At 50.3% G+C, this 51,758-nt stretch overlaps 1 protein-coding gene across 5 annotated transcripts; it reads right to left on the bottom strand.

Annotated features, from left to right (window-relative positions):
* Positions 1-4,930: 4,930 nt before the first annotated feature.
* On the bottom strand, positions 4,931-24,711 carry FAM107A (family with sequence similarity 107 member A). 5 transcript variants are annotated; one of them, XM_048226483.2, is made up of 5 exons: positions 17,180-17,307; positions 12,729-12,865; positions 9,801-9,975; positions 8,028-8,184; positions 4,931-7,482 (listed from the first exon to the last, which is right to left on the bottom strand). In XM_048226483.2, the coding sequence occupies exons 3-5, from the start codon at positions 9,968-9,970 to the stop codon at positions 7,375-7,377; spliced, it is 435 nt and encodes a 144-aa protein (XP_048082440.1). In that variant the 5' UTR covers positions 9,971-9,975; positions 12,729-12,865; positions 17,180-17,307; the 3' UTR covers positions 4,931-7,374. The 5 variants fall into 5 exon arrangements, with proteins under 5 accessions (XP_048082440.1, XP_026356916.1, XP_026356917.1 ...); XM_026501131.4 differs by lacking the exons at positions 12,729-12,865; positions 17,180-17,307 and adding an exon at positions 24,466-24,711; XM_026501132.4 differs by lacking the exon at positions 12,729-12,865 and having other exon boundaries at positions 17,180-17,252.
* Positions 24,712-51,758: the final 27,047 nt, after the last annotated feature.

The raw sequence follows: 51,758 nt of genomic DNA on the forward strand, positions 1-51,758 counted from the left end.
TGACTCTGGGCAGCTGTCCTCTTCTCCTAGGTCTTGGCCTCCCACTCTGTGATGACGGGTGTCTCCTCCCACCTCCCCACCATGTCCCCGAGGTAGCATCACACCTTAAAAATCTTTAAAAAAAGTTAAAAATTAATTAAGTAACCTCCGCACCCAACATGGACCTTGAACTCATGACCCCAAGATCAAGAGTCACATGCTCTTCTGAGTCAGCCAGGCGCCCCACCAGACATTTTATGTTTGTTAACTGTCCTCTCAGCTACCCGTGAGGCTGCATTATCGGAACCCTCATTTACAGATGAGAAACTCAGAGATATTAAACAATATGTCAAAGGTCACCCACCCGGAGAGTTGCAGAGCTGGATCCCCGCCACCCTACGTCCCTTTTTAAAAAAATTTTTTTTAAAGATTATATCCTTTTTTATTGTTTAAAAGATTTTATTTATTTATGTGACAGAGAGACAGCCAGCGAGAGAGGGAACACAAGCAGGGGGAGTGGGAAAGGAAGAAGCAGGCTCATAGCGGAAGAGCCTGATGTGGGCTCGATCCCATAACGCCGGGATCACGCCTGAGCCGAAGGCAGACGCTTAATGACTGAGCCACCCAGGCGCCCCTTAAAGATTATATCTATTTGAGAGAGAGGCATCGGGAGGAGAAGGAGAGGGAGAAGCAGGCTCCCCACTGAGCAGGGAGCCAGATGCGGGACTCGATCTCAGGACCCTGAGATCATGACCTGAGCCAAAGGCAGATGCTTGACTGAGCCACCCAGGTGCCCCACCACCCCACCTCTCAATCTGAAGTCTGGCTTTGTAGCCTGGACTCCTAACAGTCATGCCGGGCCACCTGTCAAGATCTCCTTAAAAGGGAAAGTGAGAGAGAGAGAGAAGGAACTTCCATCCCTTGAAATGGGCCAGGCCCAGGGCCAGGCATTTTGTGTCTGTTCTCTCACATTGGAGGACCTGCCAGGCATACAGTAGATGCTCAATGCGTGTTTCTCTCCTTCCTGCTCCTTCACTGAACTTCTTGGGCCAAGGACAGGCATGTGAACCCTGGGATCCCACTGGCCACTGTCTTTTCTTAAAGCATGAGTAGAGTGGGCCTGGATGCTTGTCCCTGGGGCCCAGTCTGCCATATTGGTCCAGGCTGGGCCACCTGCTGTCCGGGAAGAAGGAAGGAGGAAGGCCACAGGGCCTCGGCTTGCTTGCAGGATGTTTCTGGTGCAGATGGGAACACTCGAATGTGGGTGACTTGCAAAACAGTCCCTGCAGCCTCCACCAGCAAATGCTGCCAGGACAAATGTGCGGGCTCCAGCCGGGCAGACAGGCGGACGTGGGTCCGCATCTCGTTTCCACCACCTGCTGATGCTGTGCCTTTGGGAAGTGGCTCGGCCTCTCTAAACTTTGGATTCTTCACCTGTAAAATGGAGGTAATGACAGTCCTGGGGGGATTCCATGAGAGAATTCATAGAAAGTATGACTAGTCCAGTCCCTGGTGCAGACACCAAATATTCAACAAGCATAGATATCATTACCTGTGTCACAGATGGGGAACATGGGGTCCAGCCAGTGTTCCAGGCTTGCGACAAGTAGTGATTGTTGGAGCTGGGGCTTGAACACAGGTCCGGGCACAGGATTAATCTTCTTTATGGGGCAAGCCCAAAGTCAGCCTTGCAGTGGGGGGTGAGCATTTTAGGTCAGGCCCCAAAAGGGTGAGCTTAAGTGCTCTCGTCCCATGTAAAGCCCCTCCTTGGAGGGGGGAGCCCCAGCTCACTTAGCTCTTGCTAGGCGGCCCAGGGGAGTTGTCAGGGTCCTTCACTGGGACCTGGTCATCTCTCTAGGAGTCCTTACTGAGAAGTCGATGGGCACTCAGTGTCCTCTGTAGGTGAGTGCCTGCCCGTCATCAACTCAGACAATTGTTTGATGGCTGAGATGAGGGCAAGTGGCCACGGGGAGGTATGGGTTCTTTTCTTGGGAGACCCACCAAAAGGGGGGCACTGTGAGGCAGGGCCTGGCGGGAGCAGGGTGGCTGGGGGTTGATGGGTCTGGGGGTGGGGGCACTGAAACACCAAATTGTTTAAGTTACTGCTAGGCAAAGTTCCAGTCTTGCAAGGGGGCAGGAATCCCACTTCGATGGTAGATTTTTTAATTTTTTATTTTTTAGTATGTTATGTTAGTCACCATACAGTACATTAGTTTTTGATGTAGTGTTCCATGATTCATTGTTTGTGTGTAACACCCAGTGCTCCATGCAATACGTGCCCTCCTTAATACCCGTCCCTGGCCTATCCCAATCCCCCACCCCCTCCCCTCTGAAGCCCTCAGTTTGTTTCCCAGAGTCCATAGTCTCTCGCGGTTCGTTCCCCCTTCTGTTTACCCCCCCTTCCTTCTTCCCTTCCTTCTCCTACCGATCTCCCTGCTCTTCCTTATGCTCCATACATGAGTGACCAATGGCAGATTCTAACCTGTCGGTTGGCCCCGGAGACTGGTTGGCCTTGGAGAAGGGGTGGCATAACGTTCCTCACCCCAGAACTCACATCAGTCTACGTTGGCCTGAGTCTATTTTTATGGGGGGGGCAGATCCCTCAAGTTCAGACGGACAAAGAGAAGCTGAAATAGGTTGTTGAATCTCATGGCAAAAGGGCAGAATGGCACAGGGCCCTCCTCTGAGCCCTTCCTAAGAGCAAGGCCCAGCTGTAGTGGAGAAAATGTGCACTTTGCAGACAGACGGCGCTGTGTGAATCTCGTCTTTACCCAGGCCTTGTTTTGTGACTTTAGGTAAGTCTTTTAATCTACCTAAAAATTGGTTAGTCAGTCTGCAACATAGTGAGCATGACATCGAGTTGTCACAGGTGGTGACATTGCTGGCCTTCGTAAATGCAGTGATCATAGCCGACACCCACTCACAACTTTTGGAACACCCGGCTTGGTTTCGGCAAAGGTAAGCCGAATCAGCCAGGGTCCCTGCCCTCATGGAGCTTGGAGTTCATGCCATCCCAAGTACGGTGAGGCTGCCGGGCAAAACCTCCTGGGTTCGGAGGGCTCCCCTGGCGTACCTACTGTGCAATCAGGAAGGGAGGGTCCCATCACCTCCTGAGGTCTTCTGTCTGTCTCCCAGGTTGTGTATGTAGTGCCCGTCTGCCCTTGAAGAGGGTTCTCCCCAAACCCAGACTTGTGGTCTGGCAGGTGTGTGTGTGTGGGGGGGTGGGCTCAGTGAGAACGGGCTTGCTGCTCTTGGTTCCCCACTTAGGGCAGAGTCTGATGTCAGAACTCCTTTCCTTCTCCAGGGTTCCCGTGACTCAGCAACGACTTGACCTCTGTCTTCAGGGTTGTCCTAACTCCGTGGATGCCCACAGAGTGGCGTGTAGGACCCACAGAGCTGCAGTTATGGTCTCATAGGTGCAAGTGCCAGTTGGGCCCAGGTGTACTGACAATAGCCCAAGGGGCTCGAGGAAAGCTTCTGGGCCAAACTGACATCTCTGGGCTGGGGTGAAATTGTGGAAGAAGGAGGCAGGTGGGCAGTGGTGGTGGGAAGGGCTGAACCTGGAAGGAGGCTGGGGGTGCTGCAGCGGGAGAAAGGTTTTCTCACTTAGTCGTTCATTCCACAAACATGAGTTGAGCCTCCCCTCTGTGTCTGGAGTCCCATGCCCTATTTGGTCACTGCCTTTTCTCAAAGCTGTGAGTGGGATGGGGCCCTGGGGCCCAGTTCTGCTGGAGATTGGCACAGGCCAGGCCCACTGCTGGTGGGGAAGGAGGAGCGAGGACCGCCATTTGGGATTCAGCAGGAAACGAGACAGACAAACATCTCTGCCTTCACGGAGCAGACATTACCACTGGGGGAGACACGGAAGGTAAACCAGCGCGGTATGTGTTGGATGGTGGCAAATGACGCGGAGGAAAAATAAGACCAGGAAGGAAGGGGTAGGAAGTGTGTAGGAGATGCTGGGATTCAGACGGGTTGACCACGGAGGGCCTCGTTTAGAAAGAGCATAGAAAAAAGACCTGAAGAACGTGGGGGAGAGGACTGTATGCTCCCTAAGGGAAGAAGGTGAAAAGGCACCTCGTGGGATGTGGGACATGGGATGTGGGTGGTGGTGTGATGAGGCCAGGCTGGCAGCCAGAGCTGTGGGAGTGAGACCAGGGCAGAAGGCAGAAGGTTGAAGGTGAAGAGGGAGCCGGGCAGGCGGGGCCTTCCGGGTGGCAGGAAGGCCGCTACAGGGGCCGAGGGAGAGCCCTGTGCAGAGGAATGGCCAGACCCGCCTTCGATGTTCGCAGGCTCAAGTTAGCTGTTCTCTTGAGAATGGGCTGAGGGGGCAGTGCAGAAGCAGGGAGACCATTTAGATGGAGGCCACGGCAATCACCTAAACGTTTTGTGTCCCGCTGCGCCCCCAGCACATGGCATGCTGCCTGGCCCAGAGCAGGCACTCGGCAAATCCGTCCTGAATGATGTGTGAGTTAAGGAGGCCCAAATACCAGTCCTCGGACTAGTGCATGGGCTACGTGGAGAAGATACAAAAAAACAGATCTCAGGCATTGCTGCCGGGGATCCGAATCCAGTTAGTTTTTCTTTCTTTTTTTTTTAAATTAATTACTTATTTTAAAGATTTATTTATTTGAGAGAGAACGCATGCGTGCGTGTGAGTGTGCAAGGGGCGAGGGAGGAGCAGAGGGAGAAGGGGAGAGAAAATCCTCAAGCAGACTCCCCCCTGAGCATGGAGCCCGACATGGGGCTTGTGAGATCATGACCTGAACTGAAATCAAAAGTCAGATAATGCTTAACTGACTAAGCCACCCAGGAGCCCCTCCAATTGGTTTTTAATGAGAAAGAGGAATCTGGATTTTCAGTGGAGTGTGCTGGTAATTCTAAGCATCAGGTCTGGCCTTCTGTGTAGGAATACTTTGGCTGCAAGTAACAGAGACTGACCAACAATGGCTTAAACAAAGAGGGTTTTCTTTTTATTTACAGGAATTCTGGAGGAGGATGCCTGCTGGCATTGGCTTGGTTAAATGATCACAGGGTCAGTGCTCTGAGATGCTCTTGGCCTTTTTCTCATGGTAGCAAGATGGCTGTTGCAGCTCCAGGCATCACATCCTCAATCAAGGCAGGAAGAATGGAGGGGCAGGGAGGTGTTACCCACATCTGACTCTTTCATCAGAAAAGCATAAACTTTCCCAGAAGCCCCTGTAGACTTCCTCTAAATTTCACGGGACCTGGTCACAGGTCCCCCCCCCCCCCCACACCCCAAGCTGCAAAGGAGGCTGGAACAGTAGGAATTGGGACTTACACCCTCCACAGTGGGAGGCAGCCAGAGAGAAGGGGCATGGACGTGGGCGGCTGCCATGGCTCCACTGGACAATGTGGCTTCATCTCCATGGCTTGCTGTCTCCACGGAGCACCTCTGGGGAGCACTGAGTAAATCTCAACCATCCTCTCTGAGAGGCCTACTCCATCCTAGATGCTCTGTCTTGCTTCTTTTCACATGTCTGAACAACACATAGACTGGGCGGGGGGAGACTTTGGGGAAATGGTGGTCTTTATTGGGGATTGTGCTTTGGGATTGCTCTCACCTGGCAGACATCTAAAATAGCATTACCACGTTCTCACTAAGACACATTCAAGAGCCTTTTAGAGCTTGACTTACACACACACCCACACCGACACACACACAGCCTATTTACACTGGTGGGCACCCCACCCAGGAAAAGGGCAACGTCGGTCATCCTCAAACCACTCAGTTAGGAGTTAAGACCAGGATGACCCCTTTCCCCCTCCACGTCCCACTTTTGGTCCAAGAATAAAATAACATTCCAGTGGCAGCTTTTCCTGGCAGTTTTTTTTTGGGGGGGGGGTGGAAAGGAAATGCTTTGCTAGCACTGCCTCATCACCTGAAATGGTAGGTTTGCAAAGCCAGAGCCAGGGATTTTATTCTTCATGGGGGAAAAAAGAAACTGGCCTGGTTTATTCTCTAAATCTTTAACAATGGGATAGAAGCAAAAGGTTGAAAAATATGGTCTCGAGGGATTTTCGAGGAAGAATGAGTGAATTCACTGGAGCTGGCTCAGGTGGTGGACACCAGGCAGGGGCTGGAAATGGGGATGCAAAGGAGCCTTTCCGTAAGGGTGGCAGTGGGGTCTTCAAGCCACTGTTCGTATTTCCAGAGGGCCACTAGAAATCACTTTATATTTGTTCTCCATAGGCTTCAGGAAAAGGTAAAATAATAATTTTTTTTTTTTTTTTTGGCTAGAATTGCATCAGAACGGTGGGGTAAGAAAATGCAGATTGGCAATGACACACCTCTCCAGTGACAGTGGCAATTACATCACCGACATAAATTGCTCGGCAAATGTCTTCCCAGGCCTGAGGGCCCTGGAACGGGGTGGATGATCGAGAGCCCTTGGAGCTGCAGAGGCAGGGTGTGGAATGCCCAGGGCAGAAGTTCCTGGCAGTTGGAGGGCAGAGGTGGCTTCAGGGATGACGTTTCCGGTATTTACTACACCTGGCTGCTTATAGTGTAGTGCTTAGGCCAGCGGCCCGGGAGCTGGTTAGAAACGCAGCCTCTCAGCCCCCACCCCAGATCTACGGAGTCAGAAGCTGTCCTATAACAGGACCCCCCATGATTCGTGGGCACAATAAAGGTTGAGAAGCGCTGTTCTAGACTTCCGGGAGCAGGAAGCCTGCAGCCCTGGTTAGATGTGGTTACAAGGCCCAGACAGGGGGGCTGCGGAGGGGAGAAAGCAAAAGCATGGGAGTGGGGGAAGCTGGCCCACTCTAAGGAGCTGTCCTTGTTAGCACTCTTGTGACTGGCAGGATGTGAGCCCCAAGGCTGCCTTGGGAGCGACCCCGCCCTTCCTCACGGAGGACCGCTGCCCTTGAACCATATTCCCCTCAGCTGGCTTTCAGAGCAGGTGTTCTGAGATGCTCTACTTAGTTGCCCCACACGCCGCTGCAGGTAAAACCACAGTCAGGGAAGTTTTCTGAGAGAAGGGAGCTGGGCTGCCCAGAGAAGCAGGGCTCCGTGGGGCCTGCTCCGGCCAAAGAGGTACCGTTCACTCCTTCCCAATTCTGCCAGAAAAATCTCAGCAGAGCTCAGAAGCTCCTTCAGAGAGAGGTGCCTTGGGAAAGTTTTCTGGGCAGCAGCTTCCTTTCAGAGCAGAAGCGGTGACTGCTCAAAGGAAAAGCCTGGGAGCTTAGGGGCCCCCAAGCTTCTTGGTGGGTGGGAAGGAGAGCTCAGGCCCTCTGGGGCATTTTCGCAAGAGCAAGCATGCACATCACAGATGTCCCCAGGCTGGGGGCTCAGGGCTGCCAGACGCAGAAGGGCTGGAGGAGGGCGTGGGGACCAGGGGTGGGCCGCTTGGGCCGGGCCTCAACAACCCTGCGCTACAGAGCTCTCTCCTCACTGCTTAGCGTGGCGATTCTCCGCAGGTTTTCCCTGACTTTGATGAATTCAGGGGCATGGTCCTCTTCTTTCTCTGGTGGTTTTTCCAGCTAAAGGAGAGAAGCAGCAGAAGTGTGAAGTGGGTGTGTTGGGGGGGTGGCTAGGGGAAATTCCTATTCCCCAAACCACAGTGTTTGGAGCAGGGATCCTCTCTGGAGAAACCGAACTGGGGAGCAGCTTTGCCACCAGCCTCGTGGCTGGGGTGACAGAGCACAAGACTAAGTTTTCCCCGGGAAGCGTCATGCAAATCGCTTGCCTCAGCTGGGCCTCAGGTTCCTCCTCTCTAAAATGGGAACGCCCCCTGGCTCGCAGGGCGGCAGTGAGAATGGAACCAGGATCAGCATGCGATAGATTGGGCTGATAAGGGAACTGAGGTTAAGAGAGGGGAGGTCACGGGCTCAAAGTCACACAGCAAAGCGAGTGGCAGATGAGGACTTAGGCCGGTGGGGGACTGCTGGTTGAGTCCTCATTTTGCATCGTCATCTGCTTCTTGCCAGCTGCGGCCACCTGCAGGGCTCCTCCCCGGGGGGCGGGGGCAGGGGGGAGACACTCCCTCCCGGAGGAGGCTGGAGCCAGGGCTGGGCGCTCCACCCACCTGGTTCAGCCTCTGCTGCCGTCTCAGCAGCTCCTGCTCAAAGGGGCACTGCAGCCGCTTGGCCTCTAGCTCCTCCTTCTTCTTCTTGATGAGCTGGTTCCGCCTGCGGTGCTCCAGGACACGCTGCAGCTCCGGCTTGCTGTCCACGCCCAGACCCCTGGGTGGGGGGAGCCGTCAGGAGATCCCAACTTCCCCCTCCCCCAGTCTCAGGGCTGCACCCCGTAGTGACACGAACCTATACCATTGTGTCGTACAACCCCCCTGGCAGCCCCAGGAGGTGGTCCCATTCCTGTCCCCTTATAGGGAGGCTCCTAGGACTTAAGACACCAGCCCAAGCCACAGCTGGGAAGGGGCTGAGCGAGGATTTGTACCCAGGCCTGTCTGATGGCAGAGACCAGGTGTTATGTCATTTCCGGTTATGTGCTCAGGATATGTTTCTAGAGGTGGAATTGCTGGGTCAGTCTCTTTTAAAAGATTTTGGATACATATTTCCATCTGCCCCTTAGGAAAGCTCTCCAATATATACTCTGTTATCAGCGTACAAGAGCATCTATTTCTCTGCACTGTCACCATCCAGCCTTTTTATATCGGAGAATCTGGTAGGCAAGAAATAATATCTGGTTTTCATTTGTGTTTCTCTTATTCTTAGTTACATGGAATAACAGCCTTTGAGATGTGTACTGGTCATTTGCATTTCTTCTATTGTGAACTAACTGTACCTATCTTTGTTCATTTTTTTCCTTATGGGTTTATAAGTGATATGTACACATATTTTTGTCTGTTTTATATTGCAAATATTTCCCTGATTTGTCTTTAGGCTTTTGTTTTTTTCTATGGTGGTGGTGTTTTTTGACATTAAGAGGGATGACTCTAAAAAACATTCGGAGAAAATACACATGATACACTAAGCAAGAAAAAAAGAACCCACTGAAGATAGAAAATGACACCTGCTGGAAGGTCTTGCACAGAGCTGAAAATAGCATGAGAATCCTAGCCCGGGCCAATACCAGAAAGTGCCAGTAGAGGGAGCTGCAGAGGCGCCGCCGCCTTCCTCTTGGTGCTAGCCAGCTAGCAGTTATTTCCCAGGCCTCCTCCACATTCCCTCTGTTTCTGAGTCCCAGCCCTGCCACCTCAAGCCTGTCTCTTTCTTTCGTTGCACCCCTAGCCTCCCTGCTCCACTCATGCCCCCCCCCCCCCCCGATTGTGACAACCCTGCTTGAGACCCTTTCCAGGTCAACACATCTCCTCTGGCCAACCTCAAAGTTGATGCTGCAAACACCCTGAGCTAATTGTGTCTCCTCTCTCTTTGCACATGCTATTCCTTTTGCTGGGAACATACTTGCTTCCACCAGCTGATGCCCACCTCCTAGTCTGGCTGACACCTGCCCACCCTTCAGGCTTCAGCTGACCATCCTGTCCTCCGTAAGGTCACCTTAGACCACTCCCAGGTCCATTTATGCCCTCACCATAGCATGTGGTTATACATCCATCCCCACTGTGAAGGCAGGAACTGGATCCTGTTCCTTCTTGTGCCCAGGTCTGGACACCGTGCCTGGCACATAGTAGGTGCTCAGTAAATGTATGTGGAGGGCAGGCATGAGTGGGTAGCTGGGAGGGAGAGCAGGGCTCTTGGGGATCACCGGGGACTAGACCCTCATGGTTTCTGTGGGTGACTGTGTGGGGTACCCTGCGTTGCACAAGGGGCACCTCTGAAAGGCCCAGCAGTTCTGAGGAGATGCTTGCCAGGCAGAGGCAACCGAGCTCCGTTCCCACCTTCTGTGGTTCATGAGCAGCTCTCGGTGCAGCTCCTGGTGGCTCCGGGAGGCCTTCACAGGGTTCAGCAGCTTCTTGGGCTTGATGAGCTCTGGATTCCATTCTCTGTATTCGGGCCGGGCCATCAGGCCCCCAATGTCCGCCCGCTCCCTCTGGATCTCCGAGTACATCGAGGCTGTAGAGACAGTGGGGGTTGGGGTTGGTCAGAGCAGGATCCACCATCTCCCCCACCCCCATGGGACATAGCTGAAGGTTTCCGATTTAGACGGGCTTGGCCATCTGCCACTGTGCAGCTCTGGGCCGACTACCTGATCTTCTGAGCCTTGGTCTCCTCATTTGTGAGATGGATATGATTGACCCTGTGACCTTGTTGTAAGGATTGGAGATGCTGTTTGTAAAGCGGGGTGTGGGGGTGAAATACTGGGGTACAAACTATGGGTTGACACATGCATATGTTTTTGGTCTGATTTTGGAGAAAACAATATCCTATAAAAAGAATTATGCTTGAGTTTCTGTTTTTCAGTGAGCGTTAAATCAGAAAAAGAAAAGATGCTTAGAAAAAGCAGTGTGCATTTATAAAATTTGGATGAATATAGTGATCAAAAGGAACCATCACCCCGTATTGTCCAGTTTCCCTCTCCATCATTCCACATTCTCTAGGGAAGCGTCCAGCTTTGCAGTTTCTCCAGATCAGAGAGGAGAGTATGAAATCCCAGAATGGCTATGTCTCTAACTACAAAGTGATGGCTGTCATCTTTAATGCAGATAGCTGGCTTCTTGATAGCCTTGCTTCCACCACAGCGCCTTGAAATTTGTCCGCTTACTTGAAATTCGGGCAGAAGGGCTCCTTCCCCTACAAGCTAGCTCTGTATCCTTGTGATGCCCCAAAACAAGCTTCTATGCATGTGACTGTGTGTGTGTGTGCACTCGCGTGCATGTGTGTGTGCATGTGTGTGAGACTGCGTGCGCGCGTGTGTGCACGTGTGTGTGAGCGACTATGTGCACACACGAGCGTCCATGTGTGTGCATATGTGTGTGCATGTGTGTGAGAGCATGTGTGTGCGTGCACGTGTGTGTGCGTGTGTGTGTGTGTGTATGTGAGAGAGAGAGAGAGAGAGAGAAAGGAAGACTTCTTAAGAAAAAGTCTCCAAGGGATGGCACAGCCTAGATACCAGCTTCGTTTAGTAATGCAAATGAAAATTGAGGCATTGGTTCTGCTCCCTATACTCAATGCCAAGCACTGGCATAAACAGCAGTTCTCCAGGTAAACTAGCTAGGGATGGTGGTGTGCGCAAAAAGCTGGAAGTAGGTAATAGACCAGTGGGGTTGGAAAATACAGGAGGAGGGTGGTGGTAGGGTGTAAATTGCAAGGTGACATGTCAGGGAATGTCAGCATCAAAGGGGGAGATTATGTTTTGCAAATGGTGGCTCACCAGACACATGTTTGGCATTTCTATTATTACGCATTGCAGGGTGCTGTTTGGAGGATTAAGTGAGATCACATTTGTAAAGGTGCTGTGTAAACTGGAAAACGTGTTAATTATTACAAGATATTTTGGAAGTAGCCAGATGAAGTGTCAGAGCATAAAACATACCTGCTAATTTTTTTTTCTTGAATTCACATTCTCAGAACTGCTTCTGAAGTGAGAATTCTAATTCCTTTTCTTCTCTATCTTCATAAGGCTGTTATTTTCAGGTTCTATTCTTCCCAACTCTTTGGTTTTTAAAGATTGTGGTAGTATATTTGATAGTTAAAAATGGGTACTTGACAAAATAAACAGTTGGCTTTATCAGCTCCCTCATCTTTTAAAAATGTGGACATTTTCCTTTTTTTTTTTTTAAAGTAAACTCTACACCCAATGTGAGGCTTGAGCTCATTACCCCAAGCTCAAGAGTCGCATGCTCTACTGACTGAGCCAGGCAGGTGCCCCTAAACTGTGGATATTTTCTTAGTCTGAGGGATTACATTGTCTGGGAGCCAATGCATTAGAACACTCTGATTCAGACTGGAGTTTGGGGAATTTTTTTCCCCTTCTGCTTCCTATTCCCATGACCAGTCCCACCAAATCTTTATCTGAGTGGTTTTCAGCTATCCTCTTTACTTCCTGTGTGCTCAGTTCTCATCCTATCCAGCCCATTATCACACCACACTTAAATAACTGCTGTAGCTTCTTGGCTGTTCATCCTGCTTTAGTCCCTTGGTGTCCCAAACCTTCTAGAACTGCATAATTTTTTAAAAAAAGATTTTATTTATTTGTCAGAGAGAGAGCACAAGCAGGGGGAGCTGCAGGCAGAAGAAGAGGGAGAAGCAGTCTTCCTGATGAGCAGGGAGCCCAATATGGGACTCGATCCCAGGACCCTGGGATCATGACCTGAGCTGAAGGCAGACACTTAACTGACTGAGCCACCCAGGCATCTCTTGAACTTCCTATTTTTCATCAGTCACACCATCTTTGAAATTACTAACTGTATTGTATGTTAGCAAAGCCATAAGGCAGGAAACAAATAAGTTGCATAACTTTAGGAAAGAAGAGGGCAGAATTAATTTGCTTAAGGTATCACTATATACCCAGAATTCCCTAGTGAATTAACAGAAAATGAGAGAATTCAATAGCGTGGACAGATACAAAGTACACAAAACCAAGAGCTCCTGCATAACAGGAATGACCATTGAGAACATACACAATAAAATCATTCATTCATTCTACAATATGTTTTGAGTTCCTACAATTTGCTGGGTTTCGTGGTAGACACTGCACACACGAGGTGAACTAAGCAGACAAGGTTCCTGCTCTCACAGAGATGACATTGTATTGGGGGGCAGACAGTAAACATGTACACAAACCAATAAAAACCAGTGATTGCAAATTGCCAGGAGCCCACTGAAGGAACCAGGGGGCTGGGATAGAGACTAACAGGAAGACCCACCTTCTGCCAGGTGCCCTGGGAGGGTCTCTCTGAGGAGGTGACATTTCCGATCTGAGGATCGAGAAGAAGGAAGGAGGCTGTTTGGGGCAGAGGGGAGGAACAGCCTGTGTGACTCCTGTACCTTGCACAAGCTTGGTCTGTTCAGGGAACAAAAAAAGCAGTGTGTCTGGAGTGGCATGAGTGAGTGAGTGACAGGGAGAGTGGTGTGAGGGTGGACGGGTGGGTTCAAGTCAGGGAAAGAGTGCGTCTCATTCGATGTTTAAAAAGGTCATTCTCTCCGGCGTGTGGGGAGAAACTGTCAGCAGGTTTTGGGAAATTTTTATATGACTTTGGTTTCTTTGACTTCCACCGGGCACTCGTTGGGTCTCCCTCCTGTTAAATTCCGGAGGAAAAGCATCTGATTGGCCAGGCTGAGACTCTTCACCCCATAGGTCACCAGCCAGCCAATGGGCGGGCTGCCCCAGGGCCAGCCCCTCCCCCGCCCCCGCGGGACTCTTTCCTCCTACCCTGCTTGGAAGAGGGGCCCTGTGTGTATACAGCCAGTCCTGCATCCAAGTCCAACCAGTGATCAGCTCTGGCTCCGGTCCTTTCATTTTATTTTATTTTTTAAATGAAATCAGCATGTAGCTGTGGGGGATGGTGTCTTCCTGAGGCTAGGGCGGTGTGGTGGTTCAGGCAGGGAACCCGAAGGATGTGGCTGGTTCTTCAGACCACAGCTGCAGGCTGGGAAAACCGCTGCTTTTGCCAGCTGCAGAAATGACACGCATGAGATTTGTGGACAAGCTCGTGGGGGCCCTCCAGGACTCAGCCGCTAAGCCAGCCTTACTGCCTTTTAGTTTAATGAAAAGAGGCCCCTGTCGAAGAACCTCACACAGGTGCTGGAGCGACAGGGGCTGCTCAGCAAAGCCCAGACGCTAGGCGAAGAAAATCCGGGCTGCCCTGGGTTGGGGAGGGGGCAGGTGGGCCTCCTGAACAGAGGTGGGGTCCAATCCCAGGGCTTCTCTGGCCGGGTCTCACAGGCAGCTGGGGCGACCCGAGAGATCAGAGACCCTCAGGGAAGTGGCCATGATGGGGGCAGAGTGTGAGGTCGCCTCTGAAAAGACAAAGATGAATGCCCAAAAGAAGAGCTGGCAGAGAAGAGGAGGAGGCCAATGGAGGAGAAAGTGAAAAGGCCAGTGAAAAATCCTTCACTGGCTGTCAAAGAAAAGCAGAATGAAGCTTAGGTGTATAGACACTGGAGCCTTGCAGACCTGGATTTGAATGTTGGCTCTGTCCCTTCTTAGCCTTGGGCAAGTTTGCCTTTCCTCTGCAGCAGAAGTCCACAAACTAAGCCTTTGGACCAAATTCAACCGCTTTGGAACACAGCCATGCCCACTCATCACTTACTGTCTATAGGGCTGCTTTCCTCGAGAACAGCAGAGTCGAGAATGTGCATCAGCTGCTCTCATGCAGCATCCTTCCTCATGAGGTTGTTGCAAAATAAATGAGGGGATCCTTGCATGGTGCTTGGCAAGTGCCTAGCACAGAGTGGAAGACTCAATAGTGCTACTTATCTGGGCAGCCAAATACATCAGGGCAGGTTGTGCACTGCACAACTCTAGGGCCTCACTGCTGTGAATTCAACTATGAGTGGAGCCCCTGGAATTGCACAGTGTGGCCACCCCATTAGCTGTTATTAACAATTACCAATAAATCCTGGTCCTAGTCTTGGATGGAGCTTTCTTATCCTCTTGAAAAACAACACTGATTTAATCAGTGGCTCTTAACCCTGGCTGCTTATTGGCAACACCAGAGGAAGTTTTAAAAATACCAGTGCCTGAGTGGCATCCCAGGGATTCTGATGTCATTGGCCTAGGAGGTAGTCTGGCCTTTGGGATTTTAAAAAGCTTCCCAAGTGATTCCAATAGTCAGAAGTTTTGTAAACTATGGAGTTTAAAAATAAAAAATCTTTGCTTCGGCCTGAGTGATTTCAGCTGACTGATTGACCTGGTTATGGTGGGCAGGGCTGGTTAAGGTCATAGTTCTCAGCCTCTGGGTGATCTTGGATGGGTCTTAACCTTGAGGACCCTCCTTCTCTGTAAAATCATGATGCTATGTAGACGGGATGAGCCGAGCCAGGCAGGGGCAGGCACAGCCAGTAGGTGACAGCTAAAGTGAGTGTCTTACATGACTTCAAGATGGGCAAATTATTCTTGCTTACTCTGCAGACTGTGGGACTGACTTCATCTTTGGGGGCAGAGTGGGGTGGGTAGTAAAAGGTCAGGGGAGAGATTGGGAGCTTCTCCCTTGGTTCTTCCCTGTTTCTCCTTAACCCAAGAGGTCCCACAGCTCCTCCCCAGGGCCTCTGCAGACACCAGCCCCATGCCAGGCACGGCTCAGCTGGGATCACTAAGTGCTCCCAGCATGAGCTCATGAGCCGCTGGGGCTGCGTGGCTGACGTGACGGTGGTGGCTTTGAAACCAAACAATGGCAGCCGCCCTGGATGCGGGACAGCAATGAGGAGAGACTGAAGGGAAGGAGTGGTGGTGGAGACCTAGGTCCCAGTGGATTCTGAGCTAAGGCCTTAATGTCCCCTTCATCTGCCTCTCTACCCTGGTGGCTCTGGTTCTGTCTTTGATGGCATCAGTTATAACAAATGACACATGAGCCAGTCAAGCAGCAAGGTTATGGCAAATGTTTTGGAGGAGACGGGCTGGGTTTGGATCGTGGTGGGTTACTCCTTATTAGCTGTGTGACCTTGGGCAAATAGCTTCACCTCTCTGAGCCTCTGTTCAACGGGGATAATGGCCATACCTACTCATGGGGCTGTTTAGAGGGTGAAATGAGAAAATGTGCATGACGTGGTTAGTCCAGTGCCTGGCACCGTGATGCTCACAGAAAGCAAACTCCCCTTTCCTGAGGGCACCTGTGGTGAGCATTCAGCATTTGGGGAAGGCTCACTCACCTGCATCTGGATCTCACAATTGCCCTGGGAGGCTGTCAGAGGCACTGTTTTATTATGCCTATTTTGTAGATGAAAACTGCCGGAGGCCTGGCTGCTGGAGAACTCCTAGCCCAAGGGAAGTACAGACTCACAGGGAGCCCCAGGACAGCCGGAGCCACTTTGGGCTTGAGCCAGAATCCACAGTCCTGTCTGCCCAGGGACTGGCCTTTGTTTAGGAGGGGACCAGCTGGTGGCCTTCCCTCTCCGGGGTGTTGGTCAGTCTTCCCTGCCCTCCCTTCCTGCACCTTTGTTCCTCATTACCATTCAAGCTGTGGGTTCAGAACACATGTGGGAGCTTCTTGGTTCAATATTTCAAGAGGCGGAAAGGTAGAGGAGGAGAGAGGCTTTTTAAATAATCACTGGCAAAGGAGAGAGAAGCGTTCAATGACAAGTGTGGCCACCGGGTTTCCCAACCCCTTCTTGCTTTTTTTCCTCCCAATAGGGAAAGTGACCTTTTGTGTTTCACTGACCAGAGGTCAAAGAACAGTGCTTTTGGTGGCCCCTGCCTGGAATCAGAGCTCCTTGTCCATTTGGATGTAGTTCCCCTACTCCATGGGAAAGTGGTTAGAAAATCCTAAACGTTTTGCTTTGGGTCCGCCGTGACCTCCCAGTTTGTGAGGAGAAGGTCTGGGTGGGCATTCAGGGGTTTGAATCAATTCCATAGCTGGACCGGAAGGCCCTTAGCCAGGCTGGTGCAGAGTGTGGTGCAAGGGATAAGTGTCAGCAGACCAGATATTCCTGCTAGCCCACCAGTGGCATGACGCCAGCCATTCCACTCGGAATATGCCTCCAGAACGATCCTGGCAGGTACTTACTTACCACCAAAGGAGCTTAGCGCCCCTCAGGGTCCAAGCCCTTGGAGATGCAGCTATTGGGGCTGCTCACAGCTGGGGAAACCAGCCAGGTTTGGCAGCAGTTCCAAAAAGTGACACCCCGAACCCCTGATTTCTAGCTCAGTCTGGGGCTTGCCTCTACTGCAAGGTGCTAGAGCGACCTTCCCCAGGCAGTTCCCACGTTAACACACACGTGTGCCCACACACTGTGCGGAGCCCCTCGAGGCCAGGGCTCGGAAAGTTCTCACCACAGACCGACGAGGTGGCTGCTGTCGCTACCCCTTTCCACCGAGGAAGACAGTGAGGCTCTGAGGGGTCATCTGACTTCCCCAGCTCACACAGCCAGTAAAGGAAGGAGCCCGAATTGAAGCTGGGAACTCTGTCTGATGCCAAGACCTGGGTTCTCTGACTTGTGCCCTGAGGCACCCTGGCCTGTTGTCTGTCTAGTAATGAGGATTAAACCCGCTATGCTGTGCGATAACGGACTTGGATGGGGGCTAGAGCCCGGGTACCCCAGCTCAAACAGCTCAGCTCCCCTGCCCCGGGGCTCCACGGCCCTCCGTCCAGTCCCTAGCACCTCCTCCCTCACGGCCCCTAGCTCCACAGCAAGGGAAACAGAAGAGAAATGGGCTTACTTCTCAGCTGCGTCTCCGGGAAGGGAACTTGGGAGCCGAGGCTGGGTCCCTCACTCCGCTGGGAAGTCCCAGGCTAGCAAGGAGGGCCGCCTCTTAAGGGCGGTTCTTAAACCCCTGCGGATGGCGGGCGGCTGCAGTGCCAGCGAGTGAGGCAGCTCTGCATTCCTGTTTATTCTGGTATCAATAAAAGGAACTGTTACTATAGTAACGGATATTTCGCTTGGTGCATGGCCACTTCCACAATGCGGAACACCGCGTCCTAGCCACACGCTCGAGAGGCGCAAGTAAATACCTATTTGGTCAGATTGTGGAGGACCAAGAACCCTGCCAAGCTTTGTCTGAGCGAGGGCTCGCACAGAGGCATTTCCCTTGTTTCCAATGGGAGGGTCAGCGAGAGTGCATTCCAGAGCCTCCCCAGGGGAGGGAGAGCCGAGTTCCGGCTGCAGCGCCCAAGGCTTCAGGAGGGAACCGGGCTCTGAGGTGGGAAGGGAGGGGGGACAGGCTGGGGCTCAGGTCTTGGTCATCCACTGACGGGTCAGGATCTCCATACACCTTATTTACTCCACGCTCTGAACTTCCTCTGAACTTCGGAGAGGAGCCACGGGGACATTGCACAGTTGAGAGTGTGAGGAAGGTGGAAGCTGATGAGATGTGGGCCGAGAGGGCCCTCGAGTCGGCCAGCTGGGCTCAGGCACCAGTTCTTTGGTGGAGGGTCTTGGTTGGCTAGAAGGCCATGAAGCCCACGATGTCCATCAACCGTGAACAGGGGCAATAAAAAGGCCATGGGTGTCCTCTTTGGCCTATGTTATTAACTGACCTTTGTTGAGTACCTACTGCGTTCCCAGCACTGTCCCGAGTGCTGGAGCTACGGGGCGAATGACAGCCTTGGGCTCTGGGAACCTGTATTCATGGGTGGGCTGGGAGTCAGACAAAAAAGGAAACAAACCAGAAACTTTGACCTGTGATGAATGTTGGACTGAAAGTAAGACTGGGTGAGGTGGAGAGGAGGCGCTGAGTTCAGGAAGGGTGGACACCGAGGCGCTGACCTTTTAGGGAGGCCTGGGTGGTGAGAAGGAGTCAGCAATGTGATGTCTGTTCTCATACGAGAATATTCCAGGGAGTGGGCAGAGCCAGCGGAAAGGCCCCAGGGTGGGACTGAGTCTGATATGGTGGAAGACGGCCAGCGGGGCTGGAGTGTTGGCATGAGGGGGAGGTGGGGCATGGGGTTGAACAGGGAGGCAGGGAGCAGGTCATGCCTGGCCTGGGAGGCCTTGACCAAGCCGGCCATCCTGGAGCCACTTAAATAAACTCAGTCACAAATTCTTGGGTATAAAAGAACTTTCTAGAACCAACACATGTTCCTTTTTGTTCCTTCTTCCTAAATTCTGCTTCTCTTGAAGTACTTTGAATGGTATCCTCCCCAGGCTTCCTGTCCTGCTGTGGCTTAATTTTACTAAATTCTGGTGGTGAAAGATTGCCGTTAAATTCTTGTCAAGCCACTCTTTGTTGCCACATACTGTCTTGCTGTGGAAATGGCTCTTCTGGGCATTTCGCAGGGCCCACAGTGGCTGAACTGAACCAGTCCGGGTGCCCTCTGACAGCGGGGGAATAGGAGGGATCCTGGGGGAACCGACAGCTTCTGCTGCCACCTACTCCAGCTTATTCCAAAGGAGCAGACTCTGAGAGTCCCCATGCCAGCAATGACCTTCATCTCCATTTCATATTCTCTTTTTTGAAAGACTCTGATGACAGCCCCAGAGCAATGGAGAACCAAGGAGAGTTGGGCAGGCATCCCCCAAGGTTGGGCGCCATTTTCCCCAGGCAGTTGGGACTCACTATGCCTGTTCCATTCAAGCTCTTTTCACAGTCCATCCTGTGTATAAACCCGTCGGGCTCACCCACCAGACTGCCAGGCTGAGGGATGGGGCTTTTCCTTCTCCTTCTTAGTATTCCTGTCCCACATGGACACCCCTGAGCTTCTAATAGTAGCATCTTGCTCTGTGTGTGTGTGTGTGTGTTACTGTTTATAAGATGAACAGCTACGTCTCCCAAGCCACACCCCATCGGTAAGAGATGATGCCGTACCCATCACGGGGCGCAGTCAAAGCATGTCTATTTATTGGCCTAAAAAGATGTCTGGTACATGTTTGGGGAGAAATCAAATTGTAAAATCACATATGGTATGATTCCTCCCCTCCCCCCCCTTTTTTCAAGTTACCGAAGTTCGTACGTACAATACCTAGAGGACCAGTCTGGAGGCATATATACAGAACTGCTAAAGTGGTCAGTTTTAGACCAATGTAGCTCAAATGCCATGACTAGCCATCATCTGTGAAACGAGCGTTAAAGTGGAACTAAAATGGGCCATGCTCTTGGATTGCTGTATTGGAACTTATGAGGGAGGGGCCTACAAATCTGGATTTTTAACACATCCCCCTGGGGATTTGTTTATCTCCATGAGTTTGAGAACCACTATTCTACAGCATAAAATTACAGGCCCTTCTCTTTAGTCACATTTCTCTACTGTTTGTGGCTTAAACAGAAAACCAAGCATACATTGCTTTTGCTCTCAGAAAACAATAAAGATTAAAAATATGAGAAAGAGCAACCTTTTCCAACCAATGATAGTTATGATTCACATCTGTTTCAGTCATGTCCATTTTGCGTATTGGCAAACAGAGGCCTTCTGGGCAAATGAGCCTTTTAGGAGTTTACTCCAGGTTACTGCCGAATTCAACCTCAGTTACTGACTCCTGCCTTGGTTGATGGAGATTTCCCTGGAGGCCTTCCCATTCTCCCTAAAGGAAGGACTCTGGAATACGAGGGGCCTAGAGATCAGAATTCCTGCTCAGCCCCACGAGAACTGAAGGGGAATCCCAGAGGTTGAGCACCCCCTCCACTCCCTTCTTGTCCCTTTGAAGTTTGTTTTCTTGGGGACTTAGAAGAGCCAAAAGGAAGGGGGGTAGTGAAGACCAGGAGAGGCAGTCAGGAGTGGGAGCTGGGGACATTTCCTGCATCTACCAGGGGCTGGAGCTGCAGCTTGCATTAAAAACAAAACAAAAAAACAACCCTCCAAAAACATCTTTCCTTTCATTTTTGCTCCCCTTTTTCCAAGCTCATAGGCGCCTGGAGCAGCTTATCTGGGTACACAAACAGCAGACAAGAAGTTCCCATGGCAACTCCAAACTTCCTCCTCAGCGTTGTATTCAGTCTAAATCTCCAGGGTCCCTTTTCAAGGCCTCAGTGAGGTTTCTGAGAAGCCACCCACAAAACAGCCTTAGGATCCAACCTTCTCCCCACCCCCAACACGCTCAGTTGAAAGGACATGGTGGGGGGGAGGGGGGAGAAACTGTATTGGCAGAAAAACTTGTCATGGGATCCGTGGAGAGATTATGAAAGCAATGAGAGTTGCCTTTACAACAAATCTGAACCAGGAAGAATTTACCCGGTGGAGGGATTTCAAGTGTGCAAACAGGAAAGTGTCGGGGAGTGGGGAAGAACTCAGTTTTGTTTCAGAAAGCTGGCTCTCCACTCAGCTGGGGTGAGGCCTGATGAATCCGGTCTCTTAGCTGCAGAGGGCCCCTGGGGTGCCCCCCAGCCCCAGCACATTTTAACTCACTTGTAGCCTGGCAAATGATGACAGTGGAGCTAAGGATGGGGAGAGGAGTGTGTGTGTGTGTGTGTGTGTGTGTGTGTGTGTGTGTGTGTGGAGAGACCGAGAGGATCCTGGGCAGACCATAGCTTGTCGAGCCAAGCAAACTTCCATGATCGCTGGCAGTGGGGTTGCTAGATGTAGCAAATAAAAATGCAGTATGCTGGGGGCGCCTGGGTGGCACAGCGGTTAAGCGTCTGCCTTCGGCTCAGGGCGTTATGGGATCGAGCCCCACATCAGGCTCCTCCGCTAGGAGCCTGCTTCTTCCTCTCCCGAGCCTGCTTCTTCCTCTCCCGAGCCTGCTTCTTCCTCTCCCGAGCCTGCTTCTTCCTCTCCCGAGCCTGCTTCTTCCTCTCCCGCTCCCCCTGCTTGTGTTCCCTCTCTCGCTGGCTGTCTCTATCTCTGTCAAATAAATAAATAAATAAATCTCAAAAAAAAATGCAGTATGCTCAGTTAAATCCGAATTTCAGATAAGCAACGAATATGTTTTTAGTATAAGCATATCTATATAATAGTTGGGTTATACTTATGCTAAAATATTATTGGTTGTGTATCTGAGGTTCCGATTTAACTGGGCGTCCTGTATTTTTTTATCTGGCAACCTGGCCTGGCAGGCAGCGATGGAGGCTATGGCTGCCCCTCTGGCTACGGGGAGAAGCACGGTTGCTGTTGTCCCCAGGTACCTGCGGTGCTGGTCCCCTGTCCATGCTGCAGAGGGATGCCTCCCTCCTTGCTGGGAACCTGGCTGAGCTCCAGGTAGGATGCAGGTGGACCTCTACTACAGCACTGCATAGCTTCCTGGGGATGGCCAAGTTATTCCCAGAGGTGACCCTTCCAGCTCAGCGGTGAAGAGCAGGGACTGTGGTGTCAGTGCAGAGACCACTCCTCGTTCCACTGCTGGGCAGCTAGTTGACCTTCAACTCCTCATTTCCTCATCTCTGCTATGGGGCAGACATTCTTTTGAGGAACAAAGGAGATCCTGCATGGGATGTCCTCACATTATGTGTCTCAGAGTCTGGGCTCCTAAGTGGTCGCTGTTATTTTGATAACCCATTTAAAAGCAATAAAAATTTTCAACCACATGAAAAAAGTGGGATTAAAGACTAGAGTTGACATAACCTCAGCAATGCAAAACAAACACAACCACACACACAAGCAAAGACTTTAAGGAGATACCCCCAAATGTTACCAGTATCTGCTTAGAGTTAGTGGGATTGTGGGTAAGGCTTCCCCTCCTTTATTCTCAATTTCCCAAAATAGTCATGGTGAACATGTAATACTTTAATATTAAAATATTAAAAAATAATCAATGAAAAATTTTCTAGAAGCGTTCTCTTACTTGGAGCATGACTTGAGACTACTGTAAATGAAGATGGGTGGCTACCATTTTGGACTTGACTCCATAACCCCATCCTTGGGGGCTTCTAAAGGATGGGGGCTCTTGCCTCTTCACTAAATGGCCCAGCTGGATCCTCACCCGACTCTTCTTGCTTTTCTATGTGTGAGACAACCAGAATAGTGCTTCTACTCTGGCCCTGGCCCTGGGTTTGAATCGCAGAATCTCAGCTCCACCCTTGATGGGCTGTGTGACTTTTGACAAGTCAGGTTATCTTCTGAGCCTAAATTTCCTCGTGTTTAAAATAGGGGTTAATACTTCTTACCTCCCTGAGAGGAGGGACATATCTGTTATATTTATGAGTATATCCATGTGCCTTGCATGGGGGTAATATATAATGGTGGTCAATAAATATTGGTTGAAGGAATAAATGAATTACGTTGATGAGACGTCAGATGTTACAGGTGACAATAACAAGTGATCAACATTATTGGTCATTATTATTACTAGTCTCAGGAGGTGTGCAGAGGTTGACACGGAGGGTCCTAAGTTTGCAAGTGTTTTCTATCCCCTAGTGGGAGAGAAGTGTTCTCTTAGCAGGACCATGGGCAAGCTGCCAAGCTCTTTGAAGCTCAGTCTCCTCATCTGTTAAACGGGGATGAAAAAACAGCAGTGATCTCGTAGGGTTCTTAAGACTGAATGAACCAGCAGTGCCCAGCACAAAGTAAATGCTCCCTCCGCGAGGCCCCAGGCAAAGGCCTTTCTTGTAGCTGTGTGTGGTACAGATACCGGGCAAGTATGTGGCCCCTGGAACGACTCTGCTATGTCTGCTATTCTGAATAGGCTGCCAGTGAAAAATGTTGCCTTTTGAATGAGGTTCATGGCTGCAGCTCCAGGTTAGAGGGGACACAGGGTCTTCAGATTAGAGAGCCCCTCCTCATCTTTGCGAGAAGATTGCCAGTGGGTGGGAACACCTAGGAGGAGTGCTTTTCGGGGAAATCGCTGCCGGAGCTGGGATTTGAAATAGGATTCATCTAATTATAGAGCTCCTCCCTTTCTGCCTGCCCCAGCTCCGCCGGATTTAAGACCCTCCCCCAGGAAGGCGCCGGCAGTCCTGAAGTCTTGGCCAGTTCTTGTTTTTGGACTTAAGAGAACCGTTGTTCCAGTGTTCCCAAGCTGTAGCTCCGCGGGGGGGATCTCCGCGGGGCGTAGCCAGTCTAAGAGAGGCAGTCAGTCAGTCCCCGGTGGGGAGGGGGGACCGGGGAGGGTCAGGGGGGTTGGTGGTGGGGCCAGGGCAATCGCCAGGCGCGCCAATGGCTCCGCTCGTGCCTTCGGCTCCAGGGGTCTGCAGGCAGGACCGCTGAGTGGGGTGGGCTGCTTGTCCACGGCGATTCGGCAGATCACAGCTACCCCGTGAGCCCAAGTCCCCTGACGCTTTCTAAATCGGCAGGGACCCGCTCGAGATGGATTTTCACCTTCCCTAAACCTCTCTTTCCAAACACAAAGTCCGGAAAGAAACGCCCCAACCGCTGACTGCGGGCATTCCTTTTCTTCTTTCTACATCTCTGGTTTTCCCAATTATTTTTACACTGACTATATGCCATGTTTGTTTCATTTTCCTAAATAAAAAATCTCTTATTGTCCTGAGTAGAAAAGTAGTATGTGCTTATTGCAAATAAGTAAACAGAAAGACAAATAAGAGAGAAAAACAGAAACACCTTGTCATCCAACTCTCATCCTTGAAAATAACCACCGTGTGTTTCCTTCTAAATCTTTTCCCCTTTACATGCATGTATATAGAAAAATGGTTTCTCCCCTTCCTGTAACTTGCTCTCTTGCCTTTCTGCTGCAACGTACGTACCTCGCTGGACACCCCCAGCGGCTATGCGTCTGTGCTGCTACACGCCCCACTGCGGGCAGCCCGGGTCTTACCCATTTTCCACTTTCTCACGCCTGCAAACGTCTTCGCGCGCATAAGAGACCCGCCAGGAGATGGAACCTCGCCGAACTTTCATAGTTAAGAAACCCGAGTGCGTGTGTGTATGTGTGTGTTGGGGGGCGGCGCACTCACGCACTGGAATAAAGCGATACAGCTAATGGTAGATCCCCCAACGGAAGAATGGAGGAGGGAAAGAAGGAATGAAAGCAGAACACAGAAAAGTAATTTAAAAGAATGAAAGAAGGGAGGAAAGCAGAGCAATGAAGGAGGACCGAGGTGCCCGGCAGTGGGCTGGCCAGGTTGAGCATAGTGTGTCCGCCCTGCCCTCTCCCTCTCTCCGCGGCCTTGCCCTCACTTACCGGACCTGAGCAGCATGGCCCGGTAGAGACCCGTGGCCTCGGCGGGGTCCCGTGGCCGCTCACCCAGCCTCTGCGCCATGCGCCCGTGCGCTCGACTGCGGAGCCGGCACTGCGGACAGGGAGCGCACGGGGGATAGTACTCCGGGCCGGGGCCGGAGCGCCTCCGCAGCGGTGACGCGAACCGAGGCCCAAACCCTGCTGCAGATCGAGTTTCCACCGCAGCCCGAGCGCCGCGCCGGGCGAGGAGGCACCGCGGGGGGAGGGATAGAGGGCAGGGGCAAGGGTAGGTATGCTGCCCGCTCAGCAGGCAGGGCACAGGTCAGGGTCCGATGCAAGGATTCCTGGCCCCGGGGTTCCAGGGCCAAGGGAGAACCCGATGTCCTGATTCTAGCCTTGGTCACCCACCTCCTCTTCCTCATTTCTCCATTTCCCTGGCTGCTGGCCTCGTTGAATGCTACAAGCAGGTGTGGGATTTTGAAGTGGCATCCCTGGAATCACGTCCCAGTGCCACCAATTAATAACTGTGTGACCCCACGACTTAATTACCTAACCTCTCAGAGCCACAGTTTTCTCAGCTGTAAAATGGGGATAACCACAGTAGTTATTTCCACAGGGTCGTGAGGATAATATGTATGTATATGTAGTCGATGTATTACATATACTGACTATATGTATTATATATAATCTTGGAACAGCGGCTAGGGCAGAACAAACACTGTATACTGGTATTAAAAAAAGTGTTTTGGGGTGAGTGGCACTGAGAAGCAGGGAGCTTTACTGTAGGAGTAAAGTTGTGGTGGGACTCCACCAGATTGATTTCTCCCAGTTTGTACAATCCCTTTAATAGCCAGAGATGCGAGGACCAACCAAAAGAGTCTAAAGGTGGAGGAGCAAAGTCAACCAGACATATAAGAAACTGACAATTCTGATTATCTCCTCTGTTTGGTGCTGTGCTAAGTTTCTTCTAATATAAAAACCAATGTTCCTTGTGTACTTTATGTCCTATTTCATTTTAACTTCACAACCCTTTGAATTAGTGTCTATTAGCCTTCCAATTTTGCAGATGAGGAAACTGAGGCTCACAGAGGGTAAGCAATTTATCTGGGATCAATCGATCTGGGACACACACAGTCAGGTAGCCTGACCCCAGACTTGGGCTGCTCTACTCTGTGGCCCCCCTGCTCTGTCATTTACGCTGCACAAAAGTGCTGAAGGGTAGGTATTATCTCCAGTTGAGAGATGAAATCGTTGAGACTCGGGGAGCTCAGGCAGCTTACTCATGCTCATATAGCTAGTTGGCGGAACCAAGCCTCAATCCAGTTCCCGCCCACACCACTAGTCTAGAGACCCCTGGAGCTGTCCGCGGTACTGCATGGCCTCTGTTCAAGGCTGTGCCTGTGTGCGCCAGGGAATCTTGAGCTGGCTGTTGGAGATTTGGCTACACAGTACTGTCTCCCTGTGCCTCTGTGTCCTCTCCAGTCCTCTCTAGCCTTGGTGCCCCCTAGGCCAGCTGTCAGCCAAGTCCTCTCTAGTTGGTCCTTTGCCACTTTCCAGGCCCAGCTTCTGCTGTGACTCAGAGATCTCTGTACTTCTCTGCTCCTCAGTCACAAACCCAGGGTCCTAAGAACCCAAGTGACACACTTTGATCTTTGGGGACGTCACTGATTGGTCAGACTGATCATGTGTCTCATCAACAACCAACCATCATGAGTGCCAGGCACAATCACAGACATTTGGCATTGACTATTTCATATCCATTCTTCGGAGGATGAAATGATATACAATTTATTATTGATCTCATTTAATCCACTCTTTGATCAAGTATGATTATGCCCTTTTTAGAGATAAGGAAAATAAGGTTCAAGTGACTTGCCCACAGTCACATAACTAGTTAGTAATGGAGCTGATATTGGAACCCAGATGGTGCCAAAGCTTTTGCTGCAGGGGGGAAACAAAGCTAGCTATTGAACAAGGTAGGGGGTTCAGGAAAATTGTGCCTAAGTAATGTGCTTTTACAGAGCATTTGAAAGGGATTAACTCTGGCTGCACTCCTGAGGAATTCTAGGTGAGTCTGACTTACCTGAGCCATTTAGTCTCTGCTTCTCATTTTCATTATGAAATATGGTCTGAGGAGAGTATTCTTTCTGTGAACAGAAAGACAGTAGGTGGAGGTGAGGACCCTCTGTCCCTTGGCAGGGGAGGATTGAAGAGATATTCATAGTGTCCTTGAGTTCCCACAGGAGGGACTGATCGAGGTCGAAGTCCTCTCCAGAGGAACAAATTACTATCATCCTTAGAGTGTGTGTACATGTATGTGTGCACATGTACATGTTGGGGCCATTTATGAGACATGCTCTTTTAAAAAAATAGACTTTTTTAGAACAGTTTTAGATTTAGAGCAAAATGGAGAAGATAGTACAGAGAGTTCCTTATACTCTGCATCCAGTTTTTCTGTGAGCACCTTATATGTATATAGATGTACATGTATATAGTATGGCACATTTGTTAGAATTTATGAGGTAATATTGATACGTTATTATTAAGTCAAGTCCATACTTTATTCAGATTTCCTTAGTTTTTACCTAATGTCCTTTTTCGCATCCAGAATCCTATCCAAGATACCAGGTTACATTTGTCAGGTCTCCTTGGGCTCCTTTTGGCTGTAATAGTTTTTCAGACTTTCTTTGTTTTTGATGACCTTAACAGTTTCAAAGAGCACTGAGATCCATATCTTTTATGTTGCATTCTTATCCATGATGTTGCTTCTACATGAACTACCTTCTCCTTACCTTCCTGTCAAACTCCTCATCCTTCAAGAACCAACTCAGAAGGCATCCAGGTTTGGTCCTCAAGGTCAGGTCTTAGACATCTTCTCTTCTCTCTCTATACTGTCAGGACTTTATAAACAACTCTAAGCCAAAGACCCCTAAATGCATAGTTCCGATCCAGACTTTCACTCTGAGCTTAAACTTTGGACAACACGCTACTTGACATGTCCACTTGAAAATCTAATAGACCCTACTTACCATGGCCCATACGGAACTATTGATCACTCCAGCTCCAACCTGTTCCTCCTCTGTGCCCCCATCTTGTCAAGTGACTCCACTCCTGCCCTGTGGCTCAGACAGGAGCCTGGGTCTCTGCTTTGCCCCATCTTCCCACAAGACCACAGTGCTCAGATCACCAAGTCATGATGAGTCCACTTCCTGCCATCTCTTCCATCCATCCATTTCTTCCAGTGCCCCAACCCTAGCCCAGGCACCATGGTCCTGTGCCTGAATGCCTGGATGCCTGCAGTAGCTTGCCCTCCTTCAAGTTGTTCTTCACACAGATGCCAGAGCAAATTTTAAAATGTAACTCAGACTCCACTCCTGTCCTACTGAAAACCATTCAGTGCCTTCCTTTTGCACTCGGAATCAAACTCATGTGCCTTACCCTGGCCTTTAAGTCCTCGCAACCCAGACCCTTCCTGTCACCTTCTCAAATACCACCTATCTGTTCCTCAAATGTTCAAGGATTTGTGATGCCTTAGTGAAGAAAACAGACAAAGGACCTTGACCTTGTGGACCTGGCACTCTAGTGGGGGAGCTAGACAATAAGCATAATGAATAAGTAAAGTAGATAGAATGTTAGAAGGTGACAAGTACTATGGAAAAGAGGGAAATTAGAGGAGGGGGGAGAAGGTTAGTGGAAAGTGGGGGCAGTATGTAGTAATAAGTGTCTGCCTGGAGGGTCTCATTGAGAAGGTGGGATGTGAACACACACTTGCAGGAAGCGGAGGAGTTAGCCAACAGATATTTTGAGCAAGAGTGTTGCAGACAGAGGGAACAGCTACAGCAAAGGTCCTGAGGCTGGAGTGTGCCAGAAGGTTCAGGGAAGAGCAAGGCTGCCAGGTGGCTGGAGTGGAAGGGACGCAGGGGCAGTCACATGAGGGAAAGTCAGCAGGAAATGGGGGCCACCTTCCTTCACACCTCCACTCCAGCCACTAAGAGTTCTGCTTGGGTTCCCAAAAGCTGTGCTGTTTCTCACCTCCTACTTTTGCACAAGCTGGTCCCTCAACCCATGCATATTCCCCAGCTCTGCCTGGTTCCTCCACTTATTCATTAAGTCTCAGCTGAAATGCCACTTCTCCAAGGAGGTCCCCTCAATCATGTGCTCTGGCACCCCAAACTTCCCTTATATGACTCTTCACCACTGAGTTATTGTTTTAGCCCCATTTCCTCCATTAGACTGTATGAGTCCTGAGTGGGGGGACTGGGTTCACAGCTGTCTCCCCTGGGGCCTACTCTAGAGCTGAGCTTGGCTTGGAAGATTTATTGAAAGAAGGAACGAAGTGAATGAGTGTGTGCACCTACAGAGCTCTGGACTTTAAAGGGAAAAAGGGCAATTCCACAGAGAGTAAGCCAGTGTCAGAACCCAGGGAGGACCCCTGCTGTCTGCCCAGGGATTATTCAGGTGCACAGAAGGACCTGGGGTGCTGACATTTCTCCAGGGTGCTCCTATTTTGAACTCTGCCACCCAGGGGGGGATAGAAAGGCAGGGTGTTTGGGATTTGGCCAAGCCTCTTTTGTGGTTTTTGACAAAGGGATTACGAAGACAAGTAACTTCATCTCTGGAAGAAAATTCTAGGACATAGAAAAAGGACCTGCTTGGAAGGCTCGAAGGGGATCTGGGCTTCTTCTCACATCTCCCTACAGACCTGGGAAATGAGGCTGGGGCCCAAGGGCAAGATTAGCATTACAAAGTCAGAATTTCATAAGGAGTGGCTCCCAGATCTGGAGTTCAAAGAATTGTCCCTTGCACGCTCTCTAAACCCCCTTGCACAAAAGACTTGGAAAATCAAGCCATCCCATGTCCAGTAACACGTCAGTGACTGAGGCAGATTCCTCTCTCCCTTCAGTGACTGGAGTTCGGTGAGTGAAAAAACACCCTTCTCGCGTGTAACCCCTTGCAAAGGCAAAGCTGAATTGAATTTGCGGACGCATTACTGGTCATTGATATTCTTTTCCAAGGGCCGTGCTGATAAGTACGCCAATTTTCATTTGCTCACACACTTTTGGGATTGGAAGATGTTAGCGTAGTTATAATTTTTGTTAATGAAAGTTAACACACACTCTTTCTAGCGGAAATACTATTGTGTAGAATAAAACATACCCAACTATGGCTGAGCACAACTCAGTGTGTTTGCATTTGCATTTCTCCTGACCTTACTGTGGCCACCATCTGCTTCTTTTTCATGCCCGGATTGTTGACAAAGTTTTTTGGGGTTAGTCCTTGGTGACCGTCAGTGAGCCTATCCCACAAAGTTTCCTCTTCTCCACTTTGCTCTGCTGCTTCCCTTGGAGACTGATGACATTTGAGAAGTGTCAAGGAGCATAGGGACCCATCACACATCCTTCTTAGTCTTCCCTACAGGGTGCATGCACCCAGTTACCCTTAAGGGACCTTGCTTTGTCTGTCTGTAAATGTTTTAAAAATTGAAGTATAGCACACATACAGAAAATGCACTAATTTTAAGTGTGCAACTCAACAAAGTCTTACATATGTATTCACCCACACAACCACTTCCAAGATCGAGATATAAAATAGCCCCTGCACCCTGAAGGCTCCCTTGTTCCCCTTCTCAGTCAATGGCCACTGTTTCCTAGAGTAAGCACTAATTCTAAATGATACCACCATAGATTTGTTTCTCTTGTTCTAGAACTTCATATGAATGCAATCATAAAATTTACTCATTGGGTCTGACTTCTTACTCAACAGTATATTTGAGATTATTGATGTTGTCGCCTGTATCAGCAGTTCCCCTATGGATGGACATTTATGTGGTTTCCAGTTTAGACTATGACTAGTGAAGCTGCTATGAACAACTTTCTATGACTTTTTGGGTACACAGCGCTTGTTTCTGTTGGGGAAATACCCAGCAGTGGAATTGTGGGTCATGAGGTATGTGACTGTTTACCGCTGGTAGATACGGTCAACAGCCATTGTAACAGTTTGTGTGTTTGCTTTTGACATCTTCACAACATAGATTATGTTTTAAGCACATTGAGGTCACTTCTGCGCACAATCCTTTGGATTGGTGGGGGAGGGGAAGGAGGTATTAGCAAAACTACATCTTAGATGAACAGAGAGGGGCCTGAGTTCTGACCTTGGAAGAGATGAGGGTAGGACCTCAGAGTATTTGTCTTGTAACCTAGAGTGCATCAGAGGGAAGTGTGATTCTGGGTGTCCTCATTTATCCCCCCCACCCCACACCATTAGACTGGAAACGCCCCAAGTACAGGTGCTGTGACTTATTCAGGCCTTTGTTTTCAATGTCTAGCATGGTTCCTGGCACATAGACAGATGCTTAGTACAGAAAAACCAGTTTAATCATTGTTGCAAATATTTATTGAGCATGTCCTAGAGCCAAACACGACTTTACCAATATGGTTGCATTTAAGCCATGTGATAGTCCTTTGAACTCAGGGGAGAGGGGGGCTCCTGCTGTATGGATGGGGAAGGAAGCTGTGGCCCCCAGCAAGTTAGGGTACACAGCCGGGAAGCAGTAGCTCTGCGGTTGGTTTGGAGGCAGTCTGACTCAGGAGTCTGTGGTCTTTGCTATATTCACAAATTGTGTGTGTGTGTGTGTGTGTGTGTGTGTGTGTGTGTGTGTGTATGTGTGGGGGCAAGAGCCTGCACCCTATTTTACAGAGGAGGAAGCTGAGGCTCAGAGACATTAGGGAACCCTTCTCTATGGAGTCCACTGGGTCAGCTTCCCTGCAAAGCTAATTCTTTTTTTTTTGTTTTTTAAGATTTTATTTATTTATTTGAGAGAGTGAGTGAGAGAGTGAGCGAGCACATGCCTGAGCAGAGGGAAAGGTAGAGGGAGTGGGAGAGGCAGACTTCCTGCTGAGCAGGGAGCCCCATGCAACTGGGTGTGCAGGGACCGGCGGAGCTCGAACCCAGGACCCCAGGATCATGACCTGAGCCAAACAGACTGAGCCACCCAGGCACCCTTGCAAAGCTAATTCTTAAAGGTGGAATATTTTTAATATGGACCCTTGGCTGCTGCCCTCCGCCTCCTGTTCCCCACCCCTGAGGGTCACAGGGTGTCACAGGACCCTCTGTGAGCCTCTCCCTTAGCACCTCACACTCGCAAAGCCACCTCTCTGTCCTCCATCGCCCCGGGGATGGAGAGAATCAAACCTGGCAATCCTTCCTTTAAAGTGCTGGGCACTGTTTGGAGAGTGCCAAACCCCGGGACTTGCTCCTTTCCAGGGGTCCACTTACATCCCACTGGTGTTGGGTTCTCAGCTGAGTGCGGTAACCAGGGCACCGTCTTCCATCAAAGGAAGCCTCCGTGGTTCCGGTCTCCAGGGCCTTCTGACTGCTCCATTCATTTCAGCCCCTCAGGCCTCAGAGACCCGGAACTCTGCCCTCCCGCAACCCAAGCTGGGGCATGGGGCCAGCAGCCACCCCCGACCCCGGAGCCAGAGGGGCAGCCTTCCGCTCCTGGCCTGGACTTCGTGGCCGTTTAATTATCCTTGAAAGCTCTTAATGTATTTCACACAAGTAATATATCTACAAATGTAAATCCGCTGCTTTAAACATTTGGAACAACCTAAGTGCATATAAATTTAAGAGTAACATTTCTCCTTACTGTGCCCTCTCAACCCCATCTCACCCCTTCCCCAGAGTTATCGCTGTTGTTGATGGTGTGTGTGTGTATGTTTTGGTCATTTTTCTGCAGCTTGTTTTCTAAAGTCTATAATATATCTTCTAGATGTTTCTATGCAGTACATGTAGGTCCTCTTTACTATTTGGATCTACTGCAGTGTAAAATATACTGTGATGCCCATAGTTGTTTTTTCCCCAACCAATCCCTTTTAGCTGGACATGTAGGTTTTTTCCAGTTTGTCACTATTACAAACAATTCTGCTCGAAACATCCGTGTGCTTGCCTGCCTGTGCGTGGATGTGGGCGTTTCTCTAGAGCAGACAATACCAAGTGGAAATGCCGGGCCAATGCTAAATTTTAGCAGATGCTACCGAATTACCATCCAGAATGGCTGTACCATTTCACACGCCCACCATCAGTGTCTGAGATTACTGGGTTGTCTATACCCTCACTAATGCTGGGTGTTATGAATCTTTAGGCTTGTCTTCTGAAAATGAGTCTCTGGTATGACAAGTCAGGATACTGGGGGGTGATAGTGGATGGGAAGGGGTCTGAGGGGGCTTTTGGGATGCTGTTGATGTTCTGTTTTTATTTCTCAGTAGTGGCTACACAAAAATTTCTCAAAATTCATCGAGTGGTATGCTTACGATAGGTGCACTTTTCTGTGTGTACGTTATTTTTCAATAAAATGTTCAAATCATTTCCTTTCTCCCCCAATCTGAAGGGTGACAAACAGCATCCCATGATCATTTTATTTTGGAGGTGGACCTTTCTTCTTCTTCTTCTCCCTTTTTTTTTAATTAAGATTTTATTTATTTGAGAGAGTGAGCATGCCCAAGTGGTAGAGGAGAAGCAGACTCCCCACTGAGCAGGGAGTCTGATGTGGGGCTCGATCTCAGGACCCCGGGATCATGACCTGAACCAAAAGCAGACACTTAACTGACTGAGCCACCCAGGCACCCTGGTTGACCCTCCTTTTGTTGGTACATTGGCTTTCTGAGTTCCTTTTTCTGGAGTATTTTACTTCTGGGTCTTATGAGAACGGTTTGTCTGACAGAGGAAACCCCCTTTCAGAAAGGGGAAAAGGTACTTGGCCCTCCCCGAGCACCAACCCTATGTTCTCATGCTCACAACACCCTTTCAGGGTAGGAGCCATTCACCCCCTGAGGCTGGGACTCAGCGCAGTGAGGTGACATGCCCAAGGTCACAAAATTGTCTGACTGCAGTGTCCTACCCTCCTTGTTACCCTTTGAGCTGCTCGTGCGGCAGGCATTGGGCTAACCATGCAACAGGTGTGATTGCAAGTTACCCCTGCAAGAGCCCAGTGAGGCAGCTCCATGGTCATCGTATTTTACAGACGAGAACACTGAAGCTCAGAAGGGCTGAAGAACTTGCACAGCTCACCCCGTTAGTAAGCAGAAGAGCACAGTGAGCCCGGGGCCACCTGGCTTTAATGCTGTAATAAGGCAGTTCTACCCAATAGAATGTTCTGCAGTGATGGGAATATTGGATATCTGTGCTGACAATATGGTAGCCACTAGCCACATGTGGCTACTCAGCCCTTGAAATGTGGCTAGTGCTTCTGTGGAACTGAAATTTTAGTCTTATTTAATTTTAATTAATTTAGGTAGCCTGTATTGGACGGTGCAACTTTAAAGAGTCAGGTCACAAGAAGGAAAGAAACTGCAGGGTTACAGGTGCAGGTGACGGAAAAGCTGCCCCAGTGGGAAACCAGCCAGCCCACCAGGAGGGACCCACTCATAGCGGTTCTCATGCAGCCCACACATGGCTGGGTCTCTTTGGGCACCAGAACCACACTCTGCAGCAAAAACCAGGACTATTATAATCAGATGTGGCCTTGACAAACCGCTTAACTGAAGACTTAGTTTCCTCATGCATAAAATGGGTATCAGAATAGGGCTTTTTTGGGGCACCTGGGTGGCGCAGTCGTTAAGCGTCTGCCTTTGGCTCAGGGCGTGATCCCAGTGTTCTGGGATCAAGCCCCACATCAGGCTTCTCCTCTGGGAGCCTGCTTCTTCCTCTCCCACTCCCCCTGCTTGTGTTCTCTCTCTCGCTGGCTATCTCTCTGTCACATAAATAAATAAAAATCTTAAAAAAAAAGAATAGGGCTTTTTTTTTTTTAAGATTTTATTTATTTGAGAGAGAGAGACGGAGACAGAGAAAGCACGAGTGGGGGGAGGAGTAGAGCGAGAGGAATAAGCAGACTCTCCGCCAAGCAGGGAGCCTGACATGGGGTTCAATCCCAGGATCCCACGACCCCAGGATCATGACCTGAGCCAGAGCCAGACACTTACTGACTGAGCCACCTACGTGCCCCAAAATAAGACTTGTTTTAAGACTAAATGAGAGAAGGGGCATCTGGGTGGCTCAGTTGGTTAAGCATCTGCCTTCAGCTCAGGTCATGATCCCGGGGTCCTGGGCTGGAGCCCTGTGTCAGTCTCCCTGCTCAGTAGGGAACCTGCTTCTCCCTCTCCTTCTGCCCCTTCCCCTGCTCTTCTCTCTCTCTCTTCCAAATGAATAAATAAAATCTTAAAAAAAAAAGACTAAATGGGAGAATGCACAGTGGTGGCACACATCTGACATTTAGGAAGCTAGTCGACAGTCAGACTATCATCACAATGATCGATCATAGGCTTCTAAACTTTTAAGGTTTTTCATTATATAATGATAAAACATATTCATGCTAATAATTTAAATAATGCAGATGGGTATAAAGTGGGCCCTAAAAAATCTCTGAATACTTACTTTAACTCCCAATCCTCCTTGCAGATTCAACTGTTATGAATAGTTTCTTATGTGCCCACGCAGGAATTGGTTCCACTTTCATTAAACATCTAAAATCATTCTGATCTACCCTTTTGAAAGGTGTTTTAAAAGGGATCACAGTAAACGCATTATTCCATAACTTGCTTTTGTCACTTTATGATATCTCGAGGGGGTCTTTCCACACATGCCATTATTTTACTGTCTGCATGATGTTTCCTGGTATATGTCATTCGTAACTTCTTTTGCAGGTCCTTACTGATGGACGTTTAGGTTGTTAGCATTTATTTTGCTGTTGTGAGTGATGTTTCCATGAGCACGTTACACGTGTCTTTCTGTATGGGTAAGTGCACCCGCCAGAGGGAACATTCTTACCAGTGGTATCATTGGGCAATGGTTGGGGTATTTTCAACTGCGATAGATCTTGGCATATGTAAAATCTCCTTTTAAACCTCTCAGGAGCACTGGATTTTTAAGGAATGTTCTAGTAGGTTCTTCTGACAAGACTCCTCAAACCATGCTAATAATCACCTCTGGAATGTGTTTGCTGTGTGGGTTTGGAATTTTGGAGAAATTTTTTCTTTAAGCAGATCTGGTTTCTAAGGTCTCCGTGGTGTAGGGACATGGACGGGGGCAGGAGTGGGGACTTGGCAAGGGGGCACTTGGGAGTCAGGGAACTGGATCCCTACTAATCCCACCTCTGGCTGGCTGCTAGAATCTGAGGGCAAAACCCCTGCCTTCCTGGGAGACCAATCTTGTAGGAAGCAGGGCTTTGCTGCTTATGCACTGAGACTCTGGGAAGCGGGGGGTGGGGGGGGGGCACTGAGCCTGTGGATCTGGATGGGGAAGGGGGAGGAGAGGAGATACCCAGAAGGGCCTTGCCAAGGACTGGACAATGGCGATTCTTAGCAGGCAAAAACCAAACAGCCCACAAGTGTAAGAAAAGATGCTTGGCCTCCCCAGAAACCAAAGAAATGCACACTGAGGCAACAATGCCGTTTTATTTGTCACCTATCAGACTGGCAAAAATTAAAACAAAAATGATACCTAGTACTGGAGACAGTTGGATACCCACTGTGGGGAAATAGACACTCCAGTCCTCCTGGAGGGAGTGTTGAGAGTACAGACATCATGCAGGGAAATGTGTGTGCTCGGATATCCATACTCTTCCATTTCTAGGAATTTGTTTTCAGGAAACAGCTGAACATATGCACAAAGATACATGCTCGAGGATTTGCATTAACTAGCATTGTTCATGATAGTGAAAATATTGGCAATCAGGTGAATGTCCAGAGGTAGGGGATTGATTAAATAAACTGTGTTACCCCCATAAAAGGTAACAATCTTACAATCTTTGACTAAAACTGATACTGTAGACTCCTGTTTACTAACATGGAAGATGCCCACTATCTGTATATGAAAATCAAGTGGACAAAAAAAAAAAAAAAAAAAAAACAACCACCAGGTTACAAAATAGTATTTGTGATTCCATTTTTATTGGTAACCGAATTAACTATATGCATATTATTACATATATAGTGTTATGCTATAGATAGGGCATATTATAGATATACACATATACATGTTACATATGTCAATTACATATATTTGCATGTATATATGTGTGTATATGGGTCTACATATGTATATTATGTGAATTTATTTGGGAAATGTTTGGAAGGGCATGAAGAAAATGTCACCATTGATTATACTCAAGTGGTGGGAAATTTCATTCATTCATTCACTCATTTTTATCATTCTGCATTGCTGAGGGGTTTATTTACTCATTTTTTGGCAATGAGCTCATATTGTTTTTATAATAGGAAAAATAATATTAATATTTATTTAGGAAGCAAAGAAAGCTGATGACTCTGTCTCAACTATGTTAGCCAGTCTAAGTGCAACTATCCCCTCACACCAAGACGGTCCCCAACTCTTGTCCACTTTCGAAGCCCTCTCTGATGCCAGGACTCTCTGTAATTACAATAACAACGAGGAGGAGGAGGGTAGTAATGCCAATGTATCGAGCACACGCTGCATGCCAGGCCTTGGCTGGTACTTGATGCACATTCTTTCATCAGATCCTCTTAGTGGCTTGAGACGTAGATACTCTCATGACTTTGGATTTCCTAGGAGAGCCTGAAATGGGGACTTAGTGCAAGTGATTTATTGAGGGAGGGCATTCACAGGAAGTCTGTGAAGGAGTAAGGGAGGGAAGCAGGATGGGGTAGAATTTCAGCAAAGAGGGGGGTTCAGCTGAAGTCTGGTCTCAGCCTGACCCCACAGGGAGGTCTGGGCTCTACATGGTACCATGTTGTCCTGCTTTGAGGCAAGAGGACTGGTCTTTTTTCCCTCTACATTAGTCAGTCATTGCTGTAGGACATGGGAATGGATAACCAGATGGGGTCAAGTACCTCTGTGAGTCACCTCCCCTCGGCTAATCGTTCTAAAAGCGTAGCTGTTAGCTGCCAACACTCACAGCACCTGGAGGCTGGGTGTGCTGGATGAGTACAGGGGGTCTGGGTAGAGCACTAACCTGCATGTTATTATCCCCATTTTACAGATGGGGAAACTGTGGCTCAGAGAGGTTAAGTGACTTGCCTCAGGCTACTCAGTTGGTAAGAGATGGAGCCTGGTTTTTGAACACAGTTCTGAAGCTCTTGCTCTGAGCCCTGAAGCCAGACTGCTGGCCATTTCACAGAGCGGAAGGAGTTTGAGGCTGTGGGTGGACGCACTACCAACATCCCCTGCCCCGCCATGGGCCCCCTCCACCAGCTCTCCGTGCTTCACGTTAACACCGCGGTTGACAAGCACTTCCAAGCTGGGCTGTTGAAGGAGACCACAAAAAGCCTTTGTGTTTCTGCAGAGGCCCCTGAAGGTTGGATCTTGGTGGAGCTGGTTGCTAGGAGACATTTCTCAAGAAAGCTTCCTTTGGAAAATGAGCTCAGGCTCTGCCTCAGCATCACATTATTAAACCTGGGAGAGAGACATCCTAGCCTGTGTTTCCCCCAAGGTATTAAATGGGGATCCAATTCCTTCTCCTACTGGTTCTTCCAGGCCCCCAGCTCAGAGCGTATACTGGCTGAAAACAGCTCCTGGGCCAGACAAACTTGGAATCTTGGAGAGAAAGAGCCCTTTGAGATGACCTGCCTGCCCTTCCCATTAGGGACACAGGGAAAACTGAAGCACAGGGAGCTGAGGAACTCACACAGTGAGCTAGTGGCAGGGTCATGTCTTGTGTGTCGTTATTGCATGAGGCCGCTCCCCCCTACTCTCTGAATGCTGTCTGGTGAAGATAGCAAGAACTCAGTATTTGAGGACTGGGTGCATTTCCCTTTATGAATCCTAGGGTTTCGAAGCCCTTCGGGAAATAAATGATTACTCTGCTCGAGTGGAGATGGGCAGCTGGCACGAACCGGGCATCTGCCAGGTGCCAAAACCTGGAGTCGGCGCGTCAGGGTCTTCATCTGCTAACTCTGACCTCTGGACCGTCTTGGGGTCCGTTTCTACTGGCTGTTTCTTTCTTGACTAAAGATCACATTTCCCTGTTTCTGTGCATGTCTAGAGAAATCTCGATCCCGTACTGGGTGTTGTGTGTGTGCGGTATGTTACAGACTCAGGATTCTGTCTTCTTCTGAAGAGTGTTAAGTTTTATTTTAGCAGACAGCACGATCACTGGCTGATCCTTTTGGAATCCCATGCGCTTCATTTAACACGTTGTTAGGGAGGATTCATGCAAAGCCCGAGCTATTTCCCAAGCCTCCCTAACTTGGCAGGACTTGCCTTTACACTCTGTCCTCTGAGACTCTTGAAGGATTTGGCTTCGGGCTTGGTTGGGGCAGGACTAGAGCTGCGCTGACACTGGAGCGCGGGCCTCACTCCTAGGGCACAGCCTTCCTGGAGTCTCAGTTTGAAGCCTGTGATGAAGGTCCCTCCGACGTCTCCCAGCCTGCTGGCCCCACAGGACCTGTTTGCTCTCCACCCTTGTAACAGCTGCTCTCTGGCAGACCTTGGATAGTTTCGCCCTGGGCATGCACAGCCCAGCCTTTGGGCAAGGACTTGTGGGTCCTGGGGGTCCCCCCTCACAGGCGTCTGGGGTCGCCTGGCTATGCAGCTCCCTCCTCTCCGGTGCCTGTCCCGAAGATTCCTTCTGTTTCTGTTGTCCCAGTTGCCCAAACTCTGATCCCTGCCTCCTGAACTCGGAGGGACTGTTGTGCTCTGTTTACACCTACTGCCCTGTGCCACGCTCAGGAAACTGTTCCTAGGACGAGAGTCCAGGTGATGAGGCGCTCACCTCGTGAGATTTCCCTCCCTCAGAACCTCCGTGCGTATTGTCCACCACCTGATCTCTGATTTTGTCAAGTGTGACGTTATTTTTGGGGGGAGGGCTGGTCTGGTACCAAGTCCTTTGTTATGGCCGGAAGGGGAAGTCCAACTCCTAGCTGGGCACTCTCTCTCTATGTTTGTCTTGGAATGTTTGAGAAAAAGGGCTCCCTATCCTCATTTAATAAGCAAGGGAACAGGTTCGGAGGGTTACAGCAACTTGCCCCACTAGCAAAATGGGGCAAGTTACTCAAGAGTTTGCTGGACTCCAGAGCCTACGTCTTGTCCCTGTGCTGCTTTCACTGGAGAAGCTAAAATCAAAACTAAATTTCACTGTTACCATCACCAAAGCGGCAGCATTTTCTGAGCCATCTCACATATCTTCCTACATCCCATCCCTCATTGTGTACCTTTATTCCTGCTTCTGTCACTGACCCCCTGTTCTGGCAATTGTCATCCTTTATGTGGCGGATTATAGTTGTCTCCTACGGGGCCTCCATTGTATTCTTTCCAGAACATTTCTGCTCTCTTATTCTCTTGCTCCACTGACTTTGGTGGCTCCCTGAGACCCATAGTGGCCCTTCCCAAAGGGTAGAATTGAGAACTTAGGGAATGCTATAGCCCACGGCTCTCTTCTTGGAGATTCGCAGCTGGAAATGTGACCATCCAGAAGCTCTGTAGGCAAGAAGCATGTTTAATTGGGCTTCACCCAGTCATTTGGCCCTGAAACCCTTGGCTCATCTAACACCTGTTAACATCTTGTGGGACATACTGGGAAACGCTGGACCACAAAGTAAAGGCTAGTTTTGTCTTTTCTAGTCTTTTCTTTTTTCTTCTCTTTTCAGGTTAGTATTTTCTGTCTACACCCCAGTCCTACATTTCAACCTACTCTTTCAATTTCATTTCCCATGACTTGTCACAAGTCACCCTTTCCCCCATCCCCATATGAATTTCCCCCTCCAGCCTTCATACCCTTCTAGCTGTAAGAATGACATAAGCCTGCACCTGTTGGGAGTTTCCATGAGGAGGGCCTGGCCCAGGAATGAGGTCAACCAGAGGAAAGTGGAGCATGAGGAAGAGAGGGACCAAGTCTTAAAGACTTCATTTAAGACCCTGGGTCCAGCCTTTCCTGAAGCCATTACTCCTAGACTTTCAGCTACAAGAACTGATAAAGTATCTTTCTTTCCCTGTTGCAGGGCTCCTGCAACCAAAGGAGCAAACAACAGCTTGAGAAACCTATGCGGGGCTCTTTCCAGAACACCTCCTTCCTCGTACGTTAAATAACAATTAGCCTAAGAGCCAGGCACCTCACCTGTACCAAACCTGCAAAGTGATAAAAGTATCCCCATTTTACAGATGAAGAAATGGGCTCAGGGAGGTTGAGTCGCTTGCCCAAAGTCTCACAGCTGGCAGGTGGCAGAGCTGAGATTTGCCTCTTGCACCTGGAAGGAACCACCAAGTCCATAGCACCCAAATCTGGCCTGGATTCTCCCTTCCCAGACTCCCATGGATGTGGTGTGGGGGCCACCTGGGCTTTCTGGAACGGGGCAAAGGCAAGGAAATCAGCAGTGAGACCTGGCCCCAGATCCCATTACGCCAGGGGAGATCACGTTTCCCCCGTTCCGGCGCCATGAGCAGGGCAGAGAAGCGGGCAGGCAGCCATTTCCCTGGTTATTCAAGTAGAAAATTACAGGTGCCCAAAATAGCCTGGGCATTCTTTTATTTATGAGTAAGCAGCAAGTCCGTGAAGCTGGAATGGGGGTTTCTATGTACTTCTTTCCGTGGATCACTTTACTGAGATCTGCAGGGATCCCTGGTTCTCTCAGGGGACTCTCTCAGGAGTTGGGGGAGCTGGCAGGATTGGGGTGGGAGTGTTTTCAGGGTATGGTGGTGAAAAAAAGAGAAAGGAGGCCTCACCACGCAGGAGCTGGAGATGTCCCAGTCTTAGGGCTTGAGTTCCCAGAGGGTGTAGGGGTTGAGATAGCAGACATGGGTCCGTCCCAGCCTTCCCCATCTTGCTGTGTGGCCTTGGGCAAATGGCTTAGCCCCTCTGGGCCTCTATTTCTTCTGTAAAATTGAATGAGTCCTAAGCTCACAGAAAAGTTTATTTTCTTGGCATAAAATTAATACTTGCTCATTATAGATAATGAAGCAGGTGCAAAAAAACCCCCAAACCAAAACCCTCCACAGAAACAAACATTATTGAGCACTGCTGTAGCCCTGGTGTCTTGGAGACAGCTTTCCCCCAAACCTCCACATCCTCTTTCTGTTTCTCCAGCCCTCTGGCAGCAACCCCAACACTGGGTCCTCACTCAGAACCACCAGAGGAGTTGTGAGGAGGTGAAGTCATTTTGCAGGTCTCAGACATGGATGTGGGGTCAAAGTTGGGGCCTGGAATCTGCTGGTGCTAAAGGTGTGACCTTCCTGTCCAGCAGGCCTGCGCACGGATGGGCTGGCCTGGGCATGTCTTGTCCACATCTGCCTCTCCTCCCTGTTGCCCTCTCCTGGGGCTGCGTGTTGACTAGTTCGTAGGTAAAGCGATTAGAACCAGTGCCTGGCACACAGCGTACGGTCAGTACATCTTAGCTGCTGATAGGACTGTGTCATCATTAGTATCCTAGTGGGGGCCGGGCAGCCTGAGGCCATTCGCTCTGGGAGACTCCGACTGGTAATGAACACGGGCAGAGAGCTGAGTCACTTGCAGGATGGAAATAACAGCATTAATGATGACCATTTCCATTGCTCAGGACAGCACTGTGCCAGATCATTCTTTTTGGTGCTTACAGCCACCAAAATAAATGACTGTCATTACTTCCCACTCACAGGTGAAGAAACTGAGGCCCGGGGATTTCAGGTAGCTCTCCCAAGGCCACACAGCCGGCAGGTGGCGAACAGGGACTTGATCCCAGGTTTGTCGCGTTCAGGATCCCTCATCCCTGAGGTTCAGCCAGTCTCGGGAGGAAGGCTGATCCCTGCCCCTGGAGAGCTCATCCTTTGGTGGCAGATGCTCAAGTTTAGAACTTTTCCCCAAGTTCCCTGGGTTTGCTGAGGGGTAGAGGGAGAAGGCTGCGGGCTCGGGGGTTGGACTGCCTTGTATAGATTCCTACTCCGACACCTCCTAGCTCTGTCACCGGCCTAACTTCTCCAAGCCTCAGTTTCCTACCTGGAAAATGGGGATAATCGAAGTGTTGGCGAGACGATGGAATTGGATGACGTGAAGCTCTCAGCATAGGTGTGAGACATAGTATGTGCTCAATAAATCCAGCTGTTAAAAACCTTATCACTGATATGATTCCCAGAGGACTTACTGAATTTCCAAAGGCCACCTTCCCTTCCACCTGGGTGGTGGGCAGGGCTGTGCCTGGCTTAGTTCAAGGAAGCCCCAGCCTTCCCCGAGCACCTGGAGTTGGTTCCTTCATGCCAGATAACGCTGCCTTTGGTCTGGGCTGCTGCAGACATGTGCCCCAGTGTGAAAGGAGGTGGCTGGAAAGAGGGGGTCCTGCCCACAGACCCCCAACATCCCCTTCACCCACTCTACTTCCTCTTCCCAGTCTGAGATCAGCAGAATTCGGACAGCCACGCCCGTCCCCCAGCGACGGGGCTGCTCTGAGCAGGTGGAGTTGGAGCCAGCGCAGCCCCAGCAGGACCAGCCCCCACCTCTAGGTTCGCCCACCCTGGACGGCTCCTTCCAGCGGGCAGATACTCTTGATTTTTTGCAGCACCTGTTTGTAGGCAGGACTCTGACGGAAACTCAGCCCAGGGCACCTTGACAGCTTGACTGAGAGGAGCAAGGGGACTGCTGCTTCAGGGCTGGCTTCCTGGGCTCCAGGAAGCCCCCCACCCACGGTTCTGGGTGGTGAGGCTTGGGCAAGTGCGTGGCTCAGAGAGTGAGCTGAGGCAGCCGCCTCGGTCTGATTCCTGGGTTTGACTCTGACCTGCTATGTGACCTTAGACAAGGCACCTAACCTCTCTGAGCTCGGTTTCCCCACCATAGAGTGGGGGTAACAGGAGTACCAACCTCGTGGAGTTGTTACGGGATGGTGCCTGTAAAGTACTCAGGCGGTACCGTGATGAGATTAATTACATGGGAGATGATCATTTCCTTGAAATGAGGTGGTTGGAGGCCCTGCGGCCCAAGTTGTCAGGCTGCTCTGGCTGAGGATGACGGAAGTGGGGAGACAAGTCACACTGTGCAGGGTGAGTTTTCTGCAGCAGAAGTTCTTGGCTCCGGAAACAAGCTCCCATACGGGTCTGATGGCCAGGCTCCCTCTTGGAAAGTCTGTCCATCCTCATGTGCACATGGCACTTTGTACCCAACTTCAGAGAAACCCACCCATGAGCCTCAAAGTGGAATTTATCCCAAGGAAAGGACAAAGGGTGTGCACCCAAATATATCTACCGGGATGTGGAAGAATAAAAAACACTCCCCAATCAAGGATTGTTCAAGCAAATCGTGGTGTGTCTCTATCAGGGGCACCCTATGTGCCCACGAAGAAGGGATGGACATGCAAGCATGCCCCGCCTCCCTAGGGTTGGGGACCCCAGGGCCATTGCCTCCCTGTGAGGGGTGAGCTTGGAGGAGGCCCTGCTCTCTGAAGGAGACTGTCTCTACCCAGCCCTGCCAAGGAGCTCAGCCTCCCGGGACTGTCCAATCCCTGCTCTGGGGTAGTGGAGCTTTTGCCAGGGGGGAGGCAAAGGCAGGAAACGTTAGCCCTTATGGTCAGTCTGAGGTGTACGTGTCACATCTGTCGCAGACCGCCTCTGGCTCAGCTCCCGCTGGCACTGTGACCCCTGCAGCCTGAGGCTCCCGGGAAGCCAGGCCAGGGGTCCGCTGCCCGGAGGCTGCCGGCTGCAGGCGGAGCAGGCCTGGGGCAGAGGGGTGCCCACAGACCACAGTGCCAGGGGGCAGCCCTGGACCAGTGCAGTCACCCCAGGATGTCTCTCCTCTCCAATGTTAACCTGGCTGAGCCTGGATGAGACATCCCTGGAAAAACTGCCACTGGAACTTTCCACTTACTCTGGCCTGGCTCTGGAATAGCAGAATTCAGAGGAGAGGGAGCCCATGGCCATTTCAGGCCTGAACGTCTTCGCTGGCTGGCTGTGAGTCAGACTAGACTCATGGAGAGGAGATGTGTGTAGTTCACAGACTAAAAACCACCCACAGGGCTTGGCTGTGGGATCTGGGAGTCCTGCTTAGAATTTTTTTGCATCAATATTCATGAGTGGATTGGACTGTAATTTACTTTTCTTTCACTGTCTTTGTTTAATTTTGATATCAAGATTATTATTATTATTAGTAGTAGTAGTAGTTTCCACACCCAGAGTGGAGCCCTGTGTGGGGTTTGAACTCACAACCCTGAGATCAAGACCTGAGCTGAGATCAAAAGTCAGATGCTTGACTGAGCCACCCAGGTGCCCCCAATATCAAGATTATTTTATCATAAAATGAGGTGGGAAGTGTTCTGTCATTTTCTTTTGTTTAGAAGACAGTATAAAACCAAACTGATGAATTCCTTTGCAGTTAACTAGAGCTCCCCTGTAAAACTGATGGTCTTCCGGTTTCTCTATGGGAAGATTAACCCATGATTCAATTTCTTCAAGTGTCACTAACTATTCAGGTTGCTTATTTCTCCTTGAGCCAGTTGTTCAACAATAGTTTCTAGATATTTCTAGAGAGTTTAAAATTTTACAGGCCATATCAGAGCCACATCTGCTATCTTTTTAAAAGAACCAACTTTGAGCCATTTTGATCTTTGTTATCACGTATTTGTTTCCCCTTCTTTTGTTTCTGCTCTTATTTTCATTTTCTTGTGACTTCTACATTTTTGGGGTTGGTTCTTGCTGTCCTTTTTACCAACTTCTTAACTTTGACATTTGGCTCATTAAATCTCAGCCTTCTTTCTATTTGCTTTTCAGGCTGCAAACTTCTCGTTAGATGCTGGGTTAGCTGTGTCTCGATATACAGTATCTTCATCCACATTGGGGTCTGAAGGTTTCCTGATATCTTTGATCAATTTAGAAGTGTTCCCTGCCTTCCAAATATATTTGAGTTTCTTTTTTATGTGTTTGTTACTGTCCTTTAGTTACACGGTGGGACCTATACTCTGATGTGTAGGGTACCTGGGTTTGTTTTGTAACCTACAATGTGGTCAACATTTGTAAATACTCCGTGAGTGCTTGAAAACATTTTATAGCTATCTAGAGATACCTCTTAAATCAAGTCTGCTGTTTTTTAAAAAAAGAAAGCGAAAACCACCATGAGACACCAGTATAGATGTGTCCGTTTCACAAAATTAAAAAGCTTGAAAAGCAGAAAGTGTTGGTGAGGGTGTGGGCATCCAAACACTTACGCGCGGCCCATGTGCGTGTAAGTTGCTGTAACCAGTCTGGCTTTATTTATCCAGTAAAGGTGTGGAAGGTGGCAGCAAAGGCCACCCCAAAATATGCCACTTTGGCATAAGGATTATTTTGAGCTAAAGACACTTGAAAAACAGCTGGTGCAAGAAGGTTCCTCTGACCTCTTGTCTTCCCAAAAGCAGGAGATAAAACTCCCTGGAGATTCCCTCCCTCTTCCAGGAAGAGAGAAACATTCTTAGCGCCAGAGACAGGGAATTGAGCAGAGAGAAATCTACACGAACAGATCTTGTTAGAATAACCCTTGTCTTCGGTTAATCTCTCCATATGTTTCAGCTACTTTCCCGCCATTGCTATTCTTTGTTCAACCTGATTTGTAAACAGTTGGGCCTACCTGCTTTCGGGGCTTTGTTCTCCTGCGGGGGCTCTCAGGTACCTGTGGAAATCCGTAAGCTTTTCTGCTATTAATCTGCCTTGGGTTGATTGAATTCTCAGGCCCAGCCGGAGACCCTAAGAGAGTAGAGGGAAAAATTTGCCTCCCCTGTGGGTGAGCACGCACGCGTGTCCTCGGATTTAGCAATCCCACTTCTGAACGTGTTGGTTGGCAGAAAGGACATCCCTATTGTTTGGAGATCTTGTTTTTAGTTCCTCTGCTCCAGGGCTATGGAGGGGTAGAGGGCTTCTGGTGGGGGGAGTGTGTGTGTTGGGACATGAGAAAGGGGGCAGCTGGTCCCAGGGGACATCTCCACACTGGATCTCAGCAGAGTCATTTGTAGATGGCAGAATTTGAATTTCCAATTTTCTGGCAGCTGGTGGGGAAGGCCTGGGAGGAAGGATGGCGTTTCCTAGTTCCTGTCAGTCAGTCACTGTGGCCTGTACTGTTGGTCTCCCCGAGCAGATGATGACTGCCTCAGGCCTGACGCAGCTCCGGCTTGGAGAGCGGATGCTCAGGAAATGTTGATGGAGCAAAGGAGTGAGTTCCCCCAATGCCACCCCGGACTCACGCATTGACTCACACCTGCTGAATGTCAGAGCTTCACTAGGCGCGGAGCGCCCACAGTGAGCGACGGGTAAGAGCCCTGCCCTCGGCGAGCCGGCACGCTGGCTGCGAAAGCCAGGGAGGAAACCGAGAAATCACCAAACAAGGTAATTTCACGTGGTGGTAAGTTCTGTGAGCAACTACAAGACCGGGGACCAAGCTGGGGATCCTCTAGCTGCAGGGGTGGGGGTGCGGGGAAGGCTTCCCTCTGAGCTGAGCCCTGCATGGGTCAGCCAGGCCAGAGAGCACAGGCAGGGGGAACGGCAGAGGCAAAGGCTTGGAGCTGGGGAAGAGCTCGGCGCGGTGGAGGAACGGTGAGAGCCCGCCTCCCAGGAGGCAAGGCCGGTGGGGGGCACGGAGGGCCTGGTGGTTGTGGACATCCATGAATCTGCTCGCCAAGGATTTTACCCGGGAGAATAGAGGATTAGACTCTGAATCCAGATTGCTTGCTCTGGCTCGGCCGTGGGGGAAGTCCCCGCAGCGGACAGGAGTTAAGTGAACTCCGGGTCCCAGGAGAGCAGCCGGCAGAGGCAGGACGTGTTCCAGCTACACTAAGCACACCGTTAGGTGCCCGCGAAGAGCAGAGGTCCAGGGGTGCCTGGGTGGCCCAGTCGGTTAAGCTCCGACTCTTGGTTTGCCTCAGGTCATGATCTCAGTGTCGTGAGATGGGGCTCTGTGCTCGATGGGGAGTCTACTTGAGATTCTCTCTCTCCCTCTGCCCCTCCCCCTGCTCTCTTTCTCTCTCCCTCAAATAAATAAATAAATCTTAAAAGAAAGAGTCGAGGTCCAGTGGGGTGAGGGTCATAGCTATGGGTTGAATTGTGTGCCCCAAAAGATATGTTGAAATCCTAGCCGCCCCGTACCTGCGAATGTCACCTTATTTAGAAGTAAGGTCTTCGAAGTTGTAATCAAGTTAAAATGAGGTCACTAGGATGGGTGCTAAGCTACTACGACCGGTGTCCTTATAATTAGAGGAGACGAGACACGGACAGGAGAATGCCACGTAACAGTGGCGGTGGCAGAGACTGGAGGGACGCATTTGCAAGCCGCAGAACAAGGGTGGCTGAGAAAGGAGAGGCAGAGAAAGATTCTCGCCTAGACGCTTCACAGGAGCACAGCCCTGCCAACACCTTGATTTCAGGCTGCTAGCCTCCGGAACTACAAGAGAATAGATTTCTGTTGTTTTCAGCCGCCTGGTTTGGGGTAGGTGGTTAGGGCAGCCCCGGGAAACCAGTCCGTTCTCCGCGCTGCCCAGCTGTGATCACGGAGTCACCACGGGCCTTTCACAAACTGCTTTGGGGCCTGTGGGTCCCGATGGCAGGACTCTCCACAAACTTCTGCCACATCATATGCCCCAAAATGACCCCAAAGTGTTCGCAAGAGCTCAAGTGCATAAGGAAAAACTCCTGGGCGGTCCCCCCAAACAGCACCACTGCCCAGTTTCTGGCTGAGTTCTGCAAGCTCTGGGTATGACATCCCTTGTGGGACACCCCATGCCCTAGCCTAAGTTTCTATGGGAGAAGATGTCACCAAGACCAAGCCTGGCTCTCCCAGCTTCCCCGGGGCCGTCTTGCTGTTTTCATTGGCCTCCTCTTTGATTTTAGAAGACAGAAGGAAAGTTCCAGCTCCTCTCCCTTTCCCTACGCCCCAGGCCCTGAGATCTGATCCCTCACTTGAACAAAGCCCCTCGTTCATGTCGGCTTAGGAGACACAGTGTTCTGAAAGCAGATCCCCGGAGCTCAGAGCTCGGAGCTTGAGAGGGAGCTGTGATTTTGGACTCCTGCCTGCTCCGAAGCCGGCTTTTGATTTGGCCTCTCCTGCCCCACCTCCAAGCCCTTTCATGAAGGAAATTAAATTCTTCTGAACTTTAAGGTCCCTCTTCACGGCTCCCAGTGGGCCGGGAGCCGCCACCGGCTGGTAACTCTACCCAGCAAGGTGAGATTTATACTGGCTTGAGAGGCACGGTTTCATCCAGACACTTGAAAAATAAGTCCGTGAGCGGGGGAGCCAGATGTAGCCGGGTTCATGCTCTGGTTCTGGCTGTTGCAGGCTGTGTGATCTTGAGCAGTGAACACAACCTCTCTGAGTCTGGGTTTCTGCCTTGGTGAAGCGGGGGCATGGATGTGTATGTGGCTAGGTTTGTGGTGAGGATTCCATGGGAGTTCAATGTTTTGAAAGCGTTCATATTTTTACCTTCAAGGAGTACCCATTTTACAGATGAGAAGGAAGGAGGCCTGAGAGGCCTGGGACCCCTTAGGCTGCAGAACCATGCGGGATGGGTTCAGTCCAGCTTACGGGTGTAGGCCAGGGTCGGGCTGTGCTGGGCTATAAGGTCTCCGCAAGAGACCAAGCCAGGAGCTTGGCTTCTGGTGTGTGTGGGAGGAATCTGAAGGCCACCTTACTTCAGCTCAGTGATTTCACCGGACCCCTTCATGGCTGTGAAATGGGGGAGACAACCCAGGCCAGGCAGCAGAGAGGGGCTACTGCCATTGTGTGCGTGGGGGCCTGGCACGGTTTCCTTTGGGGGATGATTGTTCCCATCTCCCCTCTTCTCCTTGCCTCATTTTGCCCCTAAGCCCGTGAGTATAGCACAGCTACCAACCCTGCGTTGACAGGGGAGGAAACTGGAGCCCAGAGAGGGAGACCATCTTGCCCAGGGTCACTCAAGACCTCTGAGGTGAAGACGTTTGCTTGTTAGTGGAGGGGGAAGATCAGACTAAAAGGAGGTGGGTGACATAAGGAAGGAATGAAAATAATGTCTTCCATCTATCGTCCAGGATAGATTGGCCCCTCGTGGCCTGAGCATGAGGTAAAGCCCGCCATCTTGGCTCCTTCTCTTTTCCTGTCTGGAGGCATTAAAACACAAGGGAGTGGAGAAGAGGCCCAGAGGGTCAAGCAGAGGGTGTGGGGAACAGAGGGGCAGAGGTCAGGAAGACAGGCTTGGGGTCTCCTCATTCTGTTCCCAGGGGACTTTCTCATGGTGGCTTTTGTGTCTTTGTCTCTTTCTTCCTCTCCATCTCTCTCTTGCTTTGTTCTCAGCTCTGGTTTTGAATACTTGAGCAAAAGAGAGAAAAAAAAGAGAATGTTCTCCTTGATCAAAGAGTCTAAGGCAGATACATAGTTGGTTTTTTGGGGGGAAGGGTGTTGTGGCAAGGTGGGTGGAGGGGTAGGTGGGGGAGTGGGGAGTCAGGGCCCCACTTGAACCAGCCCCACAGCAGGTCCTAAGCCCGGAACCAGGAAATGGGGAGGCTCGACTAGGCCAGGAAGAGTTGTTGCAAACCAAGAGGTTCTTTCAGTTCCTGGGACGTGTCATGCCCCTCATATCTCTGGGCCCTGGCAGGTCCTGTTGTGTCCCCTGGAAGCCTCTCCTAGCCCCCTGACCTCGTTAACCCTTCATTCTTCAGGTCACAGCTTGGGCGTCTGGGAGTCTCCTGACTACTCTTCTTGCTTTGTGGACCTCCTATGCCCCAACGTCTCTGTGCTTCCCTCATCAGAACACCCAGCACCTGCCCTGTCATCCCCAGTGATTTATTTCTCTCTTGCTGGGCTGTGCACCCCCAAGGACAGAGCCTGAGTCCTGTACACTGCCCTTTCTCCTATGCCTGGGATCCTGGAACCCAGTAGTGCCCAGTCAATGCTTGTTGAATGAATGATGAACAATCAAACCATGAGGTTTTGCATTTGGCCAGGAAGTCATGCAGGGGAAATGTGTGTGCGTGTGTGTGGGGGTGGCCAGCTGGAGGCGAGGCGGAGAATGTGGGAATTTGGATCAGAATCCTAAAGCTATTGGAAAGAAAGGAGGGGATGTGTGGGAGAAACTGAGGGGTCCAGCCCACGTCCTTGCTTGCAGCCTGAGTTCTGCGTGGATCCTTCTGTGACCTTGACTTTCAACCCCACCCTTGATTTACCCCCCACCAGAGACCCAGCCGCTGTCTCTCTCTCCCTTCCTTCCTCAATTTATTGGGTCCTGATTATATGCTAGGTGCTGGGGACACAATGGTGGGCCACAAGTCAAACACCATCTCTCCCTTCCTTCTCAGATAAATCACAGAGCTAAAGATGAAATTACAGCCATAATCAGTGTGGTGGGGAGAGTGCCGAGAGCCTAATGGGATTTGCCCTAGTCCAGGGGACTCAGGGGGGTGGTGGAGCCATGGGGTGTCTGATGGAGCTTTACCCCCTTCTAATCTCTCTGGCCGCTTCCCAGCTATCCCTGGTGATCCTCCAGGCTTAGGAAAACCTGTAGGCTATTCATGCAAATACAGCTCTGAGACAAGCTTCCTCTCCCCACCCCCACCTCAGCCCCTTGCCCTGAGTAGGCATTTGAGATCCACTCAGGCAAGACTTCCTAGAAGAAGTGTCAGCTGAGCTGGCATCTTTCTTCCTTTCTTTCCCCTTCAATTTCTTTCTCTCTTAAGCTGGGCTTCTAGCCATAAAGATGGACAGGAGAAGGTTTAGTCTTAGAAGAGGTGACTGCAAGGCTGGAAGTGATGGCATTGTGAAATCACAAAACAGCATTCTTTCCTCTGGGCAGACCCAGCGAACACCTGGGTACTGGGCTCCACTGGTAGGGAGTGGACTGGATTCCACCCCTGCTCACCCTTCCACCCATTGCCTTTGTGCAGTGCCCAGCCTGTCCATCTGTTTGAGGCAGCCCAGGGCATTCAGCTTCTGAACCCAGCTTGGGGAAGCCAAGGGTAGAGGAGAAGGAAAGCCCCATTGGGAGGCCTCAGGGAACAGGAAAAGTGCCCTCTCCCTGTTTGCCAAGGTCTCTCTGCCTGCTTCCGAACGGGCCTTCCAGTTGTTGCCAGTACATAGCTCCACAGCTCCCAGACCTCGCCCTCTGTCCAGGGGCTTTCCCAGGGCAGAAGTTTCAGCTCCAACCTTTTCCAGGGTTCCAGGCCAGGCTATTGTGAGGGCAGTGAAGGAGGTGGAGAGGATAGATAGGTCACGGTGAAGGGGAGGACAGTGTGTTTACCAGTTTGCTTAGGATGGGGAGGAGATCATGCAGGGGCTTTCAGATCCGGGGGTGAACCTGGGCCTGAATGACAAAGTCCGTGCTCACGGTCGCAGCATGTGTGCATGTCTTTCACCCAGAGCCCCCAGGAGTGTGCCCTGCACGTGCGTGCGGACG

The sequence above is a fragment of the Ursus arctos genome, unplaced genomic scaffold (genome assembly GCF_023065955.2).
Source record: "Ursus arctos isolate Adak ecotype North America unplaced genomic scaffold, UrsArc2.0 scaffold_14, whole genome shotgun sequence".
Classification (NCBI taxonomy): Eukaryota; Metazoa; Chordata; class Mammalia; order Carnivora; family Ursidae; genus Ursus; species Ursus arctos.

Coding starts and splice junctions, on each gene's coding strand:
- FAM107A (XM_057311840.1), bottom strand. CDS start 24,544: ATGGCGCAGAGGCTGGGTGAGCGGCCACGGGACCCCGCCGAGGCCACG. Junction 9,976..24,465: donor GGCCATGCTGCTCAGGTCCG/GTAAGTGAGGGC, acceptor CTGTCTCTACAG/CCTCGATGTACTCGGAGATC. Junction 8,185..9,800: donor CTGCTCATGAACCACAGAAG/GTGGGAACGGAG, acceptor CCCCCCACCCAG/GGGTCTGGGCGTGGACAGCA.